General features: G+C 43.0%; 1 protein-coding gene across 1 annotated transcript; it reads left to right on the forward strand.

Annotated features, from left to right (window-relative positions):
• The first annotated feature begins 41,848 nt into the window (after positions 1–41,848).
• On the forward strand, positions 41,849–54,729 carry CIMAP1B (ciliary microtubule associated protein 1B). Its single transcript, XM_063445488.1, has 7 exons — positions 41,849–41,988; positions 47,827–47,985; positions 49,028–49,231; positions 50,073–50,174; positions 52,271–52,392; positions 52,506–52,646; positions 53,717–54,729. The coding sequence occupies exons 2-7, from the start codon at positions 47,877–47,879 to the stop codon at positions 53,807–53,809; spliced, it is 771 nt and encodes a 256-aa protein (XP_063301558.1). The 5' UTR covers positions 41,849–41,988; positions 47,827–47,876; the 3' UTR covers positions 53,810–54,729.
• The last annotated feature ends 6,219 nt before the right edge of the window (positions 54,730–60,948 follow it).

Here is a 60,948-nt window from a genome sequence, read left to right on the forward strand (position 1 = left end):
ATCTCTCCTCTGTACTGTCTTCTGTTAGGCTGGATCCTGCGTGTAGGGGTATATACTCGTTACATTACGATAGGGCCATGGACCCCGCAGATTTAGCTCAACAGATGGCGACCCATGAGGCTAGATTTGTAGAGCAGGATCACCGTATGGATCAAATAGCTCAGGCTCTCCAGACGCTCTTAGCTAGAACCATTCCAGCAACCGCACCTAACCCTCCTACACCCCTGCTTCCTGAAGTATCGACTATGCCTAACGCTACAGCACATTTAACGCCTCCTCCTAGGTATGGAGGGGATTCTAAGACATGCAGAGGGTTCATTAACCAAATAGAGTTTCATTTTGAAATGTATCCACGTTCATTTCCCACAGAGAGGTCTAAAGTTGGGTTCTTTATGCACCAACTTACCGACAAAGCACTTGAATGGGCAAACCCTATTTGGGAGGCTAATGGACCTATGGTGCATAACTTTCACAGTTTCCTAACAGCTTTTCGCAGAACTTTTGATACTATGAAAAGGTCTAAGAATGCCGCTAGAGCATTAATGAGGGTTAAACAGGGTTCTAGGTCTGTGGCTGATTACGCTATACAGTTTCGTACCCTTGCCTCACAGGTCGATTGGACCAATAATGGGTTAACTACGGCCTTCATGGAAGGTTTATCAGACTCTATATTGGATGAGGTAGCAGCTAAGGAGCTTCCTATTGCCTTAGAGGACCTTATTGACTACCTCATCGATATAGATAATAGGATTCGTGACAGGCTCTATACTAAGAACAGGAATAGACGTTTTGTTACACCTATTCAACCCAGAGTTAATATACCGGAGAGTGTTAAAGTATCTGAAGAGGAACCTATGCAATTAGGGGTTGCCAAACTCTCAGATACTGAGAAATTACATAGGAGAAGGGAGGGACTCTGCCTATATTGTGGTAAGAGAGACCATATGGTAAAGGAGTGTCCTCTGCTCCCGGAAAACTCTCGCACCTAAGACCTTATAGGGGACTGGCCTTGGGTGTGATTTCTAAGTCTCCTACATTGCCTCCTAACCGACTGCTTCTCCCTGTTTCTTTACATATGGGAGAGAATTGTATAGTTGAAAACATAGACGCCCTGGTTGATTCTGGGGCAGCCGAGAACTTTATAGACTCTGGTTTTGTAAAGAGAAACAATATTCCCATCAGAGAGAAGGAGATACCCTTGGCCGTTGAGGCCATAGATGGTAGACCATTGATATCTCCTGTTGTTACTCACGAGACTGCACCGCTACACATGTACACAGGGGTTCTACACTATGAAACCATTCGGTTCCAGGTCATCACCTCTCCCTCTTCACAGTTGGTGTTAGGGTATCCATGGTTACGTGCCCACAATCCCATTTTTGACTGGGAGACAGGGCAGATAAAATCATGGAGTGAAGCCTGCCATGAGTCATGTACTATTGAAGTCACGCCTGTGAATTCTATTAACGTTCCTACTGTTCCTCCTTTATCTACGGCTATACCCTCTCAGTATTTAACTTTAAAGACTGTCTTTGATAAAAGAGAGGCTGACAAATTACCGCCTCACAGACCCTACGATTGTGCTATTGATTTGTTGCCTGGTGCTATACCTCCTAAGGGCAGGGTGTACCCCCTATCGGTTCAAGAAAACCGTGTCATGGAGGAGTACATTAAAGAGTCATTAGACAAGGGATTTATTAGAAGATCCTCTTCTCCGGCTGGAGCGGGGTTCTTCTTTGTATCAAAGAAAGAAGGTGATTTAAGACCTTGCATTGATTATAGAGGTCTTAACAAGATCACCATCAAAAATGCTTACCCTATACCTTTAATAACAGAATTGTTTGACAGGCTCAAACATGCTACGGTATTCACCAAATTAGATCTTAGAGGAGCATACAATTTGATACGTATTAAAAAGGACCACGAATGGAAGACAGCCTTTAACACTCGGTCAGGTCATTATGAGTATACCGTCATGCCATTTGGGCTTTGCAATGCCCCAGCAGTGTTCCAAGAATGTATTAATGATGTCTTAAGGGACTTTATTCACTCATTTGTTATTGTGTACTTGGATGACATTTTAATATATTCTACAGACATTCACACTCATCACAGACATGTTACAACAGTTCTGAAGACCCTTCTTGCTAATGGTCTTTATTGCAAATTAGAAAAATGTCTATTCGACCAGTCCGAGGTCCAGTTTTTAGGGTATTTGATTTCCGCTGAGGGTTTTCGGATGGATCCCCAGAAGCTCGCTGCAGTCATAGAATGGCCTCCGCCGCAAGGTCTGAAAGCCATCCAGCGTTTTCTGGGTTTCTCTAATTATTATAGACGTTTTATCAAAGGTTTTTCGTCTATAGTAGCGCCTATTACTCGTATGACTAAAAAGGATGGCAATACACGTGTCTGGTCTACTGAGGCACTTCAGGCTTTTGACTTTCTTAAAACTACGTTCGCCTCTGCTCCTATTTTACAGCATCCTGTCCCCTCATTGCCATATATACTTGAGGTTGATGCTTCCGATATAGGGGTAGGTGCTGTCTTATCCCAAAGAGAGTCTCCTGACAAGCCATTGCATCCTTGTGGCTTCTTTTCTAAACAAAATGTCCAAGGCAGAGAGGAATTATGATGTGGGTAATCGCGAACTCCTTGCTATCATTTTAGCACTCAAAGAATGGAGACCTTTGCTAGAAGGAACTAAGGATCCTATTCTCATATTTACAGATCATAAGAACCTATCCTACCTTAGCGAAGCTAAGAGATTGTCTTCAAGGCAGGCTAGGTGGTCACTGTTCTTGTCTCATTTTAATTATATAATCACCTATAGGCCAGGTGACCGGAACACTAAAGCGGACGCTCTGTCCAGACAATTCGAGACTATTGACAAACAGGAGATTGATGTCACTCCTGTCATTCCCCCAGACAGGATAATAGCAACTACTATATTGTCTATTTCCTCGTCCCTCTTGCAGGCCATACAAGCGAAACAAAGCATGGCACCCAGCGAGAGGCCTAATGATAAATTGTTCGTTGACGTTCCCGAGAGACGGGATATTCTGTCACTTTATCACGATACTAAGACTGCTGGACATCCTGGTATTTCCAAAACAGTGTCAGCCGTTTCTCGGTATTTCTGGTGGGATACCTTACGTAAGGATGTTACTGACTATATAAGTGCTTGTACTACTTGTGCATGTATGAAAACCTCTCGTAGAGTTCCTTGTGGGCTGTTGCATCCGTTACCCGTTCCCGAGAGACCTTGGTCTAATCTATCAATGGATTTTATTGTTGAATTACCCCCTTCGAATGGTAACACAGTCATCCTAATGATAGTATATCGGTTTTCCAAAATGGCTCACTTTGTGTCTCTTCGCAAGTTGCCCACTTCCAAGGAATTGGCTCTTATCTTCGCTAGAGAAGTGTTTCGATTACATGGTATTCCCTTATCTATTGTATCCGATAGGGGTAGCCAATTTATTTCCAGGTTCTGGAAAGCCTTTTGTTCGGAGATGGGTATTTCCCTCTCATTTTCTTCCGCTTACCATCCCCAGTCTAATGGAGCTGCTGAACGTGCCAACCAGTCTCTAGAGCAGTACCTCCGTTGTTTTGTGTCTCACCATCAGGACAATTGGTCTGACCTGCTTCCTTGGGCTGAATTTGCTCGGAATAATGCCACTCATGATTCTTCCGGCAAAAGCCCTTTTTACGTTGTCTATGGCCAGCATCCCGTTGTTCTTCCGGCTGCATTCTCCTCTCAGGGCATGCCAGTTCTGGATGAGCATTTGGCTGGTTTGCGTAATACTTGGAAGCAGGTTCAGCGTTCTTTGGTGGACTCTGCTGCCCGCCAGAAGGCTCAGGCTGACAAGCATCGCAGAGCGGCTCCTTCCTATGTTGTGGGGGACAGGGTTTTGCTTTCCACACGGAATATTCGCCTCCGGGTGCCTTCTATGAAATTGGCTCCCCGCTTCATTGGTCCTTATCGCATTCTACATAAGGTTAATCCCGTTTCTTATGCCTTGGGTCTGCCTAAGAATCTGCGTATACCCAATGTATTTCACACCTCTTTGTTGAAGCCTTACGTACGCAACCGCTATACCCGGCATACTCCCCCTCCCCCTCCTGTCTCTGTGGAGGGTCATGAGGAGTTCGAAGTATCTGCTGTTATTGACTCTCGTTTTCTTAGGGGTCGGCTTCAGTACTTGGTACATTGGAAGGGTTATGGGCCTGAGGAGCGTAGTTGGATTTCTGCGGATGCTGTTCATGCTCCCCGCCTTGTACGTTCTTTCCATTCGCGTTTTCCTGCCAGGCCTGGTCCTGCCCGCCCGGAGGGCGTGTCCTCAGGGGGGGGTACTGTAGCGGTACTTACCTTATCCGGGGGCAGGCCGCGGTCCTCTCTTCAAGCCGCGCGCGGTCCTGCGGCTGCACGAGCCGCGCGCGGCTCGTCCGACTGTTCAGACAGGAAGGCGGGCAGTGACCGCGAGAAGCGGTCACGTGTCCCGCCTGCAGCTAAGAGCGCGCCGCGAATCTCGGGCGCGCTCTTAAAGAGACAGTGGGAGCCTAAATTGCAAAAAGGCTCCCATTGGCTCCTGTCATGCCAATCACCCCATACACTTACCTGTTGGGGGAGTGGAAGTGACAGGAGCCAATCACATTAGTTTGTAGGCTACTTATACTTACCCTTTTCCCTTAGTTCCTTGCCCTATCGTGGTTTCTGCTACAGTTCCCTTTAGTGCTTGTTGTGTTCAGTTGTGTTTCTCCGTATTTGACCTTGGCTTTGTATTCTGACTTCGTTTTCGCTTTATCCTATTCTGTACTGTTTGCCGGCTTGCTGATTCCTGTGTACCAGACCCCGGCTAGTTTTCGTTTACGCTGTCTCTTTGTGCCCTTGACCTCGGATCGTTCCTGACTCTGTCTTATCCTATTACGTCGAGTCCGGCCACTCTAAGGTCCGGTAGACGTATCTCTCCTCTGTACTGTCTTCTGTTAGGCTGGATCCTGCGTGTAGGGGTATATACTCGTTACACTGATCCTTTTCCTACTTAACCTAATTGCTCCTTCTGTCCCTTCCAGCTCATTGCTGACCTTTTCTGCTTTTTGATGCCCCTTCCTGCTGATTTCTGTCCCTTCAAATTTCTGCTCCTGTATGCTGCCCCCCATCCCTCACTTACCTGATCTGTAGGCTGGCCCCCATGCCTCACTTACCTGATCTGTATGCTGTCCCCCATCCCTCACTTACCTGATCTGTAGGCTGCCCCCCAGATCCCTCACTTACCTAATCTGTAGGCTGTCTCTGCAGTCTGGGAGCTGCTGGCTGCACTCTGTGCTGCTCCCCTGCAGATTCTGTCAGGAGAGAGAAGCAGGGGGATAAGATGAAGCTTCCTATCCCTGCCTCTCTCCACACACAGTGCCCCCTACTGGTTGGCGCCGGTATTGCAGTGTATTATCACTCTCAAAAAAAATATACCGGCAAAAGCTGAAAAATCCATGGGGGGCAAGTTCTCCCCCTTGCCCACCCTCTGCGGACACCCTCACACTCCGGGGACCACAGGACTTGACTGGGCAAATATTTCTTAGTTAGGTCGGTCAGGGGTTTGGCTATGGAGCTATAGTCAGGTACAAATCGACTGTAGTAGCCCGCCGTTCCTAGGAACGTCATCACCTGAGTTTTTGTTCTGGGCTTGGGCCAGTTAGCTACTGCTGCTATCTTAGCCAGCTCGGGACATTGTTTCCTGGAACACACTCGGTGGCAGAGGTATTGTACCTCGGCCATTCCCACCTGACACTTGTCGGCCTTAAAGGTTAGCCCTGCCGCCTGTATTCGGTCTAGGACCGCCAATAGGTGTAGGAGAGGTTCTTCCCAGGTGTGACTGTAGATGGCCAAGTCATCCAAGTACGCACAAGTGAAGTCCTGGAGACCCTCCAGGAGCCGGTCCGCCATCCGCTGAAAGGTAGCCGGGGCATTCTTCATCCCAAACGGCATGACCCTGAATTGGTACAGGTTGAAGTGGGTGACGAATGCTGACTGGGGGATTGCCTCCGGGTACAGGGGAATCTGCCAGTATTCCTTGCACAGATTGATAGTCATGAGGTAGTTTCCTCACGCTATCTTGTCCAGCAATTTGTCCACCCTAGACATGTGTTAGGTGTCAATCATGGTTCTATCGTAAAGTTTTCTGTAATCAATGCAGAACCTGGTCATACTGTCCTGTACCAGTACCTGGTACCAGTACGACCGGGGAAGCCCACTGGCTTCCCCGGTCGTACTGGTCTAGCATCTGCCTAATTTCCTTTATCATACTTTCCCATATGGCTTCCAGGATGGGGTATGGTTGCTGCTGCCAGGGGTGCTGTCCTGGGGTCTCCACACGGTGGACCACCAGAGCAGTGTACCCCGGTAAAGCTGAAAACATACTGCGGCGCTTTCCTAGTAGTTGCGTGGCTTGCTCCCACTGCAAGTGTTTCCCAGCCTGACCTGCTCGACAGACCCAGGGGGGGCGCAGAGAAAGTCCAGGATAGGGAGCCGTCGCTATCATCTGGGGGGAGGCACAAATGGCAGCAACCTCCTCAGGCCTTTATAGGTATACCTTAAGCATGTTAACGTTGAATCCCCTTCTAATCCTCTCGTCTTTGCACAAGGCCACTATGTAGGTGGTGTCGCTAATGTGTTCCACCACCCAGTAGGAACTTCCTGCAGCTTATCCTACTTAGTGGGATTAAGTACTAGGACCTTCTGTCCGATCCTGTGCACCCTGATTGTACCATCTTTTTTGGTTCCTCTGAGACGCCCGCAGGTTCCCAAGCACTGTTTTCGTGAGAGCCTGCAGCCGGTCCCGGAGCTCCATAACAGTGTTCCCCTCCCAGTGTTCCCTTATTAGGTCTTACGGCTCCCTGACTCACCTCCCGTACAGTAACTCGAAGGGGGAGAACCATGTAGACTCTTGGGGTACTTCCCTATAGGTGAACAGCAAATGGGGCAGAAACCGCTCCCAATCCGTGTGGGTGGCTGTGAACATTTTAAGCATCTGTTTCAGAGTGACGTTAAAACGCTCACATAACCCATTAGTTTGGGGATGGTAGGGTAAACCGAAAATAGGTTGCACCCCACAGCTCTGCCACATTTGCTGTGTTACTGTGGCCGTAAACTGGGTGCCTTGGGTGGATAGGATCCCTCAAGGGAATCCAACTCGGGAGAAGATTTTAACTAACGCGTTGGCCACCGTTTCAGCCTGCATATTAGAAAGGGCTACAGCTTCTGGGTATCGGGTAGCGTAGTCAACTAAGGTTAGAATATATTTTTGCCCAGAGGGGCTTGGCTTGCTCAGGGGTCCTATGAGGTCTACAGCTACTAGTGAAAGGGTTCGTCCACTATAGGTAAGGACCTTAATTTTGCCTTATGGTGGTCTCCTTTCTTCCCTACCCGCTGACATGTATTGCAGGTTCTGCAATATACTTGTATGTCCCTTGTGACTCCAGGCCTGAAGAATGCTTGCGTGAGTCGGTGAGAGGTTTTTCGAATGCCTAAATTCCCTGCGGAATATCGTGGCTAAGCTGTAGTAGCTTTTCCGGTATTTCCGTGGCACTACCAGCTTTGGGGAACCTGGGTGGCCCCCCTTACAGCCTCTGCTGTCACCCGGTATAGTAGGTCTTCCACCCACTCGAGCTGTTCCTTCCTTACCCCCCTCAGCCCCAGTCCAGGCTAGTCTGTGGTACCTGGCTAACGTAGGGTCTACCCCAAGTTCCTTCCCAAAATCCTGGGAGGTGTCCCAACCCAGGGGAATGAGGTCAGTCGGGGACGTGGTGTTTTGCCTTACCTGCGGGGCCTTGGAGTGCTGAAGTTTGGCATTCCGGGCTTGTCGTCGGGTGGTCACAAGGCATGCCGTCTCTGATGGTGCCTGAGTGAACTGAGAGGGGAGGTGCCCCAAATCATTTCCCAAGAGCACCTCCACTGGCAAGTCTTGCATGTTGCCGACCTCCGTGTACTTAGCGCCATTGCCCCAGTTGAGGTGCACTTAGGCGGTCGGGATGCGGTGGATGGCTCCGCCAGCGACTATAATGGCTACAGTCCAGTCTTTATCGTGGGGCTAACCCGGTGTGGCTGTACTAAAGTCAGGGTGGCCCCCGTTTTCCTTAGCCCCTGAGCCTCATTGCCGTTGATTTTGACAACCTGCCTATGCTGGTCACGGTTGTCCTTCACAGCTTGTACCAGGTCCACCTCATGAAGCACGGGCAAAATTTCCTTGGTGGTGGCCGGATAACCCCCTGACCAGTCTCCCTCCACACAGTGGGCCGCGAATCGGGGCAGGTTAGATGGGGGTCGGTTCCACTCCGTCCAGCTTCGCTGGGGGCAGTTATTCCTGAAATTCCCGAGCTGCCTAAGAAGATCAGTTGGGCAGAATCCTCCAACATTACTGCTTGGCACCTCTGCAACCAGTTATGGGTTGCCCTTTGCATGTGGAAGGCAAACTCTGTTTACAAGTCCATGTGCCCTTTACGTATGTCTTGGAACTACCTCCGGTAGGCCTCCGGGGTCACAGCATACCAAGCCAGCAGCTTTTCTTTAACTTTATCATATTGGTGAATTTCAGCATCTGGCACTGCTGATATGCCTCGGCCGCACACCCAGACAATTTGCCCAGACAATTTGCTGCATTTAGCCCGATCCAGTCCCTCTAGGGCACATAGCTTTGCAAAGTCCTGGAGGTAAGTGTAAATATCCTCCTCTCGATCGGTAAAGGCCTTAGAGGCAGCATAGATCAGTTTCCCTGGTCCCACTACCATCGGCACAGGTAGGTGAGCGGTATCGTCAACCACAGCTCAGGAACATGTGTCTCTCGCCTTTAGGGCCTCAGTGGCCTGAGTCATCACCTGCATTGCCTTTTCCAGGTATGGGTTGGGACCCAGGAGACTTAGCCTCCAGCGCACATCTTTCTTTAAGTCGGTTTCCTTGGTATCCCCGTTCGAATCGGTGCTGGACCTGTCGCTCTGCATTAGTTCCGCAATGAGGGTGGCTTTCAATTTGTTGCTAGCCACACATCCTCTTACTTCCAGTAGCTCTCTCAAGGTACTCCGTTTCAGGATTCTTCAAGAACTTCATTGGGGGGTGCCATACCAAGAAAATTGGCACACTACTCATCACCCTTAGAGCCGGGAACTTAAGGCTCTTATCAAGGTGAGCACAATACTTAACATAAGTATAATAATTAAATTTTTATACAGTACTACACATCCAGTCTCTCTCTTCTTGTTTTGTGTCTTTGGAGGAACATCATTGAGCAAGTGGTGTGTTGCTGCCCAAAGAGCAAAAAGGTTTATCTTAGGGAGCCAATATTACATAGGCTCCAGTCCATGTGAGTGGTTCTAGTTATTTACTCTTACCACCCATTATTGGTAAAAACCATCTGCACTATATTTCTCTGTTTTTTTCTCTTTAAATGTGTGCCCAATTGTATATCTCCAAGTGTGTTATTGTATTAATGGGGTAAGTGAACCTCTGCACTATTTTACATTTATATTTATATAGTGCTTCACTTGTTGGTGTATAGTTTATACCATATTTTCTCCAGTATTTTAGATTGATTGTGGAATAAAGGTATTCCATTTTTCATGTTGAGCTGTTTTTTTTTATCTAGGCACCATATAGTATCACTTACTATCCCTGCAAAGAGATAGTTGTTTTGTTAATTGATACAAAACTTAATTCCATGCTATGTGCATGATATATCTGCATCTATCAATTTTTTATTATAATAAAGTTATGTCAGAGAGCACTATGTCTCTGTCATTCTCATTGTAGATATACCCCATCGTGGGATCATCATCCAGACACCATTTACCATCGGGATAATACTATATTTCCAAGTCACTGGTTTTCCCTCTTTGTATTAGTGCATGTTTTGTACTTTAGATTATAGCCTACTACTAGACTAATTCAGCTGATTTAGCAAGTCTCCAGGCTTTTGTCCAGGCAGGGTTTTTTTTTTTTGACAATCTTTATTTTCCTTTTTCATGTAACATGTGTACGGTATAGAACAACAATGTCGAATAAACCGTTTTGCATTGTTACATCTCGACTGTCAGTATACAAATATTCAAACGAAACACATAGGAAAAAGAAACTTTGTTAGAGGCCGGGTGTGTTAATACAATTGAGCAGTAAGCAATTATGTGTGTTCAGGCCTTCAGAGCGCTTGGGTAAAAGCCAAGCGTGCCCATGCAGATACTGTTTTTCTCTACCTTGGGTGTGCAGAAGTCAGAGGAGATGTTGACATGCTTATCTGTATAGCTAGACATATGTGAGGGTACGCTGGGTACCAGTCAAGGTTGTCAGGTGGTACGCAATAGTGTTGGTGTCAACATTTTATAAGGTCTCAGTTTCCTGAGTGATCTATTAGTATGCTTACTACGAGTGTGTAGATAAATGTGCCCCTATTCCGGGCACGTCTGGGTCAGTCGTCCGGGGTTCGTCCATCGTCCAGTCGTGGAGGGGGGTGGGAGGTAGGGGACAGAGGGGGGGGGGCTGATAGAGAGATTAGCTCTGTATATGCCGGCTTCCCGCGGGCCCCCGCGGTGCCACACTCAGGTATGCTGCTCTGGTGGCTAGGTATGTTTCCCAAGGGTACCAGGTCCGTGCACATTGCTCCTGTCTATCATGGAGGTCCGCAGTCAGGGATTCCATTGAGTGGATGTCTTCCACCTTTGTCACCCATTGCTGGAGAGTAGGCACACCCTTCTGTTTCCACATTACCGGGATAAGGGCCTTAGCTGCGTTGAGCAGTGGCAACGTAAGGGATTTCTTATATGCTTTAGTAGGTGTGGGGGTGTGGTGTAATAACATCGTTAAGGTTTCTAGGGGCATCTCTGCTCCTGTGATTCTGTTTATCTCTACCCTAATCTTCTCCCAGTATGTGGTGATCATGGGGCATGTCCACCAAATGTGGTAGTACGTGCCTATGTGCGCGCTGCATCTCCAGCAGGTGTCTGGGGTACTCTCATTCATGCGATTAAGTATGTCAGGTGTTCTGTACCAACGGGTTAATATTTTATAATTCAGCTCCTGGAACTTTGAGCTGATAGAGCTTTTATGTGTGAGGGTGTAGATCTTGTCCCAGTCCTGTGAGGTAAGGATTTCCCCTGAGTCTCTCTCCCAGTGGTCCTTAAATTTAAGCACCACGTCCCTACTGGTTTGGGTTTTGAGCATGGTGTACAGGGAGGAGATACCTCTTTGCGAATAGTTTCAGATCTGCATTTAGCAGTGATATGGGGCGGTAGCTCGCACAGTTTGTTGGGTCTTTGCCCTCTTTAGGTATTACAGTAACTATGGCTGCTAAAGTGTCCGTGGGGAAGCGGCCCCCCTCCAGTATGGAGTTGAGGCCTTTTAAGAGATTCGGTAGTAAGATATCCCTGAACGTACGCAAGTACATCAGAGGCAGGCCGTCTGGCCCTGGGGCTTTGTGGGCTTTGGAGTGTTCCAGGGCCGCCGCTAGCTCCTCTACCGAGAGGGGTCGGTCCAGGTCGTCTCGCATTTCGGCAGTCAATTTCTTATCGATATTCTGTTCCAGGAATTCCGTGATTTGGTGTGTCCGTCGTGCACGGGCTGTGTCAGTATTGGGTTGGGGGATGTTGTATAAGTCTGTGTAGTAGTCTACGAACGCTCGCTGAATTCCGTCTGGCAGCCGCGTTTCAGCCTTATCTCTAGGTTTAATTTTGTGAATGTGGCTCGCCATCCGTCGGTCTCGGAGCTGACGGGCTAGCAGCCTGCCGCTTTTGTCCGAGTGTTCGAAAAAGAACCGCGCCGATTTTCTAAGGGTGCACAATAGTCCCTGGGCTAATATGTCCCTTCTCTGCCTTCGCAGCGCTGTTAGTCGGAGGAACGTGCCCTCGTCTTGACTCTGCTTGTGAGCTTGCTCCAGGTTGGCAATTTGTGTGTTTAGCGTTGTTAGCTGTCGTGTGTGCTCTTTTTCCCGTTGTGAACAGACCTTAATATAGTGTCCCCGTACGACACATTTATGTGCTTCCCACACCGTCAGGGGCGATATGTCAGGGGTCATGTTAGTGTCGAAGTATTGTGTCAGTGTTTGCCTGACTGGGTCCGTGTCTCCTAGGTTAAGTAACATGTTCTCATTCAGCTTCCACTGCCTATCCGCTGGTTTGTGTAATGGGGATTGGATCTGGACTGAGATCGGGGCGTGATCTGACTCCGCGATCAGGCCTATGCTTGCCTTGCGGAGTAGTGGCAGGGCTTCCTGCGCCATGAAGATATAGTCTATCCGACTGTATCGCTGATGCACCGCTGAGAAATAGGAATAATCCCTACCATCTGGGTGTGCCGCCCTCCAGCAATCCACTAATCCACTCCTTGTCAGCGCTCTCCCCACAGCGCGTATGCAGTGACCTGGTACAGAGCTTTCCCCCCTAGAGGTGTCCAGTCTAGCGTCTAGCGGTGTGTTAAGGTCTCCTGACATAATTAATAGGCCCTCTTTGAATTTATTTAGCTGCGTGAGTGTTTTATTCAGAAAAACATGTTGGTTACGGTTTGGGGAGTACAGGCAGGCGAATGTGTAAGGGTGTTGCGCTATGGTCCCTTTGATAAATAGGTATCTACCTCCCGGGTCCGTTCGTTGCTCTGTGCATATGAACGGGACATTATGTGAAAAGAGGATCGCCACCCCAGCTCTTTTTTCGTCAGTGTGGTTCGAGTAATATCCTGTGGGGTACCTCCCGTTGTTCAGGGTGGGGGCCTCCGCACCTTTAAGATGCGTTTCCTGCAAGAACGCCACCGAGATGCGTTCCGCCCATAGGGTACGGAGTAACTGAGACCGCTTCTCGGGTACGTTCAGGCCTCTAACGTTGTTCGACCACAGGGTAAGCGGCACCGGTACATATCCAGAGCTCATCCCTGTATGCGCGTGGGGTGGTAAATGGGTGTGTCAAATTATCACAGGGGTAAAGTTGGGGGAAGGAGAGGAGGGAAGTCGGGTCAATGTCAGGGGAGGAGCGTCGGTCTGGGTAGTAGGTAACAATGACTCGCCTCGGAGTCAGTCGCCACCCGGTGTCTAGTCCCTTCGGGGTGTGTCACCGGAGTAGCCTCCGTGGATCTGTACAGTGTGAGTCAGTCACTTGGGGTACGTGGGTCGTCCGTTCTGGGGTGAACCGTCGTATGAGTCGCGCCGCTCTCGCGGCACCCAGCCCACTAGTCTTGTCTAATTGGAATTGTCCCTGTGGGTATGGGTATGATGTATGTGGGAGCCACCATCCATTTGCTTCGCTGTGCCTACGGGTCCGTGTAATGCGTGCCTAGTTGGTAATTAGGCCCCGCTGCTACTGTAAGGGCCCTGCCTCCCTGAGTGCACCCCCGTTGGCTAAGCCATCCCGGTTCCATGGGCTCAGGTGTGATTCCCTCCCCCTTGTGCAGGTGTGTGAATATCGAAGTGTGGTGCGAAATTTGTGAACTTCATCAACATAAACAACAATAACGACATTATAAACCAGTCCGCTACCGTTAACATGCCCCTAATCCCCCCTCCCCAAGGGGCTCATCCCACCCCCGTTCCCGGTCTCCGCCGGGGCATGTGTCGGCCTATACTGCCGGCTGGTTTGTTAACCCCTTTCGGCACTGGGCGAGGCATGGTTCGTGGGTCACCCTGGGTGAGTATGGATCTGTCCAGGCTTTGTCTTGGGTGTCAGCTCGGGAAGTTGGTGTCTGCCATTGCCTCCCTTATACCCCAAAGACCCAGAAGGGGGCATGCGGTGGGCGTTGTGCCCAAGATCTCCTAAACCCAGGGTATCCCTCTCTTAATCTTCTCCGAGAGTCACCTGTACCCATCAAATCCCACCATCCCAAGCATGTGGCACCCCAGTGTCTCAAATCCCGGCAACTTTGGCGTATTGTTAAGTGCTAAGGGTCCGGGGCAGGGGTTCAAGTACATACCCAGCGGTGTGTTGGCTTCTCCGAGGTTGGGTGATTCTCGCTGTATAGGGAGGGTGTCTCTTTGGGTAGCCCCTGGGGAGGTGTTCAAGCTGTCCATCTCACTGTGATGCGGTTCCTGGGTCAAACTGTGGGTGGAAAATTGGGGAGTTCAGCCGTCGGTGAGTGCATCGGGTGGTGCCTGCTAGGGCTTCGAAGACCATTATTCCTCGTGGCTGTCCGGGCCGCCTTGGCGGAATCCTGCCCCTGTGAGGCCCGTACCCGGCCTTGTGTTAGGAGTATTTGGGCGTTGTGGCTGTCTCTCTAGGACCCAATTTGAAATTGTCACGGCTGGGAGGCTTGCGGCTCGTAAAAAGCGCGGGACGTCTGCTGGCCAGCGTATGATATGCCATACATTGCCCACCTTAGCCTGCAAGCTAAAGGGGAATCCCCACTTATATTGTATTCGCCGATCTCTGAGCAGGGTGGTGAGCGGTCGTAAAGCTCTTCTCGCTTCCAAAGTGAGCACGGAGAGATCCTGATACAGGGAAATCGGGGCATCCAAGTAAGTGAGGTTTCGCCGACTTCTTGCTTCTCTCATGATTTCGTCTTTAAGCGAGTAGGAGAGCAGGTAGCAGATTATATCTCTTGGCGGCCCCCCAGCGGTCGCAGGGCGCAGGGCTCTGTGTGCACGTTCAATTCCAAAGTCTGCCGGGGCCCTGTCCCCTAGTATGTGGGTGAACAGGCCCGACAGGAGCTCAGGTAGTGTCTCTCCTGCGGTTTCAGGTAGTCCCCTTATGCGGATGTTGTTCCTCCGCCCGCGGTTGTCCAGATCTTCCAGATGTCTCCTTAGCTCCAGCAAGACATTGCCTTGTCTGGTAGTGGCTGTTTCAGCGGCCTGGTGATGTTGCATGTTTTGGGCTCGCTCTGCCTCCAACTCCTCCACCCTGCGTTCCAGTGCTGTCAGGTCTCTCCTCACCTCCATGACCTCTTCTCTGATAGCTGTTCTTATTTCCGCCAGCATTTCTGTTTTGTCCGCGCGGGACATCATGTTAGCTGATATTGCAGCTGCAATTTGGGTCAGTGACTCCTCTCTGGCTGGGCCTGATGCAGGGCTGTCTGTGCTGTGCGTGTCAGGTGAGGCCGGCGCCATCTTGGCCGCGGCCTGATGCGCCCGTGTGTCTCGCGGCGTTCCGAGGTACCTGTCCATGGGTCCTGCTGTTCGACGCGGTGAGCCCGTTTGTGAGGGGCCAGGGGTGAGTAGCCTTTTGGTTTTACCCATCCTGGGTCAGTTCGTGCTGGTGAATCGGTGCGGTAGTGAGCTGGGGCCTAGGAGCTGCAGGGAGATGCGTCTCACTCCATACCCGGTCAGGCCACGCCCTCCAGGCAGGGTTTTTTCTTGCTACATTACACCAAGCTGGTACATTGCGAACTTTTGGGACTATATTATTTAACAGATACACTGTGGACAATTTTGGTCTTAACTTTTTATTTTTTATACATTTGGGCAAGTTTTTAAGTATCTTTACATTTCAATGTGATCTTTATCAGTCATTTGTATGTCACCACTATATTTTTTACAACTCACTGTTTAGTGGATATATCTTTTACCCATTTGTTTATACATATATATTGATACACAATATTGTTCTTGTAGTGGACCACCTGGTTACCCGAACGGTTACCTCCGCTAATTCTCTTAACAGTAACTGGACAAAACACAGTGCAGGAGGTTAAAACACTGACAATCCTTTATTGCTCAGACCCCCACAGGGGGTCTTCCTCTTTCAATACACTTTATGCTCAGACCCCCACAGGGGCTCTTCCTCTTTCAATACACTTTCCTTTGTCCCAGGCAGGAGAAGGGGGATGGGTTACAGATAACCATCTCCTGCTCTGGGAGATCCCAACAGGACACAGTTGCATACATTAAAACCTATTACAAACAGTAAAACACATTACATATATGGGGAAACACTTAGGGGCTCCGCGCCCCTTGAAGGAAATGGGGTACACACATAAAACCACTGGATAGCCCTGGGTCCCATCTAGGATCCCTGCAAATATCGGATTTACAGAGCCCGAGAAATCATTGTCTAAAGTCTGGGGCTCAAGGCTCAGTACATCCCTGAAATTAGTTGCATAGAGTTGCTTGGTTTAGTCCGGTGAATTCAAACTTTACGCCTAAACCAAGCAACAACCAATCAGCTGAAAAGCACAAAACCAATTTGCGCCACTCAGCGCTCAGGGAGGAGATGGGTTTCGATGCGCAATTAGAAGAAAGGGCACAAAACTCTGTTGCACCAATTGGCGATCAGGGAGGAGAGGGGTTCCACCGCCCAATCAAGAGAAAGGGCGTGAACCCCGCTTGAAAGGGCGCTTCTTCTCCCATTGGTCGGCATAGACTTCCAGGCGGCCAGAATGACCTCTGTGGATGTGTAGCTGACTCACAGTTCCAGGGATTCCGCTGCGGCTTGTGCCTCTCTCCAGGGCTACCTCCACTTAAGTAGCACCGGAGAGAGCACTCCTTGGGCAGCTCCAAGCCTGGCCTGGCCTTGTAGCTCCCGGGTAGAGGAGTAGTGATTACAGCTCCGTTAGGAGCGGATAGAGTTAGCCGAACTGACAGTACCCCAACAATGTCCCCACCAACCTCAGGGACCCATTCGTGGAGTCCCTGTGTGAGGACCCTGCAAGGGAAGCGTATCCTTTTGGGATACGAATGTTCCCCCTGGGTGACGTTCGCCTATACGAAATAGCGGCCACCCAGGGGAGCATTCATTAATTACTTCCCTTGCGGTTTCACACTTATGTTGCAGGTGCGAACATTCTGATGGATTGGTGTGAACATTCTAATGGGGTACCAGGGTGGTACCTAATTACCATATCAAAGGGTAAAGCTTATCTCCCTGTAATAAAGGCCTGAGCTTGGTCACATGACCCCTGGTCACCATATTGGTTTGATGACAGAATGTCACCACATTCCCTCACTTTTTCTTCTCTTCTGTTGAGCACATTTTAAAATAATTATAATCAGTGAGAGAAAGAAATTTCTCTTGTTTTCAGTTGTTCCAATTTTCAATTAACCACTGCCCTAGTGGGTTGGTATGAACCATGGTAGTTGTTCATTAATATTCTATGGTAATGTGTTCATGTGACGTAAATTAAAATCTAGACACAATCAACCCTATACAGTAATTATCACTAGTTTATGACACAATATGATATTTAGTTTTGCCTGGGACTGAAATCTGAAGACTGTGAGTCCATTACTTAATGATTGATCAGTGTCCTTGATAGCTGTGATTGTTTTACCAAACTATATAAATTTTGCATGCATACACATATAAACTCTGGTGAATCTACTTTAACAAATATTTATTCAGAGACAAAACAACAACAACAAACGAATAATGACACAATATCTTACTAAGTTAGCTAACTAACGCAATAACTAAGCTTGGTCACATGATCCCTGGTCACCATATTAGTTTGATGACAGAATGTCACGACAGCAAAGGTCAGAGAAATTGCAAAAAAAAAAAACAAGAGTTACATCTCAGACTCTCCAGGCCTCAGTTAGCATGTTAAAGGTTAAAGTTCATAACAGTACAATTAGAAAAAAATTGAACAAGTGTGGTTTGTTAGGAAGGGTTGCCAGGAGCAACCCTCTTCTCTCTAAAACGAACTTGGCAGCATGGCTTAAGTTAGCAATGTTGCATCTGAACAAACCACAAGACTTCTGAAACAATTTTTTTTGGACAGACAAGACCAAAGTGGAGATGTTTGGCCATATTGCACAGCGCCAAGTCTGATGAAAACCAAGCATAGCATATCAGCACAAATACCTCATGCCAACTGTCAAGCACTGTGGTAGAGTTGTGATGAACTGGGCTTGTTTTGTAGCCACAGGACCTTAGAGCCTTGCAGTCATTGAGTCAACCATGAACTCTTCTGTATACCAAAGTATTCTAGAGTCAAATGTAAGGCAATATGTCCTACAGCTAATGGCTGAAAAAGACAAGAATCAAGGTGTTGTAATGGCCCAGTCAAAATCCAGTCAGAACCCAGTTTAAATGCTGAACCAAATTGAATATCACTTCGAGGCTTCCCCTGGCTCCTTCCCAATAGACAGGTCAAAGATTTACTATCTTATGAACCAGCTAACTGGTAAGGCCTTAACTTGGGCCAACACCTTATGGGAAAGCGGTAATTCCATTGCCCGTGATTATAGTAAATTCTTAATGGCGTTTAAAGCTACCTTTTAACCTAAGGGCAGAGAGTAAAATGCAGCTAAAGCCCTAATGAGAATAAAGAAAGGTGGACATTGGCCTCTGAGGTGGACTGGACTAACAGTGGTCTGGTGGCTGCTTTTTCTGAGGGTTTGGCTGAAAATATACAGTATGAGACCGCACCTAGAGACCTTCTGGTCAATCTTAATGATTATATAACCTACATGATTGACATTGACGATAGATTCAGGGAAAGAGAGAGGAACAAACAGCGTACGAGACGTACCAACTTATCTATAGCCCCTCGTTTTTCCAACCCAGTGGTAGTCAACCCTGTTCCACTTCCAGAGGTTGAGCCCATGCAGTTGGGCATTAGTAAGCTCATTGAGGCTGAGAGACCGCATAGACGTAACGAGGGGTTGTGTCTTTATTGTGGGAAGAAGGGACATCTAAAACTCTAATGTCCAGCTCGGCCGGAAAACATGCGCACCTAAGGCACATTCGGGGACCGACCTTAGGTGTGATGTATATGTCCCCCAAATTGACTAAGAACCGTTTCCTTGTAAAAGTTACTCTGCATTGTGCGAGAACTTCTATTCAGTGTGAGGCCATGATCGACTCTGGGGCAGCGGAGAATTTCCTTGACAAGGAATTCTCTGCTAAACATCTTCTGCCATTGAAATATAGACTTATAGCAGTAGAGGATATTGATGGGAGACCTCTTACTTAACCTTTCATCACTCAAGAAACTCTGCTGATCACTGTCTCAGTAGGCATCTTGAATTCTGAGGAATTGTTTTTTCAGATTATATCTTCCCCTTCCTGTCCTGTGATACTCAGTTTCCCTCGGCTTCAGAAACACAATCCAGGTCTAGATTGGGTTAAAGGAGAAATTGTGGGTTGGGGAGAGAGTTGCAAGAGTCATTGTAAACACCATATGCCACAACGTGTTGGTATCATCAATGTACCTACTGCATCTCCCTAAACCACAGACATCCCACTGCAGTATTTGGAGTTAAAGGAAGTTTTTAATAAGGTTCAGTCAGAGGCATTTCCACCGCGTAGACCCTATGACTGTAAATAAATTTGCTACCAGGCACGATGCATCCTAAAGGAGGAGTTTACGCTCTGTCTCCTCGGAAAACTCTCTGCTTGGAAGAATATATAAAGGATGATCAATGTCAATACGGAGATCCTCTTCACCTGCTGGGGCTGGGTTCTTCTTCGTCTCGAAAAAAGGAGACCTATGCCCTTGCATCGATTATAGAGGTCTGAATAAAATAACGATAAACGCCTACCCAATCCCCCTTATTTCTGAACTCTTTGACAGATTAAAAGGTGCCAGAGTTTTCACCAAACTCAACCTAAGAAGTGCATATAACCTAGTCAGAATTAAGGAGGGGCATGAGTGGAAAACGGCGTTCAACACCAGAATGGGACATTATGAGTACCTGGTCATGCCGTTTGGTTTTTGCAATGCCCAAGCGGTATTCCAGGACTTTATAAACGATGTCCTTAGAGAATACCTCCACATGTTTGTACTGGTGTATCTAGATGACATTCGTATCTATTCCCCAGACCTGGATACTCCCCACTAACATGTGAAAAATGTGTTAAAAACCATGCTAGAGAACGACTTATATTGTAAGCTCAAAAAGTGCCAGTTTAACCAGACTGAAATACAATTCCTTGGATATGTAATATCCCCATCTGGTTTCAAAATGGACCCACGCAAACTGGAAGCAGTGTTGAAATGTCTGTTGCCCAAAGGCCTTAAAGCTATACAACGCTTTGTAGGATTTGCAAATTAGTACCGCAGATTTATTAAGTTTTTTTTCATCTGTTATTGCTCCTATCACTAACCTTACCCGAAAAGGAGCTAACTGCAATTCATGGCCTAAGGAAGCAAAAGAGGCGTTTGAAAAATTTAAATCTTTATTTGCTTCAGCACCTGTTCTGACGCACCCCGATCTGGCTAAACCTTTTATTTTGGAAGTAGATGCGTCTGAGACAGGAGAAGGAGCCATTCTATCTCAACAAGAAAGTCCTGATACACCTTTACATCCCTGTGGGTTTTCCTCTCAAAACTCCTGCAGAGAAACACTATGACATCGGGAATAGGCCATTGTCCTTGTCCTCAAAGAATGGAGGCATCTCTTTGGAGCCACTTTTGATTTTAACCGATCACAAGAACTTTGCTTATATCGGGAACGCTAAGAGATTGTCCTCCAGACAGGCTAGATGGTCACTATTCCTCTCCCGTTTCAATTTTGTCATTACATACAGGCCCGGTACCAAGAACACAAAGGCAGATTCACTGTCTAGACAGTTTGAGACAGATGAGATCCCTAAACAAGAGGAATTCCGAGTATCTTGTTGCTACTACGGTTTCCCAAGTGTCTTCTCCACTCTTGTGTGCCATAATAGCAGATCAAACTCAGGCACCCGTGGAGAGACTACCGGACAAACTGTTCGTTGCACCATTATTAAGGGCAAAAGTACTTGGGCTGTTTCATGATAATCTGACAGCCGGACATCCTGGAATACATAAAACCCTCTCTGCCATTTCTTGGAAATTTTGGTGGCCTACGCTTAGCTGTGATGTCAAAGATTATGTATGGGCATGTCAAATATATGCTGTCTCTAAAGCCCCTCATAAATCTCATCCTGGGTTGTTGCAGCCACTTCCAATACCAGACGCTCCATTGACCCATCTAGCCATGGACTTTATTGTGGATCTCCCCAGTTCAACTGGGTATAACACTATACTCTTGGTCGTGGATAGATTCTCCAAGATGGCACATTTTATACCTCTTAAAAAATTGCCATCTTCTCAAGATCTTGTCCAAATATTCTTGAAAGAAATCTTTCGGTTACATGGGGTACCGAAAAACATCATCCGAGGTACCCAATTTATTTCTAGGGTTTTGGCATGCTTTCTGTAAGCAATTGGGCTCTCTTTTTCCTCTTCGTATCACCCTCAGACTAATGGTGCCGCGGAGAGGGACAATCAGTCTTTAGAGTCCTATTTACGTTGTTTCATTGATGTCAATCAATCAAACTGGTCTGAACTTTTGCCCATGGCTGAATTTGCCAGGAATAATGCAACTCATGAATCCTCCAATCACAGCCCCTTTTTTGTAAATAATGGTTATCACCCCACTGTATTACCTTCAATTTTTTTGGGTACTCATATTTCTGCTTTGGACGCCCGTTTAGCTTCTGTCCGTGCCACCTGGCATTCAGTGCATAGGGCACTACAGGAAGCTTCTAAACGTACCAAAATCCAGGCAGACAAGCGGCGTGGTGCCAATCCTGTATCAGGTGGGAGACAGGGTCTGGCTACCCACGTGTCATATTAAGCTCAAGGTTCGTTCCATGAAACTGTCTCCTTGATACATAGGGCCTTTCCTTGTCCTTAGACGTATTAACCCCGTGACTTATTCTTTGGCACTCCCTGCGCACATGAGAATTGCTAATACATTCCATCTGTCTCTGCTTAAGCCTCTCACTTGTAATCAATACACAAAACGGGTCACTCCTCCTCCACCTTTGGTAGTCGGTGGTCAGGAGGAGTACGAAGTTCGCTCAATATTGGATTCCAAGATTTCTAGGGGTGTTTTGTCTTATTTAGTTGACTGGAAGGGATATGGAAGGGAATTTAACTGGGTTCCTGCAGACCGGGATCATGCTCCCCGTCTTGTCCGGTCATTTCACAACTGCCTTCCTCACAAGCCACTCCTTCCCGCCTGGTGAGCGGTCTTCGAGTGGGGGGTACTGTCATGGCTCCTGGGGCGGGGGCTACTGTCACGAGTCGGGAACCGCTCCTCCCCGTCCTTTGGGCAGTGTGCCCAAAACAAAGATGGCGCTGACCATGCGATCGCGGCCATATTTGGCTCTGCCCCCCAGGGTTATACAAACGTGCGTGTGACGTCACGGCGCCAATGCACACGCACATTCTGGGGTCAGAGGACCAATTACAGCCTAAAGAGGGATATTTAAATCCCTGAATCATCCCAGTACCCAAGAGTGCGTTGATCCTTGCTGTTATTGTGATTTACGGTATTTTGACCTTGGCTATTCCTGACTACGCTGATTTCTGGCAGTCACTAGCACTAGCAGTCGTGACCGAATGTTCGAAAAACACAATACACATATAATTCTTTTGCTATTATTTTTTTATAACAACCTGGAACAATAGATGTAGAATATTCCACTAAAATATAATGGCATCTAAAAAAAGATCACAAATAATACATAGCGTAATAGAGAAAACACCCTATCGAGTATAAGGTAGCACATTCACGAATTTCAGACTCATCACCCTTCCTTGGGTACTGGGAGTTCTTCTTTAGGAAATGCTTTTAGTTGTAATAAAGAGAAAATGAGAAAATAGCCACAACAGTGAAGTAAAATCAGAACAAATTAATATTTATTGTATTTCAAGTACAATAATAACAAAAAATAAAGGGAACACAAAAATAACACATCCTAGATCTGAATGAATTAAATATTCTTCTGAAATACTTTGTTCTTTACATAGTTGAATGTGCTGACAACAAAATCAGACAAAAAATGGAAATCAAATTTTTCAACCCATGGAGGTCCGGATTTGGAGTCACACTCAAAATTAAAGTGGAAAAACACACTACAGGCTGATCCAACTTTGATGTAATGTCCTTAACCCTTTACGGACCAAACTTCTGAAATAAAAGGGAATCATGACATGTCACACATGTCATGTGTCCTTAAGGGGTTAAAACAAGTCAAAAAGAGGCTCAGTAGTGTGTGTGGCCTCCACGTGCCTGTATGACCTCCCTATGCCTGTGCATGCTCCTGATGAGGTGGCGGATGGTCTCCTGACGGATTTTCTCCCAGTACTGGACTAAAGCATCTGCCAACTCCTGGACAGTCTGTGGTGCAACGTGACATTCGTGGATGGAGCGAGACATGATGTCCTAGATGTGCTCAATTGGATTCAGGTCTGGGGAACGGGCGGGCCAGTCCATAGCATCAATGCCTTTGTCTTGCAGGAACTGCTGACACACTCTAGCCACATGAGGTCTAGCATTGTCTTGCATTAGTTGGAACCCAGGGCCAACCGCACCAGCATATGGTCTCATAAGGGGTCTTAGGATCTCATCTCGGTACCTAATGGCAGTCAGGCTACCTCTGGCGAGCATATGGAGGGTTGTGCGGCCCCCCAAAGAAATGCCACCCCACACTATTACTGACCCACTGCCAACCCGGTCATGCTGGAGGATGTTGCAGGCAGTAGAACGTTCTCCACGGCGTCTCCAGACTCTGTCACGTCTGTCACATGTGCTCAGTGTTAACCTGCTTTCATCTGAAGAGCACAGGGCGCCAGTGGCGAATTTGCCAATCTTGGTGTTCTCTGGCAAATCCCAAACGTCCTGCACGGTGTTGGGCTGTAAGCACAACCCCCACCTGTGGACGTCGGGCCCTCATACCACCCTCATGGAGTCTGTTTCTGACTGTTTGAGCAGACACATGCACATTTGTGGTCTACTGGAGATCATTTTGCAGGGCTCTGTCAGTGCTCCTCGTGTTCCTCCTTGCACAAAGGCGGAGGTAGCGGTCCTGCTGCTGGGTTGTTGGCCTCCTTTACATCTCCTGATGTACTGGCCTGTCTCCTGGTAGTGCCTCCATGCTTTGGACACTACACTGACAGACACAGCAAACCTTCTTGCCACAGCTCGCATTGATGTGCCATCCTGGATGAGCTGCACTACCTGAGCCACTTGTGTGGGTTGTAGACTCCGCCTCATGCTACCACTAGAGTGAAAGCACCGCTTTAGCAAAAAATCCGCCAGAAAGCATAGGAACTGAGAAGTGGTCTGCGGTCACAACCTGCAAAACCACTCCTTTATTGGGGGTGTCTTGCTAATTGCCTATAATTTCCACCTGTTGTCTATCCCATTTGCAGAACAGCATGTGAAATTGATTGTCACTCAGTGTTGCTTCCTAAGAGGACAGTTCGATTTCACAGAAGTGTGATTGACTTGGAGTTACATTGTGTTGTTTAAGTGTTCCCTTTATTTATTTTGAGCAGTGTGTATATATATATATATATATATAAAGGCATATCTCCACTTTATAGTGATATACCAGCAAGACACATCTTCTCCCAGACACAGAGACGCCAGGGTGGGATCAGCTATACTATAAATGGAGACCCTATGCTTAAAGGACCACTAAACAGGAGGGTAACTCTTTATTTGTAACTGATAACTTGTATATATGAAAAATGTCAAACTCTCTGACTCTCAGAATCAGTTTGGACAGGTTCTCTCTCTGTTGCAATAAAGACATGATCCTATAGTATCACTACTCCAACCTCGGACTAGTTAATTAGAAAATACTTTTTAGAGGGTATTCGCTCTTTGGCTATCACTTTCTTCTCTTCCCTTTCAATCACTTGTTCCCCTCTTTTGCAACCCATGGCTTCACTTTATTGTTCTCCTCCTCTTTCCCCCAACCATAACTTGTTCCCCACTAAACTCCACTTTCAATCACTTGTTCCCCTCTAATCAACCAACTAAATAACGTGTTTACCTCTTCTGCCCTTCCCACCTTTGATAATTTCTTCTCCTCTTCTCTCATCTCTTCTCCACTTATTCACATCTCCCTAAGCCAAGGCTTGAAAAATTTGCTTTGAATCTAGGAGCCAACTGAAAAAGTTAGGAGCCATGTTTTATTTTACATTAACAAAGTTTTATTTTCAATTAAAAAAAATAGAATTCTTAAATTGACACTATAGTCACCAGAATAATTACAGTTTAATGTAGTAGTGCTAGTCTAGCTGGTCCCTGTAGGCTTTTCAATGTAAACGCTGCATTTTCCTGAGTTTTGCCTTGCCCTGTCCTGAGCATACCTTACGTCTTGACTAGCAGTGTTGGGGCTACAGCAGTATTAGCAGGCAGCAATAGGTACACATGGTCACGAGGAGCTATGATACTGACATCATCTCCACTTGCTCTCCTGTAATTTGTTTGGCTGTCTTCCAGGAAAAGAGGATCTGCAACCATAGGTGTTGGGTGAACAGCAGAAAGAGATATTCCTCTTCTTATTCAAGCACTCCTACTATCTCACCAATGATCGAGGCTGTTAACAGTGCTGCCCCTCTACTGTCCAAGGCCATCGTCTCAGCAGCCTTATGGAAAATCCAGCCCAGGCGATTAAAAAAAGCAGGATTTGTTTATGTCAACCATTGACTTTGCATGAGGCAGTCAAATCCTAGTTACCCTAACATATGGGCCTGCATGTTGTCCCACCTTTTAGGGCTGTCATAGAGTACCAACAGCAGTAGATGGAGTTGGACCTATTTAAAAGTAGTTGTTGTTTTTCCAAATATATGTATATATAGGTTTATAGTTTTGAACAAGGTATGGCACCTCATTGGATCAGGGGTTGACTGCATGAAGTTAAGCAGACAGAACCCAACAGGTCAGAGGTTGCACAGTGACATGACCAACTTAAATGTCCCCTAGTTACCCCTGGAAAGCAGTGTGAGGGAAAACTACAAATATACATATGAGACCTCACCATGTGATCCGAATAACACCATTTCCGGCAAGATTTTATAATGATGATACTCAGTAGCATTATCAGAAAGTAGATGGCGGTCTGTACCTGCAGGGTACAGGTTATGATAGCACAATAGCTTAATATACCTTAACCCCTTAAGGACACATGACATGTGTGACACGTCATGATTCCCTTTTATTCCAGAAGTTTGGTCCTTAAGGGGTTAAAGGAAAGCGGCACAGACACAGCTTTACTGTGACTGGTAGTTTGTTCCACAATTCCTCCCTACAAGGAAAGACAAGGAGTTCATTCTTGGAGAGGTTGAGCTTTAGGAATCGTGATGACATCCAGTTAGAAACAGAGGATATACAGTCAGGGAAATGTTCCACCAGACTGAGAGAAAGCAAAGTGAGGAGTGGTAGGTTTGGGTATCATTAGCATAAACTTTATATTGAAAGCCATATGATGATAATGGGTCTCTATGTGAAGCATTGTAAATTGAGAAGAAATCAAACAGAGTCTTGAGAAAATCCAACCAAGAGAGATACATAAGCAGAGTAAGAAGGAGCGTTGAGAGAGGAAGGAAGAGAACCAGGAAAGAGCATTGTTGCCAAGGTCTCAAATGGTGAGGAGGAGAAGCGGGTGGCCAGCAGTGTCGAAAGTGGCAGAAAGATGAAGAAGAATAAGTAGCGAATAATAGGCTTTGGCTTTAGCAGTCACTAAGTCATTAGTCACCTTGGTCATGGCAGTCTATGTGTAATGGTGGGAGAAGACTGTAGTGGATCAAGTAAGGAATTGGAGTTCAGATAGTCTGTAAGTCAAGTATAAACAAGTCTTGGAGGCAAAGGGAAGGAGAGAGATAGGATGATAGCTAGGCAAAGTATAAGGGTCAAGAAAAGGCTTTTTTTTTTTTTTTAGTATGGGCATGTTCAGCGCTTATTTGAAGCACAAGGTAAAAAATGCCAGAGGAAAAGTAGTGTATGATATTGGAAACATCCATTTACATTGTGACATTGCATTTGTTTCACATCGGTAAACATGTATACGGTCTCGAGGAATTAAACAAGCGAGGCTTGGGAAACATATAACACGGTCCGTAACTCAGAAGAAAGGTAATAATTAAACAGGAGCTGGAAGTACAAAAGAAGGTCAAATCTGTACCTGTGTTTACACTAAACACGTCTGTCCTTTGTGTGTGCCCATAGTCCTCTGTTGCTTCCCACCCCTTGCCTATCTCCTTTCTCTTGATGCTCTTTGTTCCAAATGCAGAAAGTATTCAGTCAAGTGTCAGTTAAACATTAAGTACTAAGCAAGAGCTTGCTTCAAATATTAACTTCCTATCATTCACAGGAACGTGAACTTGAATTCTAGTATTTACTGGGGACAACATGCAATGGCAGCAGAGTTGTTTATTACAGTGTAATTTGTCAAAAGTGTTTTTTCGAATTTTATGTCAATATCGTCAAACTGGAATTATACACCAAGTCAAGGCCCAATATTTCTGTGAAAATCTGAACAATAACATATCAAACCCTAGAATCTTTTGGAAAGTTATAAATAAGCTACAAACTCCTCCAATCTACTCCCAACCCGTCACTGTCAAAGTGGACAATCAAACCCTACAACTTCCCTTAGATGTAGCAAATGCCTTTAACAATTATTTTGTTGGATGCTCCACCACCCTGATTGCCAAGCTAATAAATGACACACATCCTGAAACTACAAATGTGGATCAGGACCCACTAAATTTGCAAAGACCCTATATAGAGAAGTTCAATTTTAGACCTGAAATAAAGTAGTGATGGCTCTGATTCAGAGGTCATAACATTGACCAATGAATAAGTGCCAGGAGCCCTAAGATTACTCTCCCAGAATTGGGAATAACCCTCAAATATTATATAAAAAAAGAAAAAGGAAAGGAAGGACTAAAGGAAGCCCATATGGAGAGTAATATTGGAAAGGGAAGTCCCTACCTTTAATAATCCTAAGGGAAAGCAATGGGTAATAAAGCAGATAGACAGGGAGGTGGTAATATACCAGACAGAGGAAATTGTACACAAAAACAGATGCTCACTAAAAGTGGAGCTATCTGGATAGTATCCTAATTGGAGGTAAAAAAAAATCCCCCCCCTCCCCAAAAGTATATTACCACCTCCCTGTCTATCTGCTTTATTACCCATTGTTTTCCCTTAGGATTATTAAAGGTAGGGACTTCCCTTTCCAATATTACTCGCCATATGGGCTTCCTTTATTCCTTCCTTTCCTTTTTCTTTTTTTCAATTTTAGACCTGTACCTATTAGTGTCATTAAGAAACACCTTAAAAATCTAAAAATAAAAAACAGTCTGCACCTCAAATCCCAGCAATGCAGTTGAAGTTCAGTTCGCCGGCAATTGCTAAACCTGTCACAACCCAAATTAACGAATCCTTGGTGTTGGATACATACCCAAACTTTGGAAGACTGCGAGAGTAGTGCCTATCCATAAAAGTGGTGACACTACTTTTGGTTTCTAACTATCGCCCAATATCATTGCTTCCAGTATTGTCAAAAATCTTGGAAAAATGCGTCTCTATGCAACTATTTGAGTATTACCAACAATATAACTATCTGACCCCTGATCAATCAGGTTTTCGCCCAAATCACTCCACTACAATTGCCCTCTTAAAAGTTTGCAATGACATCCAAACTGGCATGGAACAAGGAGACCTAACTGCAACTATTTTCCTTGATTTTGCAAAGGCCTTTGATACCGTAGACCACGACATTCTATTGCACAAACTAAAAACTCAGGTATTGGTGATTGTCCGCTAACCTGGTTTCGATCATATATATCAGATTGCTCACAATATGTGTCCATTTCTGACAGTGACTCCCTCCCTCTCCCAGTCACGTGTGGTGTTGTCACGACTGCTAGTGTGGCCCAGCACGCAGAACTATGTAACATATACATAGACAGAACAGAAAGGATAGAACGTAAACCGGTCCTTAGAATGGCCGGACTAATACGTAAAGACAGAGAATGGTCAAGGGATAGCCGAGGTCAAGGAAGCCAGAAATCAGAGTAGTCAGGGATAGCCAAGGTCTAAATACCGGGAATAGCAATAACAGGAATAGTAAACGCACTCTCTTGAACCAGGACAGGAAAACACGACAGGGCAAAGAACTGGGAAGCTTCCCTCCCTAGACTGCAATTGGTCAGAGGGTGACCTCTGACCCCAGAATATGCGTCGGCGTCGTGACATCACACGCACGTTCGTATAACCCTGGGGGGCGGAGCTATCGATGGCCGCGACCGCATGGTTGGCGCTATCTTGTTTCTGGGCAAACTGCCAGGAAGATCCGGAGGAGCGGCTCCCGGCTCGCCGCTGAGCAGGTAAGCTTAATCTGTCAGCATGGTCGGGCTCCACATAGAAAAACTTGCATCTAAACTTTATCCAAAACTAGGTGCCCTGTACAGAAACAAAGCCTGCGTAAGCCCTACAGTAAAGGAAAAGATTGTACAGCAAATGCTGATGCTAATCATTGATTATGGGCATGTAGTATATGCGCCTGCACCGCAATGCCCCCTTAATAAACTCAATACAGTGTATAACTCGTTCTGCTGATTTGTGCTACAATGTAATTACAGGACCCAACATTGTGACATGCTAAAATAACTAAACTGACTGTCGCTGACCAGGCGCATCCTTCATCTTTCCAGCCTTGTGTTTAAGAGCTTTTCTGGGAAGCTCCCACCCTACCTGAGCAGAATGCACTCCCCACCCCCGGGTGTTCCCACCTCCGATCCAGTACCAGCACTTTATTTAGTCTACCTCAATACAAAAAGAAAGCAGCCCGATCCTCCTTTTCCTACAGAGCACCGCAATTATGGAACAACCTCCCACACACTTTCAAATATTCCCCAAGCCTAAAATCCTTTAAGACAGTGGTTCCTAACCCAGTCTTCAAGTACCCCCTACCAGTCCAGGATTTAGGGATTACCCTGTTTTATCTAAAGTGTTTTTTTTCTTATTTTTCTAAAAACAACTTAGATACAACTGGGTAATCCCTAAATCCTGGACTGGTAGGGGGTACTTGAAGACAGGGTTGGGAACCACTACTTTAAGAGATCCCTCTCTGCATACCTTTTGTATCAATGCAATGTTTTGTGGACCCAGGACATACTTGAAAATGAAACAAAATCTCAATATATATTTCCTGGTAAAATATTTTATAAATAAATAAATTGGCATAAGCATTAAATTCCTCACTATAACTGCTACAATGCACAACAAATCAACTATATATATATATATTTGGGGGGGAAAATACTTTGCCTTTAGATACTGCACATAATTTTTAAAGTACTTTGGAATTCTATCAGTGTACATTAAAACACATTACATGCTCACTCTACATTACATTAAAGGATCACTATAGAGTCAGGAACACAAACCTGTATTCCTGACCCTACAATGTTTAGCCCACCATTTAGGTGGCTTGCCCCCCTATAAAAGTTTAAAGCTCACCTTATTTCCAGCACTGCATGGGTCCACTGGTGCTGGCTCTGCCCCCTTTTGTGACATTTGTGATTTTTAGCCAATACAATGCTTTCCCATAGGGCTGTCAGATGATATGTCAGATGATATAAGAAGAAAAACAAAGCTAGACACTCACTTAATAATAAAACGATGGGATACAATTTTCCAGATATTATTATGGTAACAAAAATCAGTGGTATATAATTTCCATCAAGCCAGGGTTTTCAAAACCTATGGTTACGTTGCCAACAATAAGCTATACTTGAATTCATGTCCAGCAAGGGATCATAGACTTCCTGTCAGATTGAAATACAGTCCAAAAAGGAATGTAAACTTAAATTAAAGGCCACTTCCCAAATTAATAAATAAAAGGAAAGAAAAAGAAAATTACTCTCAAATAGATGGTACCTAACACCGAAATGCCTAAAGAAAATTTTCCCAGAGTCATCCGACAGATGCTGGAAATGTAATGTTAATGAAGGCAATTTGATTCATACATGGTGGCAATGTGCACCCATAAACAAATTCTGGAAAAATGTAATATACCAAATAACAGAAATGAAATTAGTCTTCAAGCCTGAAGTGGTCCTGTTAAACCTGAACTGGCCAAAAATTATTTTTTAAAAAGGCACCAATGTTAACGCTACATATTATTACGCAGCTAAATTACTTTTAGCACGAAATTGGAAAACAGTGACAATCCCATGCGCTCAAGAACTTACACAAGTCATATGGCAGGCAAAAATGGAAAGGGTTATCTTGGTGAACTTAGGAAATAGATAAACTCAAATAGAAGACTGGAACACGTGGCTAAACAAAATGGAAATGTTTACGAAACAAATAGCATCATAGAGTTAAAATTCTCTAGAGTTAAAAAGTGACTCCTCTTCTCCTCTGATTCTTTTTTCTGGGGGGGGGGGGGGGGGGATTTGAATAATTACAAACTGGAGCTGAAAGTAATATCGTATTTCTCCTCTCTCCTGACCTTAGTATGTAATAATCAAGTTGGGTATAATTGATATCCAGTTTCAGAGAGGGGAGAAGACAGGGAAGAGGAGAGGAGGAAATGGGATGAACATATAAAATTACCCAAAACGGGCAGATAAACAGAAAAAAAAAAAATTATAATACAATGGATTCAAGATGTAAAAGTAAGCAGAAAAAGAAGATTGATAGATAGGAACTCACAATAGGATTGAATCAATAGGGTAGGGGCGAGGGGGGTATGGGTGGGATATGGGGAGTTTAATAAGAAACATGGAAACATTTAATTAACCAGGAGATATTTATGATGACAAGAGTACCAAGGCCTGAATTAAAGAAGCACCAGCAAAAATAATAGAAGGCTGGTACATGTTTGAAATAAAAAAAAATAAAAAAAATAAAATTACTGTCTTGCCCCAATGAAAACATGCATGCATTTTATTTTGCATTTTTCCCATTTGGTTAAAAATGCAAAATAAAATGCATGCATGTTTTCATTGAATCCATTGTATTATAATTGTTTATATCTGAAACCAGTTTCCAAAAGCTGCAGTTCCCTTGCCTCCAACGAGAGTGACCACAAGAAAGAGGAAAATGTATTCATACTTACTGTAATTTTCTTTTCACGGCTATTATTTATGGCAGCATATTCATAAGGGTTAGCTCCTCCCCTTACAGCCGATAGGACAGGAATAAGCAAATGCCTTTAATAGGAGTATCCCTGCATAGGTCGCTCAGTCAGTAACAAGCTCCTAAAAAATATGTAAAACCAACACTGGGTGGGTAGTATATGCTACCATGAATAATAGCCAGGAAAAGAAAATAACGTTAAGTATGAATACATTTTCCTCTTTCCTGGCTAATCATGGCAGCATATACATATTGGAATACCCAAGCTTACCAGGGAGGGACAGAAACGTAAATAACTGACAATCAAATAATCAGAACAATTCAACATAGATTAGAAGATTGAACTGAGTTAAGGACCTGACGTCCAAACTGCGCCTCATTGACTACTTTAATGTTCAGTATGTAATGCTGAACAAAGATGTCCAAATGCCAACTTTACAAGCGTTTCAGCAGAGACCATTGCCATGGAAGCCCACAATGCTGCAACTGCACGAGTGGAGAGTGCCCCGATACCCTTTGGTACAGGTCGAGAATGGCTAAATGCACCCAACTCTCCTCAAAGTTCTCCTGCTCCCAGCCCCTGCATGAGAGCTGTGTTGACTGCCCATTGTCCCTGCTGCTATGGCGGCCTGTGCAGCCACACAGCTCACACCTCCCCAAGGCCAGCTCTGGTGGCACCCACCTACCTTGTGGCACCTTAGGCAGGATCTCTGGTGCTAAATGTAGGACAACCATATCCTGTTGAAAATTAGTTAATGGGGGTTCACAGTACCAAGCCTGGAGTTCACACATTCTCCTTGCTTAAGTACTAGCCCCCAGCAACAGCACCTTCTGTGCTTACATCATGGAAGCTCCTGCTAGAGGTTCGAATGATGGTTTAGTCAGAACCTGTAAAACCAGTGGTAGGTCACAAATTGGCTTCACCACACACAGTGGAGGCTTGAGTGTAATCACTGCTTACATGAAGCAAAGCACCAGGGGCTCCAATGCTCAATGGGTAACCATCAATGTGGAAAGTGCTGATTTGTGCTTCTCTAGAGTGTTATAACTTAGAGTCTTTCTAGGCCTGATTGAGGAGCAATTCCAACCTCTATTCTTGAGACCAACATTTTTATTTTTGTATAGGACTGCAAGAGGATCTTAATGACCGTCTCAGGGATGCCTATACTTATAGAGACTCCTGCATCAACACCAGAGCTTGAGGATCTTGGTGTATCAAGGGACCTTGTACTAGGTCAGGACATACTGAATTGTCTTTGGAAGTTTTAGATTCATCTTACTCATCATCATAGGAATTTATAGTCGACATGGCCTTCCACTGTCTCCTTTTGAATTACCTTTAGGAAAGTTGAAAACAGGAAAAATATGTACATCAGACTGAAATTCCAAATTGGAGTCAGTGTATCCTGACCTTGAGCATCCTGGTCCTAAAATCTAGAAAAATGCTTCGGGACCTGGTAGTTCCAAGAAATGGCCATCAGATCTACGTAGGGTATCAGTCAAATCTGATTCAACCCTGACTTCGGGACATAGTTGCCATTCCACTTAGTCCACAGTTACTCTGCTCAGGTAATCAGCCACTGTATTTTGAGCCCCTGGTTATTCTTCTGTGCCCTGATCATGGCCAATAAGTGGCTGTGTGACCCACCTTGATGATTGATATAGGATACAGTCGCATTGATATTTAAACAAATTCGGACCCACTTGTTTTTCAGCAACCCTCTGAAGTGAAGAAGAGCCCTGAAAATGGCTTGAATTCCATAAAATTGGATGGTAATATTGTTCCTTCCCTTATCCACAGACCTTGTGTAACATGGTCCAGACAATGTGCATCCAATCCTTAAAAACTGGAATCTTTTCAACTAAAATATCTGTTTGTTTATTGAATAGACACGTTAATCTAGCTTGAGTTCTAGCATTAAACCATAATAAAAAATGTGCAGCAGCAAAAAAAAAAAAAATGGAATCTGAGCTTATAAATGCCCATTGGAAACCCAGAGATATATGCTCTCTTTTCAGCTACCAGGTAAGGTGCAACTCCACTTATGGTGGCATCGTCAGTGGCTGGCTCCAATTCCTCTTTCTCATGTTGAACTGAGATAAGAAGAACCTTTGAGGAATCCTGAGATGCCATTGAGCCCATCTGACAAGTCTGATGGTGAAAGCCAGGATTCCTAGTAGTTGCATCTACTTTCTTGCAGTTACCAAGCAAAAATAAACAAACAAAGAGAAAACTTCTACAATCTATGGAACTGTTCTTGGGATAGGGAAAAAGCAGAGTATTTTCCATCCAAAAATGTCATCCTCTGAGCTGGTGTTAGACTACTTTTCATGCTATTCATCAAGCAGCCAAACTTCAGGAGATATGAAAGTACTATATCCCTCTATGCACCTGCCTTCTGTGGGTCTGAGTCTACCAGAAGTAGATCACCCAGATAATGGAACCAGGTGGTGTTCTGGACTCAATATCACTATAAGCACATTTAAGGTTCTTGGGGCTGCAGTGATGGTATGGCACTAAATTGAAAGTTCTCTTCTGAGATAGTGCTGAAGATCTAGGACTATTGGGATGATAGTAAGCATCCTTGATATATATAGATATAAGGAAATTGTACTTCCAAATTGCTGGGGATATAGATCTGATTGACTCCATCCCTGACATTCAGCCTTTTGTTGGCCCTTCTTGGGTCCAGTATAGTCTTCCATGCGCCTTTTTTTTTAGCACCAGAAGAGAGGCAAATATTGTCCCTGGAACCGCTCTTGTTATGGGACCTAAGAAATCACATCTTCGTCCAGAAGGTTTCTTACATATTCCTTCATTGCTATACCTTTTAAATAATTTGTCTGAATCTTTTTGTTGGTATAAAGACTCCCGTTTCTAATGGAAAAAAAATTCCAGTCTATATTAATCTGAACTATGGATACCACCCAAGTCTCCAGAATGTGACGAGCGCAGGTATATCTGATCATAAAAAATAAGAATTCTAGTACTGGAGGACAGACACAAGTTCATTGCTGAAGAGCAAAATGACTGCTTCGTAGCTCTTGTAGAGCCTTGAAAGGAAGGTTTACCAACTGCCATGAGTTACCTCTGGAGTATTCCCTGCAGGGTCAGTAACTCCATGTATCTCAGAAATGCTGGTCACTAGAGGTTCTCCTGTCTGACCATGAGGAGCTGGGATTCTTGGATATTCCGTCCGGAGGTACAAATACCTTGCAGTCATCAGCTGCCTTTTTAATGGATTCATCCAAAGCTTTTCCAAACAGCAGCTCCCCTTCAAATAGAATGGTGTAGAGGGCAGACTTGGAGGATGAGTCATCATCCCAGAAACAGAACCATAATGCTTTCATGGCTGCTATAGATAAAGCCATTTGTTTAAGAGAATATAGTGATAGACTGGGTGGTTAATATACCAACACCAGTCAATAGGTGGAGCGCTCAAAGTGAGGTAACTTACCCCCCTCTTTAAATAACCTGGAAGTGGGGATAAAAATGAAAAGCAATATCGTGTGATATGTTTAAATAAATAGTGGGATGAAAATAAAAAATATAGACCCACTCACATGGTTCTGAGCCTCAGCAGGATAGGCTCAGATCACTTGGACAGGCGTGTTTGGGATGACACGGAACCTTACATTGGAGGAGGATCCCGTTGTGCCTTTAAGAGATAAAATGCCAAATTTGGTGCAGTATGCAGATGTATATCAATATGGAAGGCAAGATATATGAAACTGCTCACCTGGTTCAGAGCCTAGACCCTGGCTCTGAGTTTATTGGTGTGTGTGTCTATAAGGGGACACAGAACACTATGGATATATAGCAGGAACACAGGATATTTCATCAACAGGAGGAGGTTGAATAAAAGAAAATGTATTCCAAAATATAAAAAACACTATGTAAATAAAATAAATTAAGTAAAAAATCAATAAATAAAAACAGTGTTACAAAATGAATCCTCAGTCCTGTGGGGTATCCGAGACGCGTTTCGCCGGTCGGCTTTGTCAATCGGTATAATCCTGTGTGCTGCTGTTCCTCTCATATACCTTCAATAAGGGTTTGATTGAAGTTCTTATCAGTTTCAAATTAGCCGCGGCTGTGCTCCGCCTGCGTCGACGTCACTTCCGCTTACGTCATCGTTCATTGCGGTCGCATTTTTCTTACCCATATATGGGTGAGTTCATGGCCGCCATATTGTTTGTGGGCATAATTGTCTCTATATGCATATAAAGCGTCCCTCATGCATAAATGGCAATGGGACAATAAAGATGGAGAATGCTATAAATATGATTAGTATATCAATAAAGACCAACTTCATCAAAGATGTTAGCATTAAATAGATGTTTTTCAAAAGAAGGGAAAACAAATATTGACTTTTCATAAGCATTGGTGCATATATATACAAATTATTCAATAAATCAGTATCCATGTTATATTATATAGGGTTTCAATCTTTAAATGATAGATATAAATTTACATACTGGTGCTTAATATCAACCTTAAACTATAATATATATATTAAATTGGGTATGGAGTGAATCATCTTTATGTATCGATTAAAGGGGTATCGGACTACATTAGTAGGGGTATATAGATCTCATGTTGGCTTAAAATAGTGACTTGGTTAGGTAGTTGAGACACTATAATTTAGATTGCACAAAGAGTAAATGCTAGCCCAATTTAGCCAATATTCTTATTCACTTGAAGGATTATTATAATGGTCTATTATTGTGAATTTATATATAATTATACCACCATCAATTTACTTGTCCTTCATATAAAATATGATAGGATGTTCTATTGGATTAATAATGTGTATTTATAATCGATTACCTTCCCAACAAAATATTGATCTATAGTGTTCTAAAGTATAGGAGGCTATATAATCATAGATTGTCTGGACTTAAGTTGTATCTTTAAAACTCTTTGTACTATCATCATAGAAAATGGCAAATTTCGAAGTCGCTATTCAATCCATGAGGTAACATGGTGTTTAGATTGAATATCCACCTCATTTCCATTTGACCTATATGTTGTGTTAGGTCACCTCCTCTCCAATTCGGAGTGATTTTCTGTATACCCATAAATTGGGCATTTTTAGGATCGCTATTATGGAATTTCATGAAGTGTGAGGACAGACTGTATTGTGCAAATCCATTTTTTATATTTCTAACGTGTTCCTGTATGCGTATATGGAGGGGACGAATTGTACAGCCCACGTATACAAGGTCGCAGGGACATTTAATGGTATATATCACCTTTTTTTAATGACATGTGATTAGTTCATTGATTTTAAAGCTCTGTTGTGGATTTTTTGGGTGTGGGAACGATGTTATATGTCTCTTTTTGTTGCAGGTGTTTCTGCAAGCTGTACAATTCCCACATCCAAAAAAGCCTTTATTGTCGTTCAGAAAGTGTGTTGTCTCCTTTGTTTTAATGTGATTGTGCACCAAAGTTCTGTTGAGACTCGGAACTCCTCTATACACTATAGTTGGTCTTTGAGGGAGTATAGAACTTAGTGTATCATCATTTTTAAGTATAGGCCAATATCTATTTAAGATCTTTTTGACTTGTCTGCTTTTGCAGTTAAAGTCACATATAAATGCTGGATCACTCCTATTCATGTTCACAATCTTATCTTTATACGTTAGTAGTGATGACCTATCTGGTGATTTAACTTCTTCATATGTTGTATTTAATAGTCTGTCCTCATATCCCTTCTCTCTAAAGTTTTGTATAATGATAGATGCCTGATTTTGAAAATCTTGATTATTAGTGCAGTTGCGTTTAATCCTAAGCAGTTGGGCCTTTGGGGCATTTAAGAGCCAAGTTGAAAAATGGCAGCTGCTCTCTTGTATGTAACTATTTACATCTGTTTTTTGAAAAACGTATTGGTTTTTAATGTTCCATCTTCAACATATATGTTTAGATCAAGGAAATTTACCTGAGATTTACTAAACTGGGTAGTCAATTTTATTCCCCAATCGTTAGATTCAAGATGAATTAAAAAAGTTAAGAGTGACTCTTCATCCCCTTTCCAAATGAAAAACACATTGTCGATGTACCTGCGATAGGTCACGAGGTTTGCCTCCCATCTGCCATCTTCATAGATGAACTGGTGTTCACAATGGGACATAAAGAGATAGGCATAACGGGTAAAAAAACACGGGTATTTTGGGCTGTGTGATGTTAAGAAAATAATACTCATCATCATACTATTATTTAATATGTTTTTCATTTTCCCTTCTTTATCAATGAATTATAGCTTATTTTAATATCACTAGTAGGATCTTTATTGAGTATAACATATGTGTTTGTGTCACTCAAAATCCTATTTGCTTCTTTCACATAATCTGTGTATTCTAGCAGAACTATCCCTCCCTCTCCCCCCCCCCCCCCCACCCCCACTTTATCCGCAGGTTTAATGACAAGTGTATTGTCACTTTTAAATTGTTTCAGGGCTGTTCTTTCTTTTAAAGTTAGATTGTATTCATATTTATTTAGTCCCTTTATTTTATTTACATCCTGTATCACCATTCTCTCAAAAGTGATCATCTCCTCTGAGATGCAACTTCTGGGAAAAAAAAGTTGATGGTTCCCTTAAGTCAGTATGGATGTATCCCGACGATTCTATTGGGTTGGATCGATCTGGATGCTTTAGAAAGAACTTTTTAAGGCATAGTTTTCTTTTAAATCGATTCATGTCAATAAACAAATCGAACTTATTAATGCCTTTTGAGGGTGCGAATTTAAGTCCTTATGCTAGTAATGAATTATGGGACGATGTTAGTGTTCTATGTGTCAAATTTAATATTCCATCTTTACTGATTGGTGTCAATGTCTGTTTTGTTTTTCCCTTCTGTATGTGAATTCCTCCTCTATTTCCCCGTCTATCTATGTAAGCTCCTGTGAAGAAGTTTTCCGGTTATCACGGCAACGCTTAGACCTCGCGAGAGGAACCCGGCGTAGCTGCTGGCTAGAACTCCCCGGGTCCTCTCCTGCCTCCCTCCAGCCGCATATCAGTGCCTGTGATCTTTGATCTCCCCACCGGCCTATGAAGGCACACAGCAGGGCCGGCGCTCGGATCTCCCCTGCCGGCCTCGGCTCACGGCCTTTGAGGCCCACCAGGGATTTGCCCGGTATGCCCAATGGCCAGTCCGGGCTTGGCATAATGCACCACAGTTTAAAGGCATCGTAGTATAAAGGCATTACAGCATAAGGCACAGCTACATAATGCACCACAGTTTAAAGACATCACAGTTTAAATGCATCACAGTATAAAGGCATTTCAGCATACGGCACAGCTGCATAATGCACCACAGTTTAATGACATCACAGTTTAAAGTAATCCCAGTGTAAAAGTACCATAGTATAAAAATGTAAAAATATTTTGGGCGAAATTTGGTAAACAATTATTTGACGAAAATAACACTACATAAAAAAAAAAAAAAAGCAAGGAGAGAGCCGGCAGCGCTACCAGCTCCCTCCTCATAATAAATATTAACAATTCCTACCTCCCCCCTCTGCATCACTATGGCCGCCATATTAATATAAAGGAGGTTAAATCCTCCTGCAATGGAAGGGAATCTCTTAATTTCAGGACACGAATGCTCCCCCTGTTCGGTAGTTCATATCTCCCGAACGTCATTTGTATATGTTGTCGGAAAATAGAATGGGATATATAATTCGTATGTAGGACTTTCGTTTATGTTATAGTAAACGAATACAAAAATGTCTGAAAATTCTGAAGAAATCATATTCGTCCAATAACGAATGCACGTCTATTTGTTTTATTCCTGTCCTATCAGCTGTAAAGAGGAGTAGCTAACTAGCTAACCCATATGTATATGCTGCCATGATTAGCCAGGAAAGTATACATTTGATGAGGCTTTGCATAGCAATGCCTCTTTTACTATAATAAAATTTATATTGAGATTTCTCTCGTTTTCAAGTATGTCCTAGATCCACAAAAATTGCATTATTACAACAAAAAAAAAATATTAATTTGATATAGAGCAGATGTACGATATGTATTGTAAATACCGGTGTATATACATCAAGGCATTATCACTTTATTTGTTTGGTTTTGACAATGCATTTTTTTAAATGTTTTTTTTTTTTTTTTTTTACTTACTATGCGGTTACAACAGGCTAATGAAATGCACTTTTGTTAATTTAGGAGGACTGGTTTTGTGTACAGTTTTGGCATTTGAATGCAGGGGTGCTTTTGTGCATTTGTGTGTAATATTGGTGATTGCATGCAAATGGGTATTTATACATATGCACTGTCACACACACGGACACATTGCCAAACACAGAAAAATGCATGCACTGCAACAAAGATGCTCACGGACATACTATGAGAGATGCACAAACAGATTGACTCACATACACAGTTACATTGACGTATACTGATATGCATGCACAAATTCACAAAACACTATTTTTGTGTGTGTTTACAAACAAGTGTAGGCATATAATGAACACAAACAAATTAGTGTATTAGTGTCAGTATTAGATGTTGGAGTACTTAGAATATCCCATTATTTAGCCAGACCATTCTGAAGCAATGTCCCAGAAACGAAAACAAAAAACACAAGACTGTCTGCAAAACCCATTACCTACCCTTTCTTTCGTTGCACTGATATTGCTGAGTCAACTATCAATAACAGGGTCAATACTTACAAAATTTCAGAAATACGCAAAGTATCCTTAAAGTCAGGAATAGTAAGTGCCAGTTTTACTTTAAAGCATTTTTGTTCAGCTGCACCAGTTTACAGATTACCATTTTTTGTGGAGAAAATAATCCGTTATTTGTTTATTTATGTCAAGTGGAAATATTGTATATAAAAGAATAATATAATAGGCTATTTTTTTTATACACTATACTATAAATTAATAGTAAATGCCACAAAGGGATTAAATTGTGCCCAAGGTGATGTATAATGAAAAGAGAACAAAAAACTATGACCAGATTTTTAATTTGTCACAAGAAGGAAAGGGTTGATGGAGTTCTTTGGAATGTTGCGCTTGGTTTCTCTCTGTGCATTAAATCTGCCAAAAATGGCCAAAAATTTGAAAAATCTACTAGGGATTATCCTCTAATCTCTAAAGCATTGTTTATTTAAAAGCTCAATGGTGAAAGTGAGGATAAAATAACTAATCTGTAAAACATTAAGAATTCAGCTATAGATTTTTTCTCCATTTTAGTCTACATTTTGTAATTCAGTACAGTTCAGAGTTAAGTGAAAAACCCTCTGTCCAGTATACTAGGTAGCTGTCTAGTACACAAACCGCTATTCCTAGGGACGATAGCGGGTCTCAGTGAGAATTAAAGTCAGTGTATATTTCTATATATTTTCACTATTAACACATATTACATTAGCTATTCCTAATGCTGATTGCAGGTCTCAGTGATAATTAGTGAGTGAGAGAGTGTGTGTGTGTATATATATATATATATATAATAGCTATTCCTAGGGGTAAAAGCTGGTCTCAATGATAATTAAAATTAGTGTATATTTATATTAACGTACTTTAGCTATTTCTAGGGGTAAGAGCTGATCTCAGTGAGGTTTAAAGTTATTATATATTCACTATTAACACACATCAGCTATATCTAGGGGTGATAGAAGGAGAGAGAGACAGACAGACAGACACAGAGAGAGTGTGTGTGTATATATATATATATATATATATATATATATATATATATATACATATATATATACATATATATATAGCTCTATCTTAATACAGAACAGCTATTCTTATTGCTGATAGTTGGTCTCATTGATAAAGACAGTGTATATTTATATTGATATAGAATCGCTATTCCTATTGCTGATAGCAGAATTAAAGTCAGTGTATATTTATATTGATATAGAATCGCTATTCCTATTGCTGATAGCAGAATTAAAGTCAGTGTATATTTATATTGATATAGAATCGCTATTCCTAGTGTTGTAGTGCTGAGGGCAGCTCCACGTGGACACCTCCCGAGGCTGCAAACCGCGTCGTTGCCATGGCAGCGGTTGCTGAGCGGTCGGTCGCCAGGTGATGGCAAACAAGGTCTGGGGGTAAATCCGGGGCCCGGGAGCACACAGAGCAGTTTTGCTGGCTGGCAGCCGCGGACACTGGAGAGGAGAAACCGGAGAACTGACATCGGGAAAGGTCAGACACTTCCATAGCGCTTTATTATTAACCGGAGCGGCCATTCACACCGACAGGGAACTGGTTTGGGGAATCCCAGATTTATAACCTCCTTTACTGCTGCTGGGGGGTGACTGGGGTGACACAGCATGGGTATGAATATAAACCTCCCAACAGCTCAGTCACATTCTATCTGACTTTATTTTAATTCTAAATACTATATTTTAGGAAATTTAAAGCACAATTCAATAGCTCAGTTATGACCTATGCTGATGTCTGTCTATATAGTGTCCTGATATCCCCCCTTTGGGTTTTAATCTATGTTAAAGCCATATAATTTAATACATGTATTAAACAGCTGTCAAAATTTTGTGATTCAACTTATTATCTGTGTAGGTTCTGATAGGATGGTTTTACTAGTTTAAGCCATTACTGCAACATTCTGTGCTGTGCTGTGCATTCTATTGTGATACCAACCAACATGTTGGTCATTCAGGAAAGTGGTGATTGTTGGGTATATAACAACAAATTGATCCTGTCAGAAACAAAAAAAATTATTATGAACCTGTTTTAATATGAGCATTAAAGGGACACTATAGTCACCAGAACAGCTACACCTTAATTTAGTTGTTCTGGTGTCTACATTAAAAAGCCTGTAAAAGTTTGTAAACACTGCCTTTTTGGAGAAAAGGTAAGTTAATGACCTATTTAACTGCAAGGGGGGCCTCCTAAACTGTGTTTTTACAACTATAATGTCAGGAATACATGTCTGTATTCATGACACAATAGTGTTCCTTAAAAAAATATATGCATGGCTTTAAAATAGAAAAAAACACAGAAAGGAACATCAGGGCACTATCTAGAACTCAACTCTAAAATTTTAGAGTTCCAGTTGACAGCTTTTAGAACTTTGCATTGCAGCATAGCTACTCTATAAATGGTCCCAATCATATCTCAAAGAAATCACTTGCACGGTTATTTGCTAAAATGTGAGTTGTTCGCTGGCGGACCTTCCCCCTGGTTTCCTCCCTGCTGCTGCCGACCCTCTCTCCCCCCCCCCCTGTAATCCCTCCCCATCTGCCCTATACTACCTTGCCCATGCAACAGTCCCCCCACTGTATGGCCCTCTGACCTAGCTATGGTTACGGATGTAACAAACTGTATATAGACGACGAATCTACCCGCCTTCACTTGAGTTGTATGGATCGAGGTGCCTACCCACACCACCGGGCACCTAATTGACGTTGACAAGTCCTGACAAGGGACCCTTGACCACTCAGACTTACCCCCGACCTGTTTCTCTCTCCCTCCCCCCCCCCTCCCCCCCCCCCATAGGGGGACAGACAGAGACCGACTAGGGACAATATAGTTGCGCAGTTGCGCCTGTTCAGGGCATCTCCAATTAGGGTTACAGTAGGGTGACAGTTCCAACATTGACCTAAGCGATTGGTCAACCAAGCTAACATACACCTGGGCTTAAGTTTGAAATTATGTAATAAAGCTGAGTTGGGTGGCATATAAGACCGATCAGGCAATCTCTGTGTTTAAGCACGACCCCCTAAGCTGAAAAAGGTCCTATGTATCCCACCTGACTCTGGGTGACTAAGCTGAGCCTCCCCTTTACAAGACGGGGCTGAAAATCCCTGGTTGAGACTCCTGTTCCCTCAATGTAGAGGAGAACACCCAACCCGCTTTGTTCACCTATGTCGATATACTACTCCCACTATGTATGTTTACTCATTTTCCCTTATAACTGCTTATATGTTTGTTATGTTATAATGTCTTGATAAAATCTAAATAAACACTCAGATTGTCAAAAAAAAAAAAAAAAAAAATGTGAGTTGTTTGAAATTAAAGAAAAATAATGATACATTTATGCCAAACTAACTAAACTGGAAAATGTAATCAGCTGTGATTTATTTTTATTTTATTTTTTTAGTTTACATTCTAAATTATATAGCAATTTAAAACCTGAACTTAAAAATGCAGGTTCATATATTCAAGCTGCAACTATAACAGTGTTTGAGATATTTTCCAGATTAGACATTTTTGTAGTATAGCAAATTTTAATGTGTTACAGTATATTGTTTAGTATTCCTGGTAATTCAGGGGTTTACTCACAAAATACTGAATTGAAGTGAATTAAAAACCAAATTGCAAGCTTTAGGCCAAAATTGTCAAGTTGATTTAGATAATTTATCTAAATAAACTATTTTTGCGTTTTGGTATTTATTTCACTAAAGTTGGATTATTTAGTGAATATATTTTAGTGTGGATCTATACCTGGCACTGTTAGAGCCATTGTGCATGTGGATCTTTCATAATGGGTTTATTACAATTCTCAAGCCACATAGAAATGTCCTATTGCTGAGAGGTAAATCACACACACAAAAAAAAACCACAACTTTTTTTCCCCCATTAAATTCTAAATTGTAGCAAGTAGAAATCTAAACGTCAAACCTGAGGCTAAATAGCGGATTTGCAGAAATTCTTAAACTCAGCCCCATTCACAGTTTGACTATTTTAGCCACGATTTTGCCATTTTGATTTCAGTTTGGCACATTTCAAAGTTTAGTGAATAAATCTTTTTTTTTGTGATATACCTGTCAGTAACAGGACATTTCTATGTGGCTTGAGAATTGTAATAGATAGAGAGAGAGTTGTCATGCAAACAAATTAGTTTCATATCAGTATCCAATGGCAACAGTTTGTCTAACAGTCTGCTAGGATGACTAGACCACAACCTTTTGTCTTGTCTGATAGACATAATGAAAGGCTGAATTGAATACTTGTAACAAATAATGTGTATGTGTCATGGAATGGATACTGATAACGGCACAATAAAATATGGCCATTGGAGAATGGCCATATAGAACAATTGAAATGACTACAATAACTATATACAAACCTCCCGGCCTATAAATACCGAGGCGAGGGCCCCAAACTTATCAAAGTTATTAAATTCACCTCTCCTATTTGACTTTAACTGTCAATTAAAAAAAAAAAATACACAAAATAATATGTAATAATTAAGAAAAGAAAATACTAAGTTCTTGGGCAGTCATTGAGAAGCTTTCACAAATACCACCATTATATAAGAGCACCGACTGCGCCAAACTGAGTAATGAATGATCCTACCTAATCAGCATGTGAGAAGCTACACCTGGTTGCGCTGTACCTGTTAGCTGTTCTGAGCCACCCTGGAAAAAAGTACAGGTTGCAACTGGTTAATGATTTAAACCCTACCAATCCAATCAGTCCTATGAATATTAATCCAAGGCTTGTTACGGACTGGGTAAATATGATCGATATATCTACTATCAGACTAGTATTCCCAGAATATACACACATTTGACAACTGTGGAGTGAACTAATAATATAATTCATCATTTATATAAATTCTATTATAAGCACCTTTTGTTGGCTTTTTGTATATGGTGTCCACTTGAGCAAGTTAAAATATATGGGGGAAGAGTGTTTAAAGGGACACTATAGTCACCAGAACAACTACAGCTTAATTTAGTTGTTTGGGTGAGTATAATCATTCCCTGCAGGCTTTTTGCAGTAACCACTGTCTTTTTAGATAAAAAACATAGCCTAGGGACACCGCCAGTGGCCACTTTTCAGATGGCTACTAGGAGGGTTTCCAGGGTCAGTGCTGTACAGTGTGACTGCCACTCAGTGTCTCCACCCTTTGCATGGAGACATTGAACTTTCCTCATTGATTCAATGCATCTCTATGAGGAGATGATGATTGGCCAGGGCGGTGTTTGGCTCCACCTCCCGGGCCACCTCCTTGGCTGAGATCATCAGAATTGAAAATGTCAGCCAATCGAATGCTTTGATTCCTGTAAATTCAACATACTGTTAAGAGGTTTATGAATGTAGAGTTACATGCAGTCAGAGGAAATTAATTATTGATGGAAGATTACTGCCATGACATGTAAAGGATTGCTCCTTGTACCGCATTTAAGCAATGAATTTCCTATCCTGTCTCTATGGTATTACTATTGCTAAAGTCAATGCAAATTGCTGCAACCACGCAATATATAGCATGAATTGAACATGCAGTATAATTCCCAAGTGACTTGTTTGACTCCCTCATGACTTAGCCTGTAGAACAGCTGTGCATGTACAAGTGTTTTCATTCATGAAACCTCATGAATAACAATACTTTATCAGTTATCTCCTGCAGAGATTAATGCTTTTTTATTATATTTATTGATCATTTTTTAATGCATTAGCTCCAAAACAGATGAGAGGGCAAATATAGCCTGGGGAGTGCCTTTAACTGATGTACTTTCGAAGCATGTAAAGACACCATACAGTATTTCCAAACAGTATGTGAAACTTTCCAGAAATACTACAACTCTAACGGGAGTTTAATAGTATGGGCTTAAATCACTACTGATGAAATGTTGAGTTATACAAGTTAAAGTTCATTAAAGGGATGTTGAATTAAAGCTGAGTTAACAAGAGTGTAACTTCTACATTAAACACAAAATGTTTTAAAATAATGCTATTAGGACAACATTTAGGGTTAAGAGAACTTGGATTTGGGTGTCGATTTAGTTACCGTAGGTGGATGTTAAAGGGGAAATCACATTAAATACTTTTATATAATCTTTCTGTTATAATGTACCATATATTTTTTTAATACATGTAAATTTACATTTTTAAATAAATCTCTTTCCACTGCCCCTTTCTGATACCCATCATTATGCATCCTAAGTTAAATAGTCAGTTACCTGGCCCAATGGTCACTATTTTGCAGACGTCACTTTTTGTTCTAAATCAAGCCCACTTTCTCTCTGACTTGTAGTAGGTAGGAACGCCCGACAAAAATGACTGCAGACTGAAAAAGCACATGATTTTGAAAAGCAATGGAAAGTTGCAAAATAGTGAGTATAGGGTCAGATAGCTGACAGTTCAGAAGATGCCTTCCGTTATGCTGCCTATTCTGATAGATATTGGCTGGCCCTGGAATTGTCCAGACACACACAGTGCATTCGCTTTATTGTCTTTCATCACTGGGGATCTTTCTCTCTATTGAAAGAAAATATTTCACATATTTGAAGGAGTCTGCTTAACTGTACCATCTCTCAGTTTGATATCAAGGCAATATTAGTATATATAAACTTGCAATACTTTGTCACTGGAGTTTTCACAACCCTTGTTAGTTGTACTACAGGAATAAATAGATGGAAATGATGCCATTAATAATGTTTGAAATTAAACAAGATGGTAGAAGAGTAAGCTAGTGACTGTTTCTTGAAATCCAGGAAACTTAGCAGGCAATGCATTTCAAGTCGCATACATGCTCCATTGTTCTGCCACACTGATTCTGTTAGTATGGCGTTGCTATGCCTCAAGGAATCCTGCTGGAGTCTGTTGTAACTGCTTTAGTTTTAGTAACTGCTTCAGTTTTAGTAACTGCTTCAAAGAATGCATGGTAACTAGGAACACAATGTAATGATGGAGATGCTGAGGTTTAGAGCATGTGCTGTTTTTTTGTTTTGTTTGTTTGTTTGTTTTGTTTTTGTTTGAATTGGGACCTTAATTAGCTCCCGTATCTTGGATGTGATTATTTTTTCATTATTTTTTATTTATATATATATATATATATATATATGTGTGTGTTTTATTATTTTTTTAAAATATATTTTGTCATTTTCTTTTCCAAGAAAATAAAAAAGATAGTAACGTAAACAATGTAAGTACAATTTTTGTATAGAATATAATATACAGAAGACATTTTGTCATGCGTACATTGTACATTTTTGTCACAAGCAAAAGTTTGTGTTTTTATTTAATAATATGGTGGTGTGTCAATCAATAGTTGTGTATTTCTGTCCCTAGTGATACTCCATCACCGCTTATATCAGCTGATGTGCCAGAATTAGCCCGCAATGGGTACTGAAGTGCAGATTGGAACATGGAGACCTCACAGACCGAGAGGACCAATTGCTGCTCTGTACAGTAGTCCAGGTCCCAAATACGGCTTACCAGGAAATACAGGTAAGTGAGGCAATTCAGGAGGGGATCACAAGTATGTGAAGAGGTGTGTGTGCTTTATAATGAATATATAATGACATGCATAAAAATAATATTAATAAAATACAATATGCTGATTGTGGCTTTTAATAACCAGGACCTAAACAGAGTTGCAAGCCATTCTAGGTTATTCACTAAATTCTGAATGCTCTGCTTGTGCTGCCAGTGTGAAAATACTGCAGTTGGAAAGTCTAATACAGTGATGGATAACATTGGCTCTGCGGTTACCCTTCTGGAATTATAGTCCCAGCTGGTCATCATTGGCCCCATGGTTAATCTTCGGTCCTTTAATAAAGTGATGCAGGAGATTTATTCCAGTCCCTGTCTAGGTTAAGTGAGCAAACCTCTAGGAAAATTCAAGGATACCTAGCTAAGGCATATGTCTATACTAAGTAAAAATCACACCACTTGCAAACTGAAAGGAAATGTACATGACTGGGGGCCTATTTTTCATTATAAAATCTCACCAGCTCAACCACTGAAACTATAACAGTCTCCATCATTTTCATTGTGTTTACTAAACACTGAAGAGTGAATTAAAAATGGAAATTCGAGTTTTAGGTCAAAATAGCCGCGTTGTGACTATAGCTAAAGGTGTAAAATTATCCTAAATCAGCTGATTTAACCTAGATTTTGCAATGTGCTTTTCAGATCACCACAATCTGATGATATACCCCTGTGACTGTATCACTTTCTCTCTCGGCAATCCGGTTTATATAAATGCTGAACACTCCATTTTTATTATGTTTCTTGTTTAACAATTACATCTGTTTCTTCCCTGTCTATCTCTGTTCTAAACCAATCCACTTTTATGGTACCCTTCCAGTCTGTGTTCTATAGCATATGATACATTTATCAAATGATTTTATACCCCATATATTCTCTGTTGTGAAAGATTTTCTTTGTAAATCAGTAGATATAATTCTAACGGTTGATAACATGCAGTTCCCTTTTCCCTATTTTCAACTCCTTCTTGATTATTATTATTTGTCCATTACTTATAAAGGTTTTGTGCAGCATGACCCCTGTAAATACCGAGCACCAGCATACAGCTTTGGAAGCCGTCGCTTTAAGTTTATGGATGACTGCTCTCCGGGTCCAGGGTACCTGGTACCAGCAAACATCACCGCGAGGGGCAAGGATGGAACTCCAGCATATTCTCTTTATGGGAGATCGAGAGAACTCAACCCCTTTAGGACCCCTGGACCAGGTACAGAGTGGGTGTGTGGGGGTTGATTAAAGAAAACTAGTCAATTTCAGGCAGAGTTAAGCATATTAAAATGTGTTTTAGCTATTGCTTAGCATGTAAATGGCTTTTCCACTCCTGTGGGTAAACATTGACTGTTCATGGTTATTTCTTTGGAATCAGTTGTTGCAGTAAAACAGTAGATTATTATAAATGTGTTTGACAGCCTATAATTTGTAATTCCCTGGTGAAATTCTGACAGTTTACTGCTCATCAAATACCCTCTAGGTTTTATTTTTATATTGCAGCTCATTGCACCCTAAGGCACATGTTGTAAAATGCACAGCTCCACATTAATACTTATGAGCCCTTTTCAGAAAATCTCTGTGAATGCTTAATAATTTAGTGTTTGGTACTGATGTGCCATTTAATTTTCTTAGTACTGGCCTCTAACATCAAAGTAATATATGTTTCACAGCTTGTAAAGTTCGTCACTAAACTGTGAATTTACGAAAGCATTGCAAACATTTTGTGTTATTAATGGTCTCCCAATATCTCTATAGTAAATACTAATACAGGCCACAATAGCCAAACAAAAAAAAAAATCACCAACTTTGCTATGCTTTCTTCTAACTTGGTCCCAAATTAGTATTTCCCAGGCGAACTACTGATAATTCTTGCTTTAGTGAGTAACCCTGTATGTTAAATAAGACCTGTGTATCACTTTACATTCAAGCTGTAGCTTCATTTTAGTGAAGGCCTTTTGTATCTACATTCAGTATTGGGGCACCGATTACAATAATCCGTACTGCTGGAGAAATCGTGTTCAGAATAATCAAATAGTATTGTTTTGTTTTTCTCTCAGGAAGTTATTCACCCGAGCGAGCTGGGAAATCTGCTTACCACACTGCTCCAATCTATTCATTGGCAGCAAGAACCAAGATGTTTAGCAGCGACCAGACACCAGGTAAATGTTTGCTGTGTGTTAGGACTGGAACTTGTCCTCTGTTTCTTACCTTACTCCTTATTTTCTTTGTTTTTGTTAGATGTAGTAATCAGTGTTTTATTTAATTGTACATGGAAACTACATGTGACCTTTTTCACAATAATTTGTCTAGGAGATAATGTTCAAGCCTTGAATTTTACACTCTCACTTTTGTGTTTCACTCTAAATTACAAATATATATGTGAAGGAATCATCTTGAGTGGCTAATTAACCTCATCTATGTGGATGCAGGGATATCTGTTCATTCCGTGACAGATAATAGTTCCACATACACTCAAGCTGTTCCAGCTTCACTGATTACAGGGATAAAAATGCACTGTTGTGTAGACAGTTTTCACTCTACCACAATATTTAGACAAAACAGGGAGAGTTCACAAGGATACTCCTGTGACCCTTGGACTTAGCACTAAAATATTCCTGTGATGCTTACCCTTAATATATCAATATACAGGTCTTATTGTAGTTCAACATGAAAGATAAAAATAAAACGACGATGGTGCAGATGTTATTAACAAAGCGCTGATGTGCAAAAAGGAAAGTAGAGGGTTACACCCACAATTTTTTTAGAGCCTGAGTGATGAGGCTCTATAATAGCAATGAAAATAAAATGAACAAAGATATAGTAGAGAATTATGGTGTAGTATGTCTATGCTGGTAACAAAGTAAAGACAATTCATGTAAAAAGACTCTCACCTTATTTAGAGCTCTGTATGCCTTGGCTCTAAGGTGGAAGCGCTTGGTGTCACGCATGGTGTCACGCTATTAATAGCTTCATCAATTGGCTGTGACAACTCTCATTTTGGCCTAAAGGGACTATGCTATCAAGACTGGATAGGTGCATATCTAACCTGTTTTTTTTGTTTTTTACATAGTGTATATATATATATTAACTTTTACTTAATAAATATTGGTTTTAAGCACTGCTGATAGTTGGTCTTGCTCCAGGGTCCTGCTTTGGGGACACTAAGCGCTTCAACCTTAGAGTCAAGCCATACAAAGGGAGCATGGATGGATGAAAAGTAGGACGTCATTCACATATGCTGAGGTAGGGTAGGATTGGAAGGAACATGTAAAATCTGCATTGTTATGTAAAGAGCAAAATATTTTCCATTGAAAACCCTAAAGTTATGGGGGAGAGGGATTCTGCTCAGAGGATGAGGACCTAGGCAAGTGTGCCATAATAGAGTGTATAAATGTTTCAGGAAAACCCAAAAGTTGTAACAAAAGGAAAAGCTTTCCAGTCTGTTATATATCTTCTCTGTGTCCAACAAAAGGAAGAGACAAGGCATTCCACAAGCATCTGCAATTGTTCCCCACACAGTGTGCAGCACTGATGGTCAGAGCCTCTATGCTCTGCATTGAGAAGCTGAACGTTCCCCATAGAGATACGTTAATTCAATGCACCTTTATGATGCGATGCTGATTGGTGCAGCACAGTGTGATGTCGCGCATGCGCAATAGCCTCCCAATGCTTTCCTATGGGAAAAGCATTGGATTGGCTGAGATCATCAAGATTGATGATCTCAGCCACACAGGCAGGGCCGGGTGATGATCTGCAGCAAGACTGGTGCAGCGCTTGGGAAAAAAAGTAAGTAAAATACCTTTTTTTTAAAGTGAGGAAAGGAGGTACCAGATACATGAACAGTGTTTTTACGCTACAGTGTCAGGAATACATGTTTGTGTTCCTTTAACATGTGTTATAGGCAATTCTCCTTGGGTTATTTTTGTTTTTTTTCCAAGGTATAAGTTCCAGATCAGTGACATTTCTGAATTATGCAGTCAATTCTTATTTATTTTTGTTTTGGGAGTAGTTTGTGAATTCATTCTTAAGAAGGTCTACTTGGCCACAATGCTATAAGAATTTGCTTATTTCGAGGTAAAATGTTCTGATTTTGTTTCTTTAATTCAGATGTAAGAAGCATATTGTAAACATATTAACCTACAAAACATTTCTAAAATAGATCATTTTAATTTAATTTGCAGACTGCATTCTGTCTAGTTTTTCCTAGATGCTCAAATTAACAAACTCTGTGTCTTAATCTATATCTGTTCTGCAGGTCCAGCAGCTTATATGCTCCCCTCGGTTCTGGGTACACATATTGTAAACAGAACTTCCGCTCCAAACTACTCTATGACGGGTCGGAGTAAGTTTGGCAGCTTCCATGAGGACTTGCAGAAAGTGAGCAACTAACTGAATCTTTGGTTTATTTTCCACACTTTTAATCTGTTTGTCCTATTGTTTCTTGCACCATTCTTTCCATTCAACTACATTTTTTTTCCTTTTCCTGCCAGACACCAGGTCCTGGAACATATCGTGTTGTAGATCCAATAACATACAAATATAAACCTCCTCAATACAGCATGACTGGACGAAACTCTATGCCTGGGGATACAACACAGAAACCAGGCCCGGGAGCCCACAGCCCGGAGAGGGTAAGAGAAAGGATAACATAAGACTATATGGGACAAGATTATGACATTTTAGGGCGCAGTGGCACGGAGAGGTTTACAGATATTACAAATGAAATATAGGGGTAACCTGACAAAAAATATAATTAAAACCCCATTCTAGGAGGAGACTTTATTGTAAAATGTAATTACGCTTGGCAGGGATTGGTAGGTTCCGCATGATACATTTACTTTGTACCAGCCTGTCAACAAAGTTTGTGGTGCACAAAATACTTGCACCTACTCTCATTCCTCATAGTGGCTTTTTATCATGGCTGTCAGGGGCACTTACTACACTGTTAAACACTGCTTGCTGCCTGAATTAAGTAATTTATGGTTGTCTCTGTCCCTGTCAATTAAATTGAGCCAAATTATGCTCAAACATGCGTATTACAGCGCAGACAAATCACCTGAATTCACTAGCCATACTGCTGTTTATTTCAGTCTCAATACTTCTCTAGAACCAGTGGTGTATTTTGGATTTGTGCTGCCCTAGGCACGACTAAATTCAGGCACCCTAAAATCTAAATTTGCCCCCCCAATTCTTGTCAAGGCCATTTTTTTGACTGACAGACACATGCCCTCATTGATACATGCACTGATATACACTCACTGACAGATGCAGTCATTGGCACACACATACAGTCATTGGCACACACATACAGTCATTGGCACACACTGTTTAACCAACACACACTTTCACTGACGGACACACACTGACACACCCACTCACTGACAGGCACACACTCTCAGATACACATAAAATGACATACACTCACAGGCACACCCATTCTCACTCACAGACACACACTGACAGCTACACTCACTCACTCACTCACTCACTCACAGTAAGGTGGACAGCCCCAGAACATGAGGCAAACAAGGCATTTGTCCGGGAGCTTAGGGTGGCATTTTTTTTCCTATTTACTGAGAGCAGCACTTTAGTTTTTGTGCGCTATATTAAGTAGTATGGCAAGTCTAACATTCAGCTGAGAGATGTATGATATTGTGATCTCTGTTCTTGTTGTATAAACCCTTTCCCTGTTTTCCCATAGGTGTTGTCTACACGGACTAAAGCACCCAACTTTTCCTTTGGAATCCGGCACTCAGAATATGTTGCACCTTTAATCGTAGATGTGGCAGATTAACCAATAAATGCAAGCCAGGAAATAAGATTAAAGTTGAACGTAAAGGGCACAGATAAAGGGTGTTACTGTAACAGAGATCATGGATAACTGTCTACTTTTATTGTTTAAATCTCTTCTATTAATCATGCAGCATATAAGAAAAGCACAACACAAGTTTTTTAGAAAGGATGGTATATGCCCTGCATGGATTTCTAGCAAATGAAAATCTGTTACTAATACGCTTCTTCTGCAGCAACTTATGAAAGCGCTGAACACTAGTTCATAACAATATTAATTGCATTTAGGGCATGTTTTTCTCACCACTTTTGCAGTAACCCAATTACTATCTGTAAAGCTATATCATTCTCATCTACTACAGATGATGCTAATATCTCCTCTTCAGATACTTGGTAGTCTGTCCCACACCTTCACTTTTAATTAAGTACTTCCCGCAGTGTGATATGAGTTGGGAATAGTTCTCTGTGATACAAAGCTAGTAACTACAAAAATTCTCATGAATGACAATGCCAGAGAAAGCACAACGAACAGTGTAGTTGAAAATGTTTGACCTTGGGGAACTTTCCTACATCACCTGGATAATTTTGTTTTTTTACATCATGTGTCTTTAATTATATTATCAAGCTATTCATGTGAAATATGTGCTCATTTTAATCCTAGGGATCATGAGATTCCTCCTCTGACAAATTATCTACCAAACTTTCAGTGGGGATGGACTACACATTTTATCTGTTTTTTATTTTCTTTCTTTCTTAAGGGTACTTCATCATCTATCAAAGTGTTTTGTTTTTTCTGTACACATCCACTATTGAGTGCACGAACAAACAAAACACTCAGTATTTCACAAACCACCTCCTCAAGACTATTTGCTTATGGTCAGCTTAATCAATGTGCCAACACCATTAAATCACAATTCAAAAGTCCATGTCTGCATCCCTTTCTAAGAAGAACCTGACATATGTGAATGTGTTCTACATTACAACATTGGTCTATGCCTTGCTTTGATATATGTGCATTCCCTGGGGCTATATGTTTGTAAAACTATGAAGAACACGGTTAGTGATAGCTTAAGTTTCTATGTCAGGGTGTATCATAGGTCACAGGTATACAATCACCCACATATGGGCCACTAAACGGTTTCAGTGCCAAGGTATATTGATACATCTACACAAATCTAACGTTTTTCAGGCCATTCTGAAATACATTATGTCAGATAATAGCACAGTAATTTTAAAGGGTTGATTATGGAGCAAAATATCTTTTTGTGTATACACTGTTGTCTTCCATATACTTTTTTGTCCGCGTGTTCACCATGTTAGTGCTCTGTTAACATACAAAAAAAAAATAAGTCAACCTGCTCATCTTAAAGGAACACGCCAAGCACCATTACCACTACCTCATTTTAAGCAGTAAAACTGTTTGCAAACAGTTTGAGGACTTACCTGGAGTCTGCCGAGAGTCAGTCAGTTCCTCCATTGAGTGCCAGTTCCTCTACGTAGCTTCCATCAACTGTCCTGAACTAAAAAAATTACTAAGTATAAGAGCACCTACTATGTGCACATGAAAGAAAAATCGCAAGAATTTGCAAGAAATTAGAAAACTGCCATATAAATGAGACGGTTGAAAAATCAGAAATGTGTGAATAAAATTACAAGAGTCAGTGGAAAATGTATTCCATGGGAAGATAAATATTTCCCTCAGAAGTGTTATTATTTATATAGCGCCAGCAAGTTCCATAACGCTATACAATGGGTGGACTAACAGACAAGGGGGCACTGCGCGTGCAATCTAATGTGCCACCAGATAGGAGTGGTGTGTTAAGTAGTACTATTCCTATCAGTTTAATCCCTGTTACGTCCCCTATCAGGGGACGTGTATATGGCATCGATTTTAGGAAGCGGGAGATGGAAAAAGATGCTTGGTCGGTCCTCCTACTTCAGATTTGGGGCACTGCGCGTGCAATCTAATGTGCCTCCAGATAGGAGTAGTGTGTTAAGTAGTACTATTCTTATCAGTTTAATCCCTGTTACGTTCCCTATCAGGGGACGTGTATATAAGGCATCGATTTTAGGAAGCGGGAGATGGAAAAAGATGCTTGGTCGGTCCTCCTACTTCAGATTTGGGGCACTGCGCGTGCAATCTAATGTGCCTCCAGATAGGAGTAGTGTGTTAAGTAGTACTATTCTTATCAGTTTAATCCCTGTTACGTCCCCTATCAGGGGACGTGTATATAAGGCATCGATTTTAGGAAGCGGGAGATGGAAAAAGATGCTTGGTTGGTCCTCCTACTTCAAATTTGGGGCACTGCGCGTGCAATCTAATGTGCCACCAGATAGGAGTAGTGTGTTAAGTAGTACTATTCTTATCAGTTTAATCCCTGTTACGTCCCCTATCAGGGGACGTGTATATAAGGCATCGATTTTAGGAAGCGGGAGATGGAAAAAGATGCTTGGTTGGTCCTCCTACTTCAAATTTGGGGCACTGCGCGTGCAATCTAATGTGCCACCAGATAGGAGTAGTGTGTTAAGTAGTACTATTCTTATCAGTTTAATCCCTGTTACGTCCCCTATCAGGGGACGTGTATATAAGGCATCGATTTTAGGAAGCGGGAGATGGAAAAAGATGCTTGGTTGGTCCTCCTACTTCAAATTTGGGGCACTGCGCGTGCAATCTAATGTGCCACCAGATAGGAGTAGTGTGTTAAGTAGTACTATTCTTATCAGTTTAATCCCTGTTACGTCCCCTATCAGGGGACGTGTATATAAGGCATCGATTTTAGGAAGCGGGAGATGGAAAAAGATGCTTGGTCGGTCCTCCTACTTCAAATTTGGGGCACTGCGCGTGCAATCTAATGTGCCACCAGATAGGAGTAGTGTGTTAAGTAGTGCTATTCTTATCAGTTTAATCCCTGTTACGTCCCCTATCAGGGGACGTGTATATAAGGCATCGATTTTAGGAAGCGGGAGATGGAAAAAGATGCTTGGACGGTCCTCCTACGTCAAATTTGGGGCACTGCGCCTGCAATCTAATGTGCCACCAGATAGGAGTGGTGTGTTAAGTAGTCCCCCTCATCAGGCCTTTTTTAGTCGAATGTATCGCCCACTGTCAGTCCCTTCGGGATCCATCCCTCATTCATCTTAATAAAGGTGAGGTAATCTAGACTTTTTTGACCTCTCTTCTCAGTGACAATACCTCCTGCTGCACTGAAGGTCCTTTCTGACAGGACACTTGAAGCGGGGCAGGCCAGAAGTTCTATCGCAAATTGGGATAGCTCAGGCCACAGGTCAAGCCTGCACACCCAGTAGTCAAGGGGTTCATCGCTCCTCAGAGTGTCGATATCTGCAGTTAAGGCGAGGTAGTCTGCTACCTGTCGGTCGAGTCGTTCTCTGAGGGTGGACCCCGAAGGGCTGCGGCGATGCGTAGGACTTAAAAAGCTCTGCATGTCCTCCATCAACAACACGTCTGTAAAGCGTCCTGTCCTTGCCGGCGTGGTCATGGGAGGAGGAGGATTACTTTCACCTCTTCCCCTGTTAGATTCCCGTTGTGCTGTGACATCACCCTTATACGCTGTGTAAAGCATACTTTTTAATTGATTTTGGAACTGCTGCATCCTTTCCGACTTGCCGTAATTCGGTAACATTTCAGGCACTTTCTGCTTATACCGGGGGTCTAGTACGAGGGTCCCTCAACAGGCACGACAGCATGAAAGACCCTCCTTCTCAAAGCCACATTCCTCCTCTGATTCCTCTTCCTCGCAATCCTCTTCCAGCGTTGCCGCAGGTCCAGCAAGCGATGCTGATAAGGCTGTTTCTGGTGGTGATGGTGACCACAACTCTTCCTCTTCACGCTCTTCTACGGCCTGATCCAGCACTCTTCACAGGGCACGCTCTAGGAAGAAAACAAATGGTATGATATAGCTGGTGGTGCCTTCGGTGCGACTGACTAGGTTTGTCACCTCCTCAAAAGGACGCATGAGCCTACAGGCATTGCGCATGAGCGTCCAGTAACGTGACAAAAAAATTCCCAGCTCCGCAGAGGCTGTCCTAGCACCCCGGTCATACAAATACTCGTTAACGACTTTTTCTTGTTGGAGCAGGCGGTCGAACATTAGGAGTGTTGAATTCCAACGTGTCGGGCTGTCGCAAATCAAGCGCCTCACTGGCATGTTGTTTCGCCGCTGGATATCGGAAAAGTGCGCCATGGCCGTGTAGGAACACCTGAAATGGCCACACACCATCCTGGCCTGCTTAAGGACGTCCTGTAAGCCTGGGTACTTATGCACAAAGCGTTGTACGATCAGATTACACATATGTGCCATGCACGGCACATGTGTCAACTTGCCCAAATGCAATGCCGCCAACAAATTTCTTCCGTTGTCACAAACCACTTTGCCGATCTCCAGTTGGTGCGGAGTCAGCCACTGATCCACCTGTGCGTTCAGGGCGGACAGAAGTGCTGGTCCAGTGTGACTCTCTGCTTTCAGGCAAGTCAACCCCAAGACGGCGTGACACTGCCATATCCGGGATGTGGAACAGTACCTGGGGAGCTGGGGGGGTGCCGTTGATGTGGAGCAAGACGCAGCAGCAGAAGAGGACTCAGCCGAGGAGGTTATGGAAGAGGATGGAGTAGAAGGAGTAGAGGAGGTGGCAGCAGGCCTGCCTGCAAGTCGTGGCGGTGTCACCAACTCCTCTGCAGAGCCACGCATTCCATGCTTGGAAGCCGTCAGCAGGTTTACCCAATGTGCAGTGTAGGTGATATACCTGCCCTGACCATGCTTTGCAGACCAGGTATCAGTGGTCAGATGGATCCTTGCCCCAACACTGTGTGCCAGACATGCCATTACTTCCTTTTGCACAATCGAGTACAGGTTGGGGATTGCCTTTTGTGCAAAGAAATTTCGGCCGGGTACCTTCCACTGCGGTGTCCCAATAGCTACAAATTTTTTGAACGCCTCAGACTCCACCAGCTTGTATGGTAAAAGCTGGCGGGCTAAGAGTTCAGTCAAGCCAGCTGTCAGACGCCGGGCAAGGGGGTGACTTTGTGACATTGGCTTCTTACGCTCAAACATGTCCTTGACAGACACCTGATTTTGGGCAGATGAGCAGGAACTGCTCAAGGCGAGAGACAGAGGGGCGGATGGTTGAGAGGGGGCAAGGAGGACAGCAGTGGTTAACGTGGCTGAAGATGCTGGACCAGGAGGAGGATGGCGGCTTTGAGTTTGTGTGCTGCTTGTACTCATGTGTTGATCCCATAGGCGTTTGTGATGTGCTATCATGTGCCTTCGCAAAGCAGTTGTACCTAGGTGGGTGTTGGACTTCCCACGACTCAGCTTCTTTTGGCACAGGTTGCAAATGGCATCGCTGTTGTCAGAGGCAGACACACACAAAAAATGCCACACTGCTGAGCTCTGCAATGACGGCATGCTGGTGGTGGCAACAGCATTCGTTGATTGGCGTGCTGTCTGGCTGACCCCGGGTGCCGATGCATGCTGTCTGACTGTGCCACTAGCTCCTTGCGACGACCTCCCCCTGCTTCCAACTCGTCTCCTCCTCCTCCTCTCTGTCTCCCCATCTGAACTTTCCCCCTGTTCTTCTTCTCTTCTAGCGGGCACCCACGTGACATCCACGGACGCATCGTCATCATCAACCGCTTCACTTGTATCTGACAACTCAGCAAAGGAAGCAGCAGTGGGTACAGCATCATCATCACACCGTACATGTGTAATGCTGCCTGACTGAGACATATCCCTGTTATCTACATCCTCTGGCAATAATGGTTGCGCATCACTCATTTCTTCCAACTGATGTGTAAATAACTCCTCTGACATACCAAGTGAAGCGGCTGTGGTGCTAGTGTTGGTGGTGGCGGCAGGCGGGCGAGTGGTAACTTGAGAGCTGCCCGAAGCTAAGCTGGAGGAGGATGGTGCGTCGAGGTTCCGAGCGAAAGCTGTAGAAGATTGGGTGTCCTGTGTTAGCCAGTCAACTATGTCTTTAGAACTTTTCAAGTTCAGGGTACGTGGCCTCTGAACATTGGGCATTATTCTAGGGCCAAAGGGAATCACAGCACCACGACCACAACGGCCCCTGCGGGGTGGCCTGCCACTGCCTGTCATTTTTTTTTCGATTAGTGGTACTATGCGTGCAAGCTACTGTGACAACAGATACGAGTGGCACTGGTGTCACACTGTGCCCTGGCAGGCCCTGAAACACACACTCGTGATGGAAACTGACTGCTATTATATTACAGTCCAAAAAGTTTAGTTTTTCTTAAATGCAAGCTATTGGGACACCAGATATGAGTGAGTGGTGGCACTGGGCAGGCCCTGAAACGCACACACGTGAAGGAAACTGACTGCTATTATATTACAATCCAAAAAGTGTTGTTGTTTTTAAATGCAAGCTATTGTGACACCAGATTTGAGTGAGTTGTGGCACTGGGCAGGCCCTGAAACGCACACTAATGAAGGAAACTGACTGCTATTATATTACAGTCAATAAAGTTTAGTTTTTTTTAAATGCAAGCTATTGTGACACCAGATGAGAGTGGTGGCACTGGGCAAGTGGTCACAGTATACGCTGTGAGCCTGACACACACGCTGGCAGTCAACTAACTGCTATTCAATCTATTACAGTCAAAAAAATTTCATTTTTTTTTTAAATGTACACTACTGTTACACCAGATATGAGTTGCACTGGTGTGACACTGTGCCCTGGCAGGCCCTGAAACGCACACTCGTGAAGGAAACTGACTGCTATTATATTACAGTCCAAAAAGTTGTTTTTTTGTTAAATGCAAGCTATTGTGACACCAGATATGAGTGAGTGGTGGCACTGGGCAGGCCCTGAAACGCACACTAGTGAAGGAAACTGACTGCTATTATATTACAATCCAAAAAGTTTTGTTTTTTTTAAATGCAAGCTATTGTGACACCAGATATGAGTGGTGGCACTGGGCAAGTGGGCACAGTATACGCTGTGAGCCTGACACACACGCTGGCAGACAACTAACTGCTATTCAATCTATTACAGTCAAAATTTTATATATTTTTTTTAAATGTACACTACTGTTATACCAGATATGAGTTGCACTGGTGTGACACTGTGCCCTGGCAGGCCCTGAAACGCACACTCGTGAAGGAAACT

This window comes from Pelobates fuscus, chromosome 3, assembly GCF_036172605.1.
Source record: "Pelobates fuscus isolate aPelFus1 chromosome 3, aPelFus1.pri, whole genome shotgun sequence".
Lineage (NCBI taxonomy): Eukaryota > Metazoa > Chordata > Amphibia > Anura > Pelobatidae > Pelobates > Pelobates fuscus.

Bases quoted from the DNA above. Each gene is read 5' to 3' on its own strand.
- CIMAP1B (XM_063445488.1), top strand. From the start codon at position 47,877: ATGGGTACTGAAGTGCAGATTGGAACATGGAGACCTCACAGACCGAGA. The intron at 47,986-49,027 runs GTAAGTGAGGCA...TTACTTATAAAG, and splicing joins CGGCTTACCAGGAAATACAG to GTTTTGTGCAGCATGACCCC. The intron at 52,647-53,716 runs GTAAGAGAAAGG...GTTTTCCCATAG, and splicing joins GAGCCCACAGCCCGGAGAGG to GTGTTGTCTACACGGACTAA.